Here is a 53,473-nt window from a genome sequence, read left to right as displayed (position 1 = left end):
TTCTATGTCTGATCCACAGATGTTTTATCTGGCCTGAGTTGGCATAGAACGTTTGGTTTGTTTCTCTTTAAAAATTTTTTTTATTTTTGGTTGCACTGGGTCTTCATCGCTGTGCAGGCTTTTTTCTAGTTATGGCAAGCAGGGTCAACTCTGTGCTGTGGTGTGCGGGCTTCTCATTGCGGTGGCTTCCCTTGTTATGGAGAACGGGCTCTAGGGCATGCAGGCCTCAGCAGTATTGGCTCATAGACTCTAGAGGGCAGGCTCAGTAGTAGTTGTGGCACACAGACTCAGCCGCTCCATGGCGTGTGAGCTCTTCCCAGACCAGGGATTGAACCCATGTCGCCTACATTAGCATGCAGTGAGCCACAAGGAAAGCCCTGGCACAGAATGTTTTGACAGAAAGTTCTTCTAAGTAATCCCAAACTCAAAAGCTGGGAGATTTCACCTAAAAATTCAATTTCCAATTTCTGAAAAATCCTAGGATTTGGCCACATGGGGTCTGCATTCCCACAGAACTCCCACAGAGTTTCTTGGAAGCCATTTAGAGCTCTCCACCCCTTAGATGGGATGATCTCTCTGAGAGGCCCCACAGTCATCACCCAGACTCTTCTCTTCATTTCTTTATCTGCCTGACCCTCACAGACATCTGAATTTTAGAACTCTATGGACAGTTTCCAAATCCCATTCTGTCCACATCTCATAAACTTAGCCCTGGGAGGGAAGAAACTGGAGCCCTGAGGTGAAGCTCAAGGTAAACCACTCTGTCATAGTAACTTAAGGCAAATCATCACCAGACTGGAAAGTCTTAGGCCCTGGAGTCAGGGAGTCCTGCCTCTTCCTGGTGTGGGACCACAGCCACAACATTCACCCTTTTTGTGTGTCACTTTCTACATGTACAAAATGAAGCAGAAAAAAACCAGTCCACAATCTCTTATCTACAATTCTAAAAACAAAAGGCTTAGAACCAGGACTTCATTCATAAATTGGTAGTCAAACTGAACCCAAATCGCCACAGGCTATGCATAGTCTTTACTCTCCTTCAGTGTGAATATTAATGACTCTTCCTGCAGAAATATTCAATTTCCAAGAATTGCCCCAGATATCACTGGGGGTGTGGCCTAATTATTGTTATGCCCGATGTCCGAATCCCCGAGCGGGAAGAGAGAAGGCCTCCAAGACAATGCAACTCGCAAAAAGGGAAGTTTATTGCTGACTCAAGTCAGGGCTCCTGCCACATCCAACGCAGTGGTGCAGGGGTCAGAGAGCCCCGAGCCCAAAGTGTTACACAAATTTATAGGGTGAGCACTTTCGGGGCGGGGGAGGGGGGGGGAGTGGTTTCCGCCCGGTTCCTAATTGGCAAACGGCGGTCAGTGTTAAACTGATTGGTTGTATCCAGGTGGCCTGATAATCTTACCACCCAGAAGTAGGAAGGCCTACTCCTAATCTAAGCTGCCTGCCATGGCATTACTTCTGCTCGCCTCACATTATGAAATACTGTTGTTTGTTTTGCGACCCGATGGACTGTAGCCTGCCAAGTTTCTCTGTCCATGGGGTCTCCCAGGAAAGAACACTGGAGCAGGTTGCCATTTCTTCCTCCTTCCCCACCCAGGGATTAAACTCGCATCTCTCTGAATCGGCAGGCGGGTTCTTCACCACTGAGCCACCTGCGTGCCCCCGTACTCAGTCGCGTCTGACTGTGCAATCCTAGGGACTGTAGCCCGCCAGGCTCCTCTGTCCATGAGATTCCCCAAGCAAGAATACTGGAGTGGGTTGCCATGCCCTCCTCCAGGGGATCTTCCCTACCCAGCGATAGAACTCGTGTCTCCTACGTCTCTTGAATTGGCAGGATTCTTTACCGCTGAGCCACTGGGAAGCCTTGAGCCCCAAATATGAAATACCCACACCATTAACTTTCTAAAGTCTAGAAAATTCTGACGACAGGATAGCTGCTGCGGAGACTACAAGAGAAAATGTGAGAACAGCACCTGGCACACAGACAGCGCTCAAATGAATGGTAAATATCTTGAATTTCTAAAGAACTCCTATTCATTCATCCCCCGAGATCCTGCCCAGCTCTGCCAACGAGGCAACTCACTACCTCCTTCAGTCTCAGTTTCATCATCCAAGAATAAAATGAAATAGAATCGTTCCTCTCAGGGCGGCCGGTTAGGGTTGGAAAGCACTTTAGCAAGATGTGGTAGTGGTTTAGTCGCTAAGTCATGTCCGACTCTTGGCGACCCCGATTTTCCAGGCAAGAATACTGGAGTGGGCTGCCATTCTCTTCCCAGGGGATCTTCCCCACCCAGGAATCGAACCTGGGTCTCTTGCATTGTAGGCGGATTCTACCAACTGTTCTACCAGTGAAGCACGTGAGCAGGATCCTGATCCTTTACTCCGAACCAGCCTTCAAGACTCCACCTTAACTACAGCCCAAGGCGACGGGCTCAGAGACGAAATCGCCCCAGGAGCATTCCGTCACCCCTCGGAATGGACCTTGCCCACAAGGCTCCTCGGTGAGCCCATCCCCAGTATATCCTCACCTCGAGACTGCAGTCCACCGGATTAACAGACACGACACCGGCCGGGTGAGAGGCGGAGACACGACTGCTCTCACACGCGCCTCCTCTTATCCACTTCCGGTGCCGGGAGAATTTCTTCACGACTACTTCACCCAGAAGCCTCTGCGCCAGAGTCGGGACTCCGTTTCCCAGAGGGCTGTGCGGAGGCCTTCCTTGTCTTCCCATCTCCACCAGCTTCCTTGTCTTTAATGGGCCCGCTGAGCACTCTGGGAAATAGACTAGGAAAAACAATCGGCCCCAGGTGGCATTTGGGTATTGTAGACCACTTTTTGATGGGCAACCAAATCAGTCTTCTGCCTTTTCGAGAAGACTGAGAGGGTTTTCCATTTCTGAAGGAGGCAGAGTGCCACCATGGAAACACACTGAGGAGAAAACAATTCCTGAGAAGACGCGCGAAGGTAAGGGGCGGAGTTGAGGCGGGAGAAATGAGACTGTGACCTCTGATTGGAGGGAAAAATGCCTCGGAGCTCATCCCGCCTTACGATTGGCCTATATTGTTACATGCGCAGTAGAACCAGGAAGCGTTCCACAAAAGGTGGATGAGGGTTGGACGATGAGGGAATAATCCCTCCCCCAGCCTTGAGTCGGCCTGCCGCAAAGGTGCCTGGGAAATGGAGTTCCCAGGCAGGCACAGCCCACTGGCAGTCGGGAGGTCGGCATAGGCTGCGCGGGCGCAGTCCTCCCTCGGGGGAGAGGATGCGCGCGCAGCGCCTCCCGCCTTAGCGGAAGTTTCCGCAGGGTAACTGAGAAGGTGAGTCCCAGTTCCCCTGGAGGGTCAAAAGAGTCTGGCTGCAAATATCTGTCTGCCCACTCAGCTCACCAAATCCAGAGGTGAGGGGAAGACGAGGCGGAGTAGGGGCCTAGCCACAGTTCGGTCGTGGTGTCTGTGACGTCAGCGCGACCCTTTGTGGAAGACTGAGCCCTCAGGAGCGGGGATCGCGGGTCAGGATGAGAGAATCTTCTAGTCTCCGAGATACCTGTCAGCTGCAGCTGTCCCGTCTTAGTGGTGGGCGTGGATTCAACGGAGACGGGCCAAGCTAATGGAAAGTGTGACGGAAGCCCCGCCTTGGTGCTACGTCATCCGTGGTCCCTGCAGAGGGCGGGGCCGAGGCAAATCTTTTCACTGTTATTCCTCCTGCCCTAAGGTGGGGTCTAGCCATTAGCTCTTTTGCTGTACTGCGTTTCAGGACCTGCCAGGAGGGATACAATACTTAACACATTCCTTATGTTCAGTAAATATTGAGCAAATCAGTAAAGAAAATGTATGAATGAATGATAAAGACTGACTTGGAAAAAAAAAAAAAGACTGGAGTGTTGGAGCCTTGGTTTTGAGCCCTGAGCTAGCCAGATGACCTTGAAATGGTGACTTCAGCCTTCGGAATCCTTTCTTTATTCTTTACATATTTATTGAGAGTTTACTATAGTTCTTTCCTCATGTGACTTTTTTAAAGTTACTTGCTTATTTGTTTATTAAGCTTGTATTCCCCCCTAGAATGAGCTTTGTCAGGTCAGGAGCCTGTTGGTTTCCTTTTGCAGTAGTAGGAGTTCAGTGAATAATCATTGAATAAATGAATGAACTTAGCATGTGTTGGTTGCATAGCCAATTCTCAATAAACATAAATCATTATTTTTTACTCCCATGTACAGCAAGCCTGAGTCAGCCTCTCCACGTTTATTCATTTACAGGACACAGTTAAGATGGAGTTTCCAGCCCAGTGAATCTGAGGGCCAGATCGTGACCCCATAAAGGTACCATCCCCTTGGGCACATGCCCCTGAAAGCCTATTCCCCACCAGCAGCCTGTTCCTGCTCCATCTCTTGTGTGTTGCTTCTTTCAGACTTCATTCCTAGGAGGAAAGTTATCATGGACATGGCAGTGGTTTCAAAGGCAGACACTGGGTTTTCATGAGTCTGCCCCAAGAAGAACTAGAGAGATCTGAGAGGCTCAGAGCTTAAGATATAGAAAGAGAAAAGGGAGGAATAGAAATATTAACAAATGGAAGATGATAACCAGTAACATAAAAGACTTTCCTGTTCTTAGCAGTTGATAGAAATGTATTCCACTTATGCCTCCAACCATTTTCAAATGTGAGTAGGCTCAGTTGTGTCTGACTTTGCAGTCCCATGGACTTCAGCCTGCCAGGCTCCTCTGTCCATGGAATTTTCCAGGTAAGAATGTCGGAGCGGGTTACCATTTCCTCCTCTAGGGATATTCCCGATCCTGGGAACAAACCTGCATCTCCTGCATTGGCAGGCAAATTCTTTACCACTGAGGCACCCAGGAAGCCACTCTGTCAAATAGGAACTGTTAAAAGCCCCATTTCACCATTGGAAAGAGTGAGGCACAGAGAAGCTAAGTAACACGCCCAGCAAAGAGCACATCTGGAATTCAAATCCAAGCAGCCTGGGACTAAAACCTGGGACTCTAAGGACTCCACTCTTTGCAATTGCAACAGAGACCAGCCTTTAAAGTTAATAAAGGAAAAAGTTTTAATTGGATTGAGCCAGGCACAGAAGGATAAATATGCCATGATCCCACATATCTGTGGAATCTAAAAAGAAGTGTCAAACTCATGATAGCAGAGTGAAATAGTGCTTACCAGAGGCTGTGGGGGAAAAGGGATAGTATTGATCAGAGGGTACAGACTTCCTATTGTAAGATAATTAAGTTCTGGAGACCTAGTGTATAACATGGAAACTATAGTAAGTAATAATGTGAGTGTATACTTGAAATTTGCCAAGAGAGTAGGTCGCAAGTTTCCTCACCACACACACACATACACACACAAGTTGAAATTATGGGAGGTGGTGGATATGTGAATTAGTTTTATTATGGTAATTGTTTCATAATGTATACTGTTAACCAAAATTTCAGAAATGGGGACCCGATTAAAATAGGCAATTAATGAAGTTTGTTAGGACTGCAGCCCGAGAGCATCCTAATAAAGAACACATCAGGACCTCCCTGGTCGTCGGGTGGTTAGGAGCCCGCCTCCCAGTGCAGGGGGTGCGGGTTCAGTCCCTGGTGGGGAACTAAGATCCCGCATGCCTGCCTGCCGAAAGACACAAAGCGTAAAACAGAAGCCATGCGGTGAAAAATTCAGTAAGCACTTTTATTTTAAAAAGGGATACATATATTCGTGTTTTGATAAAATAATAAAAAGAAGCAACCTGAATTGTGTTCCGTCGGACTACAAGTGGAGGAGGCTTCTAAAGGCAAAAACTGCAAGGCCACAGTTAGTTACGTGAGTTGTTTATCAAGAATTACAATTGGAGCTGGCAAGAAGTAAGGGTGCTTGTTAAGCAAGAATTAGTTGGGATCCAAAATGGTGGTTTGGCTACAGGGGAAACAACCCTGAGACGCAAGATGCCAGGTAGCAGATGTTTCAAAAAACGGTTTGTGTCCTTGGGTTAGGTAGCATTCACAGAAAGTTCGAGTTCTCACAGATCCTCAGTGACCACCCAGTTTTGTTTTTTTATGCCTGAACTACTCTGTTTTAATCTCAGCTTTTCATATGTATATATATATATATATACATGTGTGTGTGTATGTGTGTGTATATGTGTGTGTGTATATATATATATTATATACATAGCCTATATATATATAGGCTTCTCTGATAGCTCAGTGGGTAAAAATATGTCTGTCAGTGCAGGAGACCCAAGAGACACGGGTTCAATCCCTGGGGTGGGTTCAATCCCTGGGTCGGGAAGATCCCCTGGAGGAGGAGATGGCAACCCACTCCAATATTCTTGCCTGGGAAATCCCATGGGAAGAGGAGCCTGGTGGGCTGCAGTCTATGGACTCACAAAGAGTTGGACACGACTGAGCACACACACAGGCATATACGTATACACATAAGTTTTACACTTTAAATATAGACAGTTGTTATTTGTCAAAGATAAACAAAAGTAAAAAGAAAAAACCTTTGTCTTGCAAGGTTAAATGAAGTCATGAGCAAAAGTTTGTTTTGACTTTGATTTTGATATCCCAGCTAATAACCAGGACTGTACACTAGGAACAAATAAAATTATTTTGCTTTTTTTACTTTTACTGTTTAAAATATATTCATTGAAAATGCCAACAAAAAAAAAGAAAAAGAAAATGCCTGTTGTACTGTTATCCCTGTTGAGTTTCTCTACTTCTCTTATGAACTAGTTTCATCCTGCTCTCATGACCTGAGTTATGTCCCACAAAAATTCATTCATGGAAACCCTCAACCTAAGTATTTCAGAATGTATCCATATTTGGAAATAGGGCCTTTAAAGAGGTAATTAAAATGAGGTCTTTAGGGCAGCCCCTCACAACAGGGCCTCCCTAAGTTTGTGCCCTCACAAAGTTCTTATGTTGAAATGCCCGATGTGATGGTTTTAGGAGGTGGGACCTTTGGGAGGTAGTTGGGTCTCGAAGGTGGAGCTCTCATAAGTGGACTTAATGCCCTTATAAGAGACCCAGAGAGCTTCCCAGCCCCTTCCTCCATATAAGGACACAGGGTGAAGTTGTCAGTCTGTAGCCCAGAAGAGGGCCTTTATCAGGACCCAGCCACAGTGGTGCCTTGGTGTTGGACTTCCCATCTCTAGAACTGTGAGAAGTAAATTTCTATTGTTCGTAAGCCACCCAGGTTATGGGCTTGTTTTGTTTTGTTTTGTTGGCAGTGTTGGGTCTAGTTGTGACACACAGGCTCACTAGTTGCAGCGCTCAAGCTGAGTTGCTCCATGGCATGTGGGATCTTAGTTTCTCAACCAGGGATCAAACCCACGTCCCCTTCATTGCAAGGCAAATTCTTAACCACTGGACCACCAGGGAAGTCCTATGTCTGTAATATTTTATTATAGCCATTTAAACAGACTAAGATAGGCCCTAATCCAATATGATCGGTGTCCTTAAAAGAGGAGGAAATTAGAACACAGACAGAAGGACAACCACATGAGGACACAGTGAGAAGGTGGCCATCAGCAAGTCAAGGAGAGAGGCCTCAGAAGAAACCGAACTTGCTGATGCCTCAATGTCAGACTTCTGGCCTCCAAATTTGTGAGAAAATAAATTCCCTGTCGTTTAAACCATCTACTGTGGGAGTGAGTTGTGGCTGCCCAAGCTAGTGAATGTACCTGCTATGTCCTCATTTGTCACAATCTCTGTGTGTGATTTTGGCTTTGATTTTTGTTTAAAGTATTAGGAAATACTCCAGAAATACACAAGGCTTAGAGGGTATCATAGTCAACACCCAATATCTGACTAAGTTAGTCAGGGTGTGGTGGGCTATGCTGCAGTAACAAATAAGCCCTGAAACCCTGTGGTTTATACAAGGAAAGTTAACTTGCCAATCATGGGATTTCAGTGTGGACCAGGCAGGCAGCTGGCCTTCATCTCATGCCTATGCTGTCTGGAGTAAGTGGCCTCCTCAGGGCCATCCCTGCAGAGGACGGCTGGCAGAGGACTTGGGCCCTTAACTGCCTTGGCCGGAAAATGACTTCTGCTCACAACCCATTGGCCAGAATTAGTTATATGGCCCCAGTCTCACTGTAAGGAACCCTGGGAATTGAAGGGGGCGTATGTGGCTATCTGGTGAGCACTAACCATCTCTCCCATCCCTGTCATGTGGTTCAAGAAATGAGCATCACAATTACAGTTGAACCCTCAAAGCTTCCATGATCGGAGAAGTTCTCCTGACCAACTTGTATTGACCTCAAGGCATTCCTATACCTTTTGTGAGCTCTGTAGTTTCACCCTGCATTTGTTCTGCTTTGTACCTGCCCTGGGCCCTTAGGGAGAGACTGGACACAGGAGGCAGGAACTCATTTTAAAAGTGGCCATTTTGTGGGAATTCTCTGGTGATCCAGTTGTTATAACGCTGTGCTTCCACTGCAGGGGGCACAGGTTCAAACCCCGGTCAGGGAACTAAGATCCAGCATGCCACAAGGTGTGGCCAGAAAAAAAAAAAAATAAGGCTACTTTCTGAGAGAGAATTTCGGGTATGATAACTTTTCTTCCTTCTGCAATGTTGTCACCAAGAGGAACTCAGGTGACTACTTGACAGCAATAGATTAAGTTTTTCAGCTTTCTGTCCCCCTGCCATTCTGTTTTCTAGCATGATCTGTCCAGACTGTGGCAAAGGTATTGAAGCAACATTCAAATTCTGCCCCCACTGCGGAAAACCTTTGCCTACAGAGAGGCATGAGGAGTCCCAGTCCCTTGTTAAACCGTTTACATCATCCTCCCAAGGTAAGAACCGGGTCTTTGCGCTTCTCCCTGGAGGAGGGGTGATGTGTGTGTGTGTGCATGCATCTAGGAAGAGGGGACAGATGCCTCTGCAGCCTGCCAGACCCTGCGTGGATACTAAAGCCCAGAGCCCAGGCTCACTCTCTCTACTCAGTCTCTCTCTCCTCGGGTATCTTTAGCAGACTCACGGCTCTAAACTTGACCGTTGACTCATTTCTGTCTCCGGCTTGGACTCCTCCCCTGAAATCTATATCCATATAAATCAGACTGCCTGCTTGATATCTATTGGATGTCCCATACGTGTCTCCATGTGCCCAGAACCAACCTTTTCATACGCCTGCCGTCCCGTCCACCCCTTCCAGAGACTTCCCCATCGAGGTGACAGCAGCTCAGTTTGTCCAGTTTCTCAGCCCTTAGAGTCATCTGCAAGTTCTCTCTCTCTCCCACCCCACAACTGCAGCCTGCCAGCAGATCTCATCAGCTCTCCCTTTAAAAATCACTGCTGAATCAGACCACTGCCTCCCACCACCCTGGTCCGTCTCACCCGCACCAGTATTGTCGTAGAAGCTTTCTTCCTCCTGCTGTCCCTGCTTCTTCTCCATCATCTATGGTTCTCTTCAAGTGGCAGTCCAAAGGATCCTATTAAAACAAAGTCAGGGGACTTTCCTGGTGCTCCATTTCTTTCTCCAGAGGCTCTCCCCAACCCAGGGACCAAACCTGCGTCTCCTGCGCTTCAGGCAGTCTCCTGCATCACAGGCAGATTCTTTACTGACTGAGCCACCAGGGAAGCCTTAAATATATTATTTTACTCATTTATATTACTGTTCAGCTTTGAGCTCTATAAGAATAGGGATTTATCATGGTTTGTAAGCTCTGTTGATTCTGGTTTGTAACCTGTTGTTTGCACAGCACCCACAACCATGCCTGGCACAGATTTGGGTGCAGAGAAATCTTATTGATAATGAAGGAACAAAAACTAGTTAGAAATGATTAGGCAGAATTTTAAAGAACCAAATAAAATTTATGATAATAAAAATAAATATTGGGACTTCCTCATGATCCAGTGGCTAAGACTCTGTGTTCCCAATGCAGGGGGCCTAGGTTCGATCCCTGGTCAGGGAACTAGATCCCACATCTTGCAACTAAGACCCAGCACAACCAAATAAATAGCATCATGGCCATCAGGTGGAGAAGGCAATGGCAACCCACTCCAGTACTCTTGCCTGGAGAATCCCAGGGACGGGGGAGCCTGGTGGGCTGCTGTCTATGGGGTCGCACAGAGTCGGACACGACTGAAGTGTCTTAGCAGCAGCAGCAGCAAACACAGCTTAAGGGAGAATAGTGAATTGGAAGATAGATCTGAAGAGATTATGTGAAGGAGATCACACAGTGACACAGTGCTCAAGGGTATAAAAGGAGTTCAGACCCGTGAAGGAAAGAATAACTAAAAGGAAGGGTTTGCTTAGATTATTCAGGTGATAGAAGTAAAACTTGGCTGTGAGAGTCAAAGGGAAAAGAGTGGTTGAATATGATCTCAGGGTTTCTGAAATAATGGTTCCTGGACAGGTCCTTTGTAACTGCAGTCTGCATTTGGTCTACCTCTCTAGGCTCAAGGAGAAAAAGGAACACCAGTTCCGAAACATCTTCCAAGAAAGTGAAATGGTCCAGCTATGCTACCTCCTCCTCCTTCTCCCTCCCCTTGGAAGGCAAGAGTTCTGGATCTGAAGACACCTTGAGTACCAGTGGGAAACCCAAAGGTGAGAGCTTTACTCAGCCTGGCCTAACTCTCAGTGGTGGGAGAGGAGGGTCATCTGCCAGTGGGGCATCGTGCCTCTGCTCAGGCCTCCCTCCCCGTTCCTGGACCCTCCTCCCAGCATCCTCCCCTGCCGCCCTGCCTACCGGCTGCCCTTGCAAGCCATGTCTCCATGGCCAGAGCTGACCTCTCCCCTCCCTGCTTACAGCTCCCTACCATCCCCATGGCTGCCTTTTCTTTGTTCTGACCACCCTCCTGCAGGGAACCTGAGCAGATCCCCAACTCCCCGTAGCAGCCCTCAGACCCTGAAGCGAAGCCGGATGACCACCTCGCTGGAGGCTTTGCCAGTGGGGACGGTGCTGACAGACAAGAGTGGGCGGCACTGGAAACTGAGATGCCTCCAGACCAGGGATGACCAGGGCATTCTCTATGAAGGTACACTCTGCACAGGCGCCAGGGGCTGGGCTGGGTGGGCCGTCTTGGAGCCCAGGCAGAGGGGAGAGAACCCCTTTCTGAGAAGGGAAATAACAGTGTATCCCAGCAGCAGACCTGCCTCAAGGCAGCTTTCTCATAGATTTGGGACTGCAGACGTAGTTGCCTACAGCGTAGGTGCCTGCAGCTGCCGGGCAGGTAGAGTAAGTAAGAGCAGGAGGCTGGGAGTCAGGCGACTGGGAGTGGTGGGGACTGTGGCCAACCAGAGAGCTTGTGCCCTGTGTAGAGGCTGCTACTGTCCTCACACGGGAGTGCAAGCCCAGTGTGGCCGGAAGATAAGAGCACTGATGACTGTTCTGTCTGCCCTGCAGAGATAGGATGGATGCATGCATGCTAAGTCGCTTCAGCTGTGTCTGACTCTTTGTGACCCTATGGAATGTAGCCCAATAACCTCCTCTGTCCATGGGTTCTCCAGACGAGAATACTGGAGTGGGTTGCCATGCCCTCCTCCAGGGGGTCTTCCTGACCCAGGGATCGAACCTGCGCCTCTATGTCTCCTGCACTGGCAGCTGGATTCTTCACCACTAGTGCTACCTGAGAAACTCATCGCTACCACCAGAGATGGGGTGGGCCCTGCCCCCCAGAGCTGGTTGGAATCAGTGAATGAGGACATGAAGGGTTTACTGCTTGCATTATGAGATACGAGGTGGGGGCAGGGAACAGCTCTACACGAACAAGGAAAAGCACCCAGCATAGGTTTCTACTGTGGTTAAGAGGGAAGGCGGGGATGAGGAGTCTACATGAGCCAGAGCTTCGTGTGGTCTGAATCTACACCAGTTGCAAAAGAGGGAGCTCCAGGCTTTTTTATCAACAGGAGGGGAAGAAGCAGGGCCAAGTTTAAAAACTGTCAGTAGGTAAACAAAAAAATGCAGTCAGACACCTTGTTTCAATGAAGAAAAAAATAACTGCACTGGAAATATTAGTCTTAAGCAACCTGACATTTACTGCATGCATTCTCTAGACCAGACCCTAAGTAAGCACTTTATGTGGTTTTCTGCGATTTTTTTTTGCCTTTTTTAAAATTGAGATAAAATTCATATAATATAAAATTCACCATTTTAGAGTCTACAATTTAGTGGGTTTTAGCAGATTCAGGATGGTGTGCAACCATCACCACCATCTAGTTCCAGAATATTTCTGTCACCCCAAAAGGAAACCCTGTACCTTTAACAGTCACTCTCATCCCCTGGCAACACCAATCTACTTTACGTCTCTATGGATTTGCCTGTTCTGGACAATTCGGGTCAATGAAGTGATGCACTGTGTGGCCTTTTGTGTCTGACTTCTTCCCCTCAGCACGGGGATGTTTTCAAGGTCCATCCCACGCTGTCGCCTTTGTCAGAACTGCTTTCTGTTCTATGGCTGAATAAGATGTGTCTATGTCACATCTGGTTCTATTTATTGGTTGACTTTAACTGTGTCCACTTTGGGCCATGATGAATAATGCTGCTGTGAACATGTGTGTGTATAGGTTTTCACATGGACATATGTTTGCTTCATGTTAATCAGTTTAATTCTCACAACAGCCTCATGATGTCAGTATGGTCATCATCCCTATTTTCTCGATGAGCAAAGTGAAACCCAGAGGTGTTAATGACTAGCCCTGGCTCCAGGGAGCTTCCAGGTTGTCAGGAAAAGCCAGAAATGTGGATTTTGAGAGGAAACCTTGGACTTGGAAGTGCCAGGCAGACACTCATGCAGGCAGCTTTGAGCCTCAGGTTGGTTGTCCTGCCTTAGAGCCTGGGCATTGGACACAGACCCGGGTAGAGTCGTGACTTGGCTCTGGTGCACTGAGTGAGCCTGGACATGCAGCTCTCCCTCAGCGTGCCCATCGGAAAAGTGAGAGAGAGTGTCCTGCCCACCTCCTGGGGCTGTTGACCCTGAAGCACGAGAAGGGACAGAGGCAGTGAGCTTGGAAAACTGTAGAGGGATCTTGTCAAGCAGAGGCAGCGTTAGTCGTGGAGGGACAGAAGGCAAGGGCGAGGTGGGGGCGGGCAGGAGGGGACACTGTTCTGGGTCCACTTATTGCTCCCAGCCACGCTAGGGGGAGATACTCATGTTATCTCATCCTACCCCCTGGAGCACAGAGAGGGGAAGCCACTCACCCAAGGTCACACAGCCTCAAAGTGGCAGAACTGGGACTTGAACCTAGATGTTCTGCCTTTGTAACCGTTACACCACAAGAGGGGGAGGGAGGGAGGGAAGAGGAAGGCATCTGAGTGAGAAGGAATGAGAAGAGGATAGAGGGAGTGTTGCCAAAATCTTGACCCCTGTCCATCGATGCCAAATAAAAAATATTACAGAGACAGGGTTTGAAGGAAAGAGAAGAATTGGCTTTATCACAACAGGCTAGCACCTCAAGAACTGTGCTACCCTCAGTTTTATAGGGGAGTAGGGAGAGGTTTTATATCCCAGTGAAGATCTTGCTTTTTTGTTTTTCTTTCTTTGCAAAGTTTCAAAATGACCACAGCTGACATCAGGCAGTTCAGCAGCCGGGTGTGGTGTCCCTCAAGTTATCAGCCCGTGACCTTCTTTCTGAAATGCAGACTGCTACAGGAGAGTGTAGGAGGAGAAGAATGCCAGGTGCAGAGCGTAATCTGTGTGGAGTCAGAGAGTAATGAGCCTTGTGAAGGGCAAGTCCAGCCACAGGTGTTTGTTAGTAGTACCAGCTCAATAACCAAGATTGTTAAACTCTCGCGGGCCTGGTTGGCTGGTATGTGCAGAAGCCTGTTCACTCATTTCTGTTTTTGCTGCCACAGGAAGCGGAAGGGACAGCGGGGCAGAACCAACAGCAAGAAAGAGGCTGGAGGAAGAAGGATGGGGAGAGCCCCAGGGGGCAGGGAGGGAAGAGGGAGAAAGACAAGGCAGGAGGCATCTGCAGGCAGAAGCCACCCATGTCCTCACGCCAGCACCCCGCAGTGGAAGGTCAGGCTCTGGGCCGTGTGTCTTCACCTTCTGTGGCTCGGCTTGTTTGATGAAAAGAGCAAACCCCTTCCCAGCCCCAGCCCGCCAGCGTCATTCATTCTTCTGCAGATCCCCACCTCGTGCCAGGCCCAGGTGCTGGCATGGGCACAGTGGGGTGGGCGGCTGCATATGGATGTGCTTCAGGGCAGCATTACCGCAGGACAGGCTACCCTTGGCTTCTGCCAGTCTGCGCCAGTCGGGAGGAGGTAGTTGGAAACTGACAGTGAAACAGCAGCAGCAACCAGGATGGCAGCTGACACTTCCAGCCCACCCTGGGCGTCCCCTGCTAAGTCCTTTAGGTCTGTTAACTCACCTTATTCCCGTAACAGCCCTATGAGGTGGCACTCTCTCTCCCTTTGTCAAACACTGAATTGTAACATCACCCTCCCTGGTCTCCTGGCACAATTTGGGAGGACCAGTATAGAGGCTTCTACGTCCATTTCTGCAGCTGCTCACCACGGTATGCCTGGAGAGTTGCTCCCTAGAAGCGGCTAGGATTCAAGTTCAGGCCCGCCCTCCAGGTCTGTGCCCTTGTGGATGGAGATGCACGCCTTGTAGTCCCTTGCTGTGGCTGCCATCACAAATCACCACAGTCTTAATGGCTGAAGACAGCACACGTTTATTCTCTTCTGGTTGTGGAGGTCCCAAGTCTGAAATCCGTCTCACAGGGCTAAAGTTAACGTGTGGGCAGAGGGACTTCCCTGGTGGTCCAGGGGTTAAGACCTCATGCTTACATTGTAGGGGGCATAGGTTCAGTCTCTGGTTGGGGAACTGAGATCCTGCATGCCTCACGGCATGGCCAAAAAAATAAAAAGATATGGGCAGGACTGGTCCTTCCAGAGGCTCCAGGGGAGAATCCGTTTCCTTGCCTGTTCAGCTCCTGGAGGCTGCCTGCATTCCGCGGCTTGTGGCCCCTCCATCCTCAAAGCGCAACATCACCCAAGTCTCTGCTTCTGTCATCACATTGCCCTCTCCTCTTCTGTGGTCAGATCTCCCCCTGCTTCCCTCTTTCTAAGAACCCTTGTGATTACACTGTGTGTGTGCGCATGCTAAATCACTTCAGTCGTGTCTGACTCTGAGACTCCATGGACTATAACCCGCCAGGCTCCTCTGTCCATGGGATTCTCCAGGCAAGGATACTGGAGTGGGTTGCCATGCCCTCCTCCAGGGGATCTTCCCAACCCAGGGATTGAACCCACATCTCCTACGTCTCCTGTATTGGCCAGCTAGTGCCACCATGAAAGCCCTTGATTACACTAGGGCCCCCTGGACCCTCCGGGACAGCCCCACAGCACAAGGTCCTTAATTTCCTCACACCTGCAAAGTGTTGGTTCTCTAGCCCCTTAACACACCCGTGTGTTTCTCCCAGCGGCATCCCTGAGCCTCTCCCTGGTCGTCAGTTTCAGCTGCTCTGGGGAGAATGGCTGCCTTTCTTTTCCATGGGTTCCCCTTGGGGTCCCTTGGAGCTCGTTTTAAGTATGCCCTTTACCGTCTTATAAATTAGGCCAGGTTTCCAGCCTCGGCACCCTTGGTGTTCACGTGGGGCGCGTCCTGTGCATGACAGTGTGTTTAGCAGCATCCTTGGCCTTCAGCCCCCAGCTGCCAGGAGCACCAGTCCCCTGTCCCCGTCGTGACAACCGGAACTGTCTCCAGACATTGCCGGATGCCCAGTGGGGGGCAGAACCTCCCGCGGTTGAGAACCAGAGTCAGGCTGTCCCAGAGTACCCTCCAAAGATGGAGAGACTGTTAGCTAGTAATCCTCAGGTGGAATCACTGTTCTTTTTTAAAAAAAAAACACATTTGTTTATCTACTTGGGCTTCCCTGGTGGCTCAGACAGTAAAGAATCTGCCTGCAATGCAGGAGACATGGGTTTAATCCCCAGGTTGGGCAGATCCCCTGGAGAAGGGAATGGCTGCCCATTCCAGTATTCTTGCTTGGTGAATTCCATGGACAGAGGAGCCTGGCGGGTCCACAGGGTCGCAGAGAGTCAGACACAACTGAGCGACTTTCACTCGTTTACTTATTTGGCTGCGTCAGGTCTTAGTCGTGGCACACGGGCTTAGTTGCCCCATGGCATGTGGAATCCCAGTTCCCCACCCAGGGATCGAACCCGCAGCCCCTGCACTGGAAGGCAGATTCCCAACCTGGCTCACCTGCAAAATGGAGAGCTTTGATATTGACCTCACGGTGTTGTCGTTGGAAAGCTAAATGAGTAGAACAGTGCACAAACAGCAAACAGCATATAAATGCTTCCTGTTGTCATTCTGGTTTGTTTTTTTGGCTTTGTTGTGGGGGGGGGGGTGGGGATTGGGGGTTTCGGCCATGCTGAGAGGCTTGCGAGATTTTAATTCCACAACCAGGGATTGAATCCAGGCCCTCACAATGGAAGTACTGAGTCCTAGCCACTGGACCACCAGGGAATTCTCAGTTTTTGTGGTTATGATGGATGCCAGCATGGCATTCTTGCTCCAAGTTCAAGGTCACCTGTCTCTTGGCAATCAGAGGCTGCCACCTGCCTGCCTACCACACCCTTGTCTGCCTTTGGCACATGTAGGAACCTTCCACACATCCATCAGGTTTGCATGCAGCAGGGGTCTCCCAGGTCACAGCATCTGGAGCTCCAGGGGTTTACATCCAGGCTCTCCAGGGGCCTCGGCCACGTCCGCCACCCTTCCTAGGTCTCTGCTGGCTCCTGTCTGTAATGGGAGTTTCCCAGCTGGCCCTCCAGCTGTCAGCGGGAGGGACAGTTAGTGGGTGTAGAAAAGCCCTTTATAATCGGGAGAGTAGTGCAGGGAAATTGTATGTAAATTGCCAGCTGCTACTGAGCTGGCAATTTAAATTACTCAGCTGGTACCTGCTTCTGAGTGTTGGGCATGTAGGATAACGCTTTCATTCAGTGGTTGACTGAGTGGTGCTTACCCTCAGACCTCAAGGTGGCTCTGTGAGACAGATCCTGCTATTACGCCTACGAGGTGCCCCGGCCATTTCCTGGTTGCCCCTCAGAGATTCCCCCTGGCCCCCTCCTCACAGGTGGGAAGGACCCCCTTTCCCCCAAGATCCAGCACCTTCCTAAGTTTCCCTCCTCAAGGCCGAGCTCAGGTCACCTTTGGCCTTGGCTCAGTAAGCCCTGGTTCCCGCCCTGCTCCAGCCGGAGCTTCTTGTGGGCAAGCATGGCTACTCAGCCACTTTACCACCTCCCTGCCCTTTATCTCAGTGTCTTAGACGACGCCAGCTTGGGAGGCTAGGAAGGGTGGGGAAGAAGAGAAAAACGGAGGGATGACGCAGAGAGCCGGCAGGGACCCTGGGCGACAGTTCAGTTCACAAACTCCAGAATGAGCTGTGTCGGCTGAGGCCGCGCTGCCACTTACATCTGCGGGCCCTTGGCTGATGATACTTTAAAAGCTGCCACTTACTGAGTGCTCCCGGCCTGCCCAGAGTGGTGCTGGGCTCTGAGGCTGGGAAGAGGGGCCCTGGGTGGCTCATATGAAGGGTGAAGCTGGGACTTCCCTGGTTGTCCAGTGGCTAAGACTCCCAATGCAGGGGGCTGGGGTTCAATCCCTGGTCAGGGAACTAGATCCCACATGCTGCACCTAAGACCTGGCGCAGACAAATAAATAAACATTAAAAAAAAAAAAAAAAGTGACACTGAGGGATTCCCTGGTGGCCCCGTGGTTAGGACTCTGCACTCACTGCTGAGGGGCCAGGTTCAGTCCCTGGTCGGGGAACTAAGATCTCACAAGCCATGCAGCACAGCCAAGAAGAAGAAAAGCTGGCTGTGATTCCTGCTCAGCTGTACCGGTTGCTCCTGCCCTCCGAACCATTGCATCCACTCTCCGGGATGAGCTTCATTACTCCTGCTTTTACTGACGTGGAGCAGAGAGGCCCAGAGGGGGTTAGCCTGTGTGACACCAAGTCATGCAGAGTTGATGGAAGGCCTGGACCTAAACCCAGATCTGCCTGGCACAGAGCCTCCCGTATCATGTGGCTCCTTAAGCTTCAGCCCTCTGGTCTCATCTGTGAAGTGGGAACACGGAACAGTTCTCAGAGCTTTCTGAGATAATCTTCCCAGGTTGTAATCCTCAAATTTGGCTTGGATAAAATTTTCCGTTTCTTTCTTTAAAAAATAAAAAAACAATGAGAACTTCCCCGGTGGTCCACTGGTTAAAACTGCTCTTCCAGTGCATGGGATGTGGGTTCTATCCCTGGAACTAAGATCGCACATGCCGCAGAGTAGCTGAGCCTGCATACTGAAACTAAGACCCAGTGCAGCCTGTATATATATTTAATATAGCTAACGACAGCCACCATAATTACATGGTAGTAGAAAGATTCTGGTTTGATCCCTGGGTCAGAAAGATCCCCTGGAGGAAGAAATGGCAACCCACTCCAGTATCCTTAACCCAAAAAACCCCATGGACAGGGGAGCCTGGCGGGCCACAGTCCATGGGGTCGCAGAAGAGTTGGTCATGACTGAGCACACAGATCTTTCCTGGGCTGTCACAAGCCTTAAAGGAAACAGTGTGTGCAAAGTTCGCGCTTAGCACAGGACAAGAGACTTTGCAGAGTCTGTTATTAAGCAGAAAGAGCCGAGCTGGAAGACTGTTTACGAGGAAGTGCCCCAGGGGGAGATGGGAAAGGAAGGAAGTGGGTGAGGCAGGAGCAGAAGTGGTCCTTCAGTATGGTTCTGTGCTAGGCCACCACCGCTGGGCCTTTCTATCGCCTGCCGTCAGCCTTTGGATATGGGCTACCCTGGGACTTGGAGCTCAGGGGATCCCTGAGGGGCTGAAGGCTGCTGCAGGGACCCTCCCCTGAGGGGAGCTTATGTAGTGGCCAAAGACATGAATATTGAATAGTGTCCCCTGACCTGAGAAGGAACCTTGAGATTTAAAAAAAAAAAAAAATGAAGCGGAGGGACTTTCCTATTGGTATAGTGGTTAAGATAGCCACCTTCCAATGCAGGGGATGCGGGTTCGATCCCTGGTCTGGGAATTAAGATCCCACGTGCCGCAGGGCAGCTAATCCCGCAACTTCTGAGCCCACACACCACAACTAGAGAGTCTGAGTGTGGCAACTGAGACCCAACGCAGCCAAAAAAAGAAGAAACATAAAGTACAGTTATGAAGATTATCGTGGGTAACTTACATATGGATAGGATTCAGTGGTCAGCAATTTGGAAGCATTTGCAACTGCGCTGTTTCGCCAGAAGGGTGCTGAGGGCTTTAAAGGGGACGAAGCTAAAGCTATAGTCTGACTACTGAGGGAGAAGCACGTCTAGGCCCACAGGAAGCGGGGGTTCCTCCCCCAGGGATCTCATGACCGTTATTCCTCATGAACCATTAACCATCTGTGTCAGCAGAAGGCGTTCTTCCAGTTTTCAGAGGAAGGCAAGAGTTAAAGTTAATGAGTAACGCAGCTGGTTTGGGTACACTCCTCATAAGCAAAAGCTCAGTGACTAAGAAAGGGGAGAGGGCAGAAGAGTGGGCCTAAGATGGCTCTGTCAAGACGGAGTCAGTGTGGTTCAGCCACACACCCGTATATGCAGACACATGCATACAGCGGCTGAGTCAGGGGCTTCAGGACCACCCCCAGGCTCAGTGATTCTCTAGAGGAACCCACATGTGTGCACAGCTGTGTCTTAGAGAGAGAAAGAGGTAGAAAGAAGGAAGCTGTTTGAAAATGAGATGGTTCAGGTCTTGACAGTCGAGAATGCACTTGACCCCGTGGGAACTCATTAACCATAACTGCTGCTTGTTACTCAGAGGACAATGACCCTCACCTTCCCTGCAGATGATAACCTCGCTCATTTTCTCTGTCCACAGCTGAGTCTGACTCCACCACAGGCAGCAAGTCAAGCCCCCAGAAACAAAGATTCTCACTTAAACTAGTGAGTGGGCCCGGGTTGGGTGGGCAGCCCCGAGGGGAGGGGAAGGCTGGGCTGGGCTGGGCGGGCCAAAAAGCACAGCCTTGACCAGCAGAGAGCAGTGCGACCTTGGGCGGGGCACATCTTCCTCTGGGCCTTGGGTTCTCTGACACAGGGCCCCTCAGAGGCTGCAGTCGGGTCCGTCCCGGAGACCTGACTCAGAAGCTTTCTGGCCATGTGATCTGCACAAGCACCCAAAATCCGAGACAGCTAGTTCAGGTGCCCTCCCTTGGATCTGGATGGAGGCCCTGTGAGTGATTTGAAGTGAGGGCTCCGGAGCCTAACTCACAGATGAGTATTGGCACCTACCTGCTGAGAGCCTGTTCTGTGCCCAGCCCTGGTTGATAATCAAACCTTTAGGGTAGTCACCATGTTCTCCCATTTAACAGACAAGAAAATAAAATCTTGGTCACTTGCCGGGGGGCACCAGTGTGCAAGTTGCTTTGTTCACTGCTCTATCACCAATAACCAAAAGAATACTAGGCACATAAGAGGTACTTTATAGAAAAAATGAATAAATGTTAGGGTTGGGATTCGAATCCAGCTCTCTTTGATCCTGTGGTCTTAAGAACCCAACTTTACTAGTCGTATTTAGTTAAAGTATGTGGATTGACTGCTTGGGAAAAGCGACCCAATGATAATAATGGCTTACACAAAAATAATATCTTATTGCTCTGTCACTTAAAAGTCTGGGGCAGTGGCCCAGGGCTGATATGGTGGTTCCATAAACAAAGGGCTTACTTTCCTTCTCTCTTGTGGCTCCAAGACCTTCAACCTATAATCATCTCATGGGCTGAAATGGCTGTTCCAGCTCCTACCATCTCATCTGCATTCCAGCCAACTGGAACAGGAGAAGAGAAAGGAGAGAGCCTACCCTAGCCCTTTGAAAACATAACCTGACAGTTGCCCATCTCTCTTTTGCTCACATCCCCATTGGCCAGAACTTGATCATGTGGCCATTCCTTGCTGCAAGGGAGACTGGAAAAATGTAGTTTTTAACTGAAGGGCCTGTGTCTAGGGAAAACTTGTGTATCCTGTCATAAAAGAAAAGGAACCTAGGCAGTAACTCAAAGTCTCTGATACGTGGTCACATGAAGCACCCTAGGGAATCTGGTTCTGATGTGCAAGACTTGGGGGACCTAGGGTGTTGCTGACATTACCCTGGGATGATCCATGGCCAGTGATGATCTGGGAGCCCTTGCCTATGAGATTCCAGTGTGACAGCCTTTTCCCTTCCCCTCCCCCCCCCAGGATGCCAAGGATGGGCGCTTGTTCAATGAACAGAACTTCTTCCAGCGGGCTGCCAAGCCTTTGCAAGGTATTCCTCAGGGCAGTGGGCAAGTGGGGGAGAGGCTGGAGGCACCAGCTTGGTCAGAACAACTGCTTTCTCCCTGCCTGTGTGGGAAGGGTGGGGATGAAATTCAAGGCCCAGGTTTGCTCCCATCACCCCTTGGGCCTCAGAGGACAGACAACAGACAATGGGCTGAGGCTGGCTCGTTGTCCCAGCTCTTGAGAGCCGAGTATTAAATTTTCAGAAATACTGTAAGCCAGTTCTTAAAACACAGCCATCATAAACTAATTGTGCCAGAGACTTCCCTGGTGGTCCAGTGGTTAAGACTGCACTCCCAACGGACGGGGCCCAGGTTCAGTCCCTGGTCAGGAAACTAGATCCTGCAGGCCACATCTAAGAGTTCGAATGCTGCACTTCACCTAGGAGTTCCCATGCTGCAAACTAAGACCTGGAGCAGCCAAATAAATATAAAGTAATTAATTATATCAATTTACCTCTGGGCTTCCCTGGTAACTCGGTGGTAAAGAATCCGCCTGCCAATGCAGGAGACCCAGGTTTGACCCCTGACCCAGGAGGATCCACATGCTGCAGAGCATCTAAGCCCACGCCCCACCCCTACTGAGCCTGTGCCCTAGAGCCCGGGAGCCACAACCACTGAAGCCCGCGCCGCAGAGCCTGTGCCCCACATCAGACAGCAGCCCCAGCTTGAGAAAAGACCTCACAGCAGCCGAGAGCCCACACAGCCAGAAACAAACGGAACGTGACACAGGAAGGAACGAGGGCGATAAACACCCGTGGAAGTTTATCACTTCCTTGTTATCTGTCTACATTTTCCATTATCTGTTATCTACACTCTGTGCTTTTTTTTTGGCCAGACTGTGTGGCATGTGGGATCTTAGTTCCCTGACCAGGAATTGAACTGGACCCTGGCAGTGAATGCATGGAGTCCTAACCACTGGACCACCAGGGAAGTCCCTATTATCTATACTCTTGAAGTTGCTTCCATTCACTGTATCTGTGTGATGGAAATAGCATGTAAGGGCATGCTACTGCCTCTCTGCCCAACTCTCTATCTTCTATGATACCACACTGGTAGCTTGTAACTGGCCGTACTGGGAAGCATTTACACCACGGAAATCCGCAAACACAAATCAGGGCTATTTTTTTCCTGAACAACCCGTTACTAAACTTTCATCAGCACTCTGCTCCATCTTTACCATTCAACTGAGATCCTGAAAGGTTGGCCAGACCTCTAGTGACACAGTGACCAGTTTAGACTTTTCCCGATCTCATTAGCTCTGCGTGAGAATTCATGGGTTACACGGTCACTCTTACCCCTTCCACTCACTCCAGATTTGTCAGTGCTTTCTCAAAACCACGTTCACACCCCCTGTCGTTACCCCCCCTAGCCCTCACCCACCCACAGAAGCGGTGTCTCCAAGCAGGAGACCCAGGGTCTGGTCGGGACTCAGGTGCGTTCTGCTTCTGGTCTGAGTGGGCTGTGGGCCACTGTGGGTGTGGGGCCAGGTGGGCCCTGACCTCTCAGGCCCCTGCCTCCCGCAGTGAACAAGTGGAAGAAGCTGTACTCAATCCCGCAGCTGGCCATTCCCACCTGCATCGGTTTCGGCATTCACCAGGACAAGTACAGGTGAGTCGCTTCACTCGCATGCGCTTCGCTGGCTGCTTCCTCTCTCTCTGTCTCATGCCCAGGCATGGCTGGGACCCTGGAGCTGCTGGAGTCGCTTCCTTCCTCCCCCAGCTTTGAGCCAAACCAACCCCCCGCCCATCCAACCCTTCATCTCACCCTGGACTGGGACCTGGTAGTCCCCAGCCACAGTCCGTCCTTGGTGAACTGTATTCTGTCCCTGCCCCAGTCTTCTCTCCCACCTCCTGGGACACCCGTGTCTTCCAGGTTCTTGGTGTTTCCCATCCTGGGGAGGAGCCTTCAGTCAATCCTGGATGACTTCCCAAAGCGCGTGATGTCGGTGAGGTCTGTGTTCCAGATGGCCTGCCGGCTGGTAGGTACCAAAGGGTCTCCGGCTCCCGTCCAGGTCATGGTGGCCTAGTTTACCAGTCTGTTTGCTCTTTGACACAGCCCGCATCTCCCTCCGCTGGGCACTGGGGCAAGCAGGGTGAATGGCACAGCTGAACACCAGACCTTTAGAACCAGAGCGATAAGTGATGCCGTGAGGGATGTTCAGGAGGCTGTGGGAGTTGGAGGAAGGGTCCCAGCCTAAACTGGGGGTTCAACTGTGCTTCCTGGTAGACTGTATTTCTAAACCAGAGTGGGGAATAGCAAGGTGCGGGGTAGGGTGGGAGTGGGAATACATGGTGAGAGTGTTCCAGCCCAAGGAAGTAGCTTAGGCAAAGGCTCGTGTTGGGGACAGCACACAGAACCTCTGTCATTCATTCCTTCCCCCATCCATCCTCCCATGAAATATTTATCCTGTCCCTGCTGAGTGTCAGACACTGTCCCAGGGCCTGGGAGTGCAGTGCGGGGCAGCACAGACATGGTTTCTATGTCTAGTGGGAGAGGATGAGTTTAAGCCACAGTTGCACCAATAGTGAAAAGTGCTCTGGATACAAGTGTCCCCATGCTGTGACGAAGAAGAGGACCTAACTTAAACTGCTGGAGGAGGGACTTCCCTGGGGGTCCAGTGGCTAAGGCTCCTCACTCCCAACGCAGGGCTCCCCCCCACCCCGGGTTCAATCCCCGCTCCAGGAACTAGATCCCACTTATTGCAACTAAGAGTTCGCATGCTGCAACTAAAGACCCTACATGTGACAATGAAGATCCCATTTTCCGCACATGAGACCCGGCACAGCCAAATACACACATAGTGACTTCCCTGGTAGCACAGTGGCTAAGAATCCGTCTGCCAGTGCAGGGGACATGAGTTCGATCCTGGTCCAGGGAGATCCCAGGTGCCATGCAAGGCAACTAAGCCCGTGCACTGCAACTAGTGAGCCCATGCTCCGCAGCAAGAGAAGCTGTCACAGTGAGAAGCCTGGGCGCTGCAGCCAAGAGTGGCCCTCGCCTCGCCACAACTAGAGAAAGCCTGCATGCAGCAGTGAAGACCCAGGGCAGCCAAAGATAAATAAAAATAAGTGAAAAATATAAATAAGCAGCCGGCGGGATGAGTCCCGAAGGTCTTTACTCGCAGTGTTTGCCGTGTGACATGTCGAGGGTGAAAGGCAGGAGCTGAGGTTGGCGTGGCGGCTCAGCAGTGACCAGAGGACCCAGGGCCCTGAACGCCAAGCTGAGGGCCGGGGACCCACGCGAGGACTGAGGACGGGCAGGGGCAGCATCAGCTCGGGGTGTAGAAGGACCCCATGGGCCATGTGGGCACAGCCAGGGAGGGTGAGGTGGAGGCTGAGTGAGGTGGGCTCGAGAGGACCAGGCCTGAGGAGGAGCTGGGCTGGGGACGGCGTGTCTGTAGAAGCAGCAGAATGGGGTGGGCAGCTAAGTCTTGGCATCAAGGGGGATGCAATCAGGATACAGCGAGCACCTGGGGGTTCAGTATATGCATTCGGAGCTCAGTGGAAAAGTCAGGGCTAGAAATAAAAGTACAAATTGCTCAATTAAATGTATTTCTGCTTTTTTGAACAAATGAGAAAACCTCTCTGGTGAACATGAGTGTTGGTTTTGTTTGTTTTTGCAAGGGTCAATAAGTAACCAACGTTTTCCCCTCCTGAGATTTTGATCAACTAAGAAAGAATGGGTTGGCCAAAAAGTTCATTTGGGTTTTCCCGTACTGGCTTGAGGACAAACAAACTTTTGGCCAACCCAGTAGATACAAGAGATTGATGGAAAATGAGATGTCAGCTTTAATACTGAATTTAAAAGCTTCTAAATACTGAATTTAGAAGACTCATATCTTCTAAGACATTCTTAGGTGTGCTGTCAGGGAGGGCGTCCAAATGCTTCACTCAGAATTAGTCAGGCTCAATCCACCCCTGGGGCTTCCCAGGTGGCTCACTGGGTGTAGAGTCCGCCTGCCAACGCAGGAGACTCAGGAGACACGGTTTCAATCTCTGGTTGGGACGATCCCCTGAAGGAGGGCATGGCAACCCACTCCAGTATTCTTGCCTGGAGAATTCCATGGACAGAGGAGGCTACAGTCCATGGGGCGGAAAAGAGTTGGAAACGACTGAGGCAACTGAACACACACACAGGCAATCTGTCACTGTTACCACCCTCATGACGAGCAGGACCACGTGACCCCAGGCCCAGCAGCGGGCTTTCCTTCCGAGGCTCTGCATCAGAGCCTCCCTGTGTTATCAGCACTTCTCACAGAAACGCTTGCTTTCCTCCCCTAGCTGGATGCCCTGGAGTTCCTCCATGAGAACGAGTACGTTCATGGCAACATGACAGCTAAGAATATCTTTGTGAATCCAGAGAACCTATGCCAGGTAACTGCCGGATCCTCACCCTCCCTAGGGGCTCTCTGGGCTCCGGGTCTCGCCTGTCTTAAAACCTGCATTTATTTCACAATGCTTATTGCAGACAAAGAACTGCTATCCATCATGTATAAAATAAAGTGCTTCTTTGAGTAAATGAGGAGAGATAAGCCACTTAGTAGAAACATGGACAAAGGATAGGAAAAGCAGTTCATAGAAAAAGAAATCCACAGGTCAGTTAAATGTATGAAAAAATGCTCAACCTCCTGCAATTATTATTAGATTCTAGTAACATGGAAATTAAACTGAAAATACACTACTACTTTTACCTTTTGTGTGGACAAAATTTAAAAAAAAAAAGGATATCTCTTGCTGATACGGATGTGAGGAAACAGGAATTCTTTCCTTTTTGGAAGTGTACTCAGGTGAACTTTTAGGAAGATAATTTCTTACAGCAGTCAAAATTTTAAGTGTATATGGATTTTTGTCTTCTTTTTGCAGAAGGATTCACGTTTATTGATTCAAATACAGTACCTAACATTTGCTAAACATGCATTTCACACTATAATTTCACTACCATTTCCACAGGTAGTCAGTGCACAGAAGAGGGCCCCCCACTGCCAGCTGTCAGGGTGGAGGTAGCAGCGGACCTGGGTAGCAGGTTCCACCAACTGTCGTTTGCTTGTGCAAGATTGATGGAACTAACTGCATAAGGTTTTTGATCTACCGGTTCCTCTGTGAGGAATTTATCCATTCCATATATTCAAAGATATATTACAGGGACTTCCCTGGTAGTCCAGTGGTTAAGAATCCGCCTTCCAATGCAGCGGACACAGGCTCAGTCCCTGGTCACACATGCCTCGGGACAGCTGAGCCCACGCAGCACAACTAGAGAGAAGCCGAAATGAAAGATCCCTCATACTGCGGTGAGGATACCGAGTGCCGCAACTAAGACCCGATGCAGCCAAAAATAAAAGAGGAAAAAAAAGAGATACACGTACAAAATGTTCCTGACAACACTGATTCTGACAGTAAAATGGGAAAACCTTAATATATATACTTCTGATAGCATATTGATTAGTATTTAAAGTAAATTGTAATTACTCTTTCTAATGATAGAAACCAAATTTAACATGCCTTAAGCAAAAAAAGGGGGGTGGGGTTAGTTTAAAAAAAGAGAGGTACAATTTATTGCTCCTTGGAGTGGAAAGATCCAGGACTTCGCTGGCTTCAGGCATGGCTGATTCTAAAAATTCAGACCCTGTCATTAGGAAACTGGATCTTCCATCCCTGGGCTCTTCTCGTGTTTGCATTGCTCATTATCAGGCAGTCCCTCTTTGCTATGATGACAAAATAACCACCAGCAAATGAGGCTTAAATCCCCTCCATTTAGCAACCCTAGTGGAGATGGATTGGGTGAGCCCCACCTCAATCACTTGGACTGAGAGTTGGAGAGGGCTGGTCTCAGAGAAAAATCCTAGAACCATATGAGGCAAAACTAGGACTTCTCTGATAGTACAGTGGTTTAGACCCTGAGCTTCCAATACAGGGGTTATGGGTTTGATCCCTGGTCAGGGAACCAATATCCCACATAGCAGGAGGCCAAAAAGAAAAAAAAGAAACAAAGTGTATGTGTGTATATGTGTGTGTGTGTGTGTATATACAGAGAGAGAGATTATAAGAATTTGACTCAAATTAAAAAAGCTCAGGGGCCCTAAATCTGCAGTTGGCAAGCTGGAGAACAGGAGAGCTAATGGTATGTTTCTAGTCAGAGTCCAAAGGCCTGAAAACACCTGTGTGAGTTCCAGTCCAAAAACTGGCAGACTCAAGACCTGAGAAGAGCCAGTATTTCTGTTCAAACCCAAGGAAAATGCTGATGTTCAGCTCAAGCAGAGAGGCAAGGGGCATTCCCTTTCACTTAAGCCTTTCTGTTCTGTTCTTCAACCGATGAGGCGAGGCCCACACACTAGAGAGGGCAGTCTGCCACCCATTCCAGTCACACCCTCACAGACGTACCCAGAATAACCTTTGGCGACACGTCTAGGCACCCTGTGGCGGATAAAAGTGACCACCACAAACTGTGACCAGAGAATGTAGGTCTCGCGTGGACAAAGCCAACGGGCGTCCCCTCTCCATTCGCAGGATAAGAGGTAGCCGTTAGACGGCTGATGTGGCTAACTGTGTGTTAGCTAAGCACTTTGCGTTTTAAACCCAGTTAAGCCTCCTCACAACCCTGCGAGGTGAGGACTATCATTACCTTCATTTGGCCAATAGAGAAATCAAACCCCAGAGAGTTTCATAATTTCCCCAGCGTTGCATGGGCACTGATGGGCCAAGCTGGCATTGGAATCTGGTCTGTCTGGCTCTGCAGTTAATACACTATTTAAGTACAGAAAGCTGTGTGCCCAACAGGAGGTACAGTGCGATCCCTCTGAGGAAAATTAGAGCATCCTTCTTACCCACATGCGTTTGCTGATTATTTAAAGAAAATGAACATGTGAGAAGCTGTTAGTGGTTACTTCTGGGAACTGGGACTGAGCAGTGATGGGAATGACTGATTTGGGTTCTTTCTACATCCTCCTGTACTGTTTGGTATTGGGTTGTTTCAAATTGCACCCACAATTGAAATCTCCGACTTCAGAATACAGATTCCTAATCTTCAAACTGTATGGCTTCTCCCCACGTGCACACAGGTGACCCTGGCAGGCTACGGCTTCACCTTCCGCTATTCGCCAGGTGGCAGACATGTGGCTTACACCGAAGGCAGCAGGAGCCCACATGAGGGGGACCTTGAGTTCATTAGCATGGACCTGCACAAGGGATGTGGTAAGGGGCCAGAGAAGGGGTTCAGGAGCTTGGAGACATGCTCCTCAGACAAGGGCAGCCCTCGGTTGGCACAGCCATGGACAGCAGGTGGCCAAATGCAGGAGTCCCGCTAAGGCAGGGAGCCATGGTAGGGGTCAGAACCATGGACAGCATCCCCACGTGTCGGAGCGTTGTGGGGCAACACTGAGGACTGCTAGGGAGCCCTGGGGGTCCCCAGGTCCACATTCGGGATCTGTGTGGACTTAGAATGCGAGAGGGTGACTTCGAAGTCATCCAGGAGGGGCTGCTGAATACGCACTTGTAAACCACTGATTATCCATCTCTGCAGCACACCAGTGAGGTCTAGACAGAGACCCAGATGTCAGCAGCATTTCAGAAGTTGGCAGTTGAAGCCCAGGGACAGGTGTGAGATTATCCCGGGAAACCACATAGGGAGGGAAGAGCGCCCTTTGAGGAGACGCCTTGAGGAGGCTGGGCCTCTCTCGCCCAAACCCCTTGAAACTAGGGCCATCCATGTCCCTGCCCGCATCCTCCCGTTACGCTGAGCCCCCCAGGGAAGGGACGGTGTGTGTGCCGCCAGCACCAGGTGGCAGAGGGTCCAACACAGCTCGCAGTGTTTGTCGAATGCTTATGAAGTGTTCTCTAAATCATGTGCTTCAGGAAGTGTAAGAAAACCAAACCCCGCTGTCTGCTCTGTTTGTCCTTCCCTCCCAAGTGAGGCTGAATTCAGTGGCCATCCTTCTAGGCACCTTCATGCCTGTTACATCTCTCCACTGGACTGTCAAGGGCTGGGAGCCAACCAAACTCTTGTCTGGAATTTAAGAATATGGGAAGGAGGCCTTCCCTGGTTGTCCAGTGGCAAAGACTCTGCACTCCCAATTCAGGGGAACTAGATCCCACATGCTGCAACTAAGAGTTCACATGCTGCAGTGAAGATCGAAGATCCCACGTGCCACAGTTAAGACCCAGTGTGGCTAAATAAATAAATAGTAAAAAAGAAAAGATTGTGGGAAGGGGCTTGTCACCCAAGGTTCTGAGGATTCATGGAACAAATAGGTTCATGAATGAAAGACAAGTAGGTGAGGGAGTGAGCTAGTGAAAGCAGGGACGAAGAGATGACCAAGGTTGTGAATGAGTAACTGAGAGACTCCTGGAGGCCTGAGAGTAGACAAGTGATAAGTGGGTAAGCAGTTGAGAGCCAGTATTTTCAGGTGGGTTGCGTGTGTGAGCACATGCCTGAGTTGATGAGAGAGAGAAAGGATTAGGATGGGCATGTCAGAACGTCTGCCTGAGTGGCCACCTCCTTCCCTCCCTCCCCAGGGCCCTCCCGCCGCAGTGACCTCCAGACCCTGGGCTACTGTTTGCTGAAGTGGCTCTATGGGACCCTGCCATGGACAAACTGCCTTCCCAACACCGAGGAGATCATGAAGCTGAAACAGAAGTGAGTCCAGGGGTCAGCAGAGCGCAGTGCTGGTCCGCCATCCCTGCAGGTGGGGCAGAAGCTCAGAACCCAGCAGGGAACAGAAAAGAGGGCGAGGCAGCCTCTGGCATCTGCAGTTCTCAGGCGCGTGCTCTCGTCCATTCCAGCAGACTAGAGCATGGGCTCTGGAGCCACACTGCCTGGGGTCAGACTCCGGCCCCACCACTGCAGGGTGTTGGGTGGGCAGCTTAACCTCCACAAGCATCAGTGTCCTCCATGAGCTGGTCTCCTATTAGCGCCCACCTCTGGGTGGAAGGATTTGAGGGAGTTGGGTGCACAGCACTCAGCACAGAGCCTGGCCTGTAGAAAATGCTCACCGTGTGCAGGACACCATGATTCATTCACTCCAACAGGGACACATGGACAACCTGAGCAGTTAGGCCTGGGCTTTGTCTCAGTATCTGGCAACCCTGGCCTCTAGTGTCCACACTTCCCTCACTTCCACGTGTGAAACCACCAGATCTTGCTAGTTCTGTTTTAGACATTCAGCACCAAGGACAGTGGGATAAACCCGGAAGTGTTGGGTGGTGTGGTTCAGCACCAAGGACAGAGGGCAGTGGGGTACGGGGGGAGGGGGCTGGTGGGTGCGCGGTTCAGCACCAAGGACAGAGGGGCTGTTGGCTGTAAGGGGAGGTGCTGCTGAGTGTGTGGACCGTAGACAGCTCTGCAGCTCAGGGCAGCTCTGCAGGTCCAGAGCTCGAGATTCGAGCTCTGGTGTAGTCTTGGGGCTGGAGAGTTACCCCAAGAGGAGCCATTCAGGAGATGGTTGGGTATGGCATCTAAAGTGCAAACCTGAAGTTCAAATGGAGACTCAAACTTCAGCAGTGTCTCAGGAGCTGTCCGCAGAAGCCCTGGGAGAGTGGAAAGAGAAAACTCTCCAGTGAACGGCATCGAGTCTGTCTGTCTTCTCAGTTCCGAGCATGCTGTGTCGGTGGTTCATGTTGAGCCTCTCATTTTGCCCCCTTTATTATCTCCCATCTTCCTTTACTCAACCAGGGATACCCACTCATACATACTGAATATATATGTGTCCTACTGATATGCTTCCTTAAATGTACTTGTATCCTTAAACTTGCATGACAGTCGTGGCGCTGTATCTGACTTGCATAAATGTTACTCTGCTAAGAATCTCACCGTTTCTGGCTTTTTTCACTCAACACTTCCAGTTTAACCCCATAGTTACATGTGTGTCGAGTTTACTGCTTCTGACTGTTGCTTTTAAATAAGGTATAGTCACATCTGTGTCCTTAAACAAGTTTTTTTTTTCTTAAACGTGTGATGAGTGCGTTTGACTTGCATAAATGGTCTTGTGCTCTAAATCTCATTCTCCTTCTTTCACTTAATGCTTTATTTCTTTAACTTTTTACATTTCTAAAGAAGCTCAGTGCTTCTCCTCAAGTAATTTTAGATGTAGCTGTATCCTTGAAAAATATGTTGTGCTTGATCTATGCCAATCGAACACGCGCCTGTATGTGTGTGTTCCATTGGCGTAAGTGGTGCCCCGCCCCAGATCTCATCCTCCGTCATGTTTCAGCTTAGTGGTCACTCCCCAGGGAGCCCTTCCCTCACCCCTACTGCATCGGGCCTCCTGCTTGTTCACTTCCGAGGAAGGGACACCTGTCACATTGGCCTGTCCGTAACTACCTGTTCATGGCTAACTATGCTTTTCTGCCCTGGGCAGTGCGCCCACCACTTCCCTGTGTCAGCCCTGAGGCAAGTGCTCTCCCGATCTGAAGCACGGAGATCTTAGGTGGTCAGCCTGGGTCACACAGCTGATGAGAGGCACTCCCAGCCCCTTTGACTCCAGAGGAGGCCCTTTCACCTGGAAGCTGGTACCTCCCAAGTGTGAGAGGCTCATCGCAGGGGATTGGTGGCATTTGGATGCAGCCATCCTCCACTCACCAGATACTCACTGAGCACTTCCCTGCACTAGGCTCTTCTAGGGCCTGGGGATACAGAATAACTTAAGACAGACACCCCTGCCCTCAAGGAACTCACATTCTAATGGGAGAGACAGCAAATAGATAGTGGAACACAAGGCGTGTCAGAGGTCGGAGGGTGGGGCAGGCAGTTCAGAGCCCTGGGTATCCGCCAGTGGCACTGGCAGGGTGTGGGCATGCTTGCTGTCTTAGATTTAAAGGCCAGGGCAGGTCTCGCGGCAGTGGTGACAGGTGAATCGACTCTAGAAGGTGAGTGAGGCGGTCCCACCTGGGTGCTAATAATGCCCTAACATCTCTGCAGAAGGGGGAAGAGATGGACAGAGAGAGCAGCCCTCAGCAACCAGGCTTCCGCAGGCAACCTCTGCATTGGAAGGCAGCCTCAGTACCTGCCATAACACAAGCCCGTTGCCCTGTTTTCTTCTTTTCTTTTTGCACTTATTTTCTAGTTTTCCAGTAATTTTGTATTTTTTGCAACGAAGCCAGGTGTAAACGAGTCTCAGAATTAGCGACACAGGTAGTCGGAGGACACAGCCCAATCGCTAACATGTTTAGTGTGGTTAGTCTGTGAACTGCTCCTTGACACAGTCTGCTGTGTTAGCGATGAGACTGAGCTGCTCTCACCAAGAGGCCCTGAGAAAATAGGTAACAGTCCTTTCCAGAACCCCAGATCCCAACCACAACCACAGGAGGAGGGCCGGGAACATGAAGATGCTCCTCTGGGAAATGTCAGTGGTGATGCGGGGCTCATTCTAGACCCCACAGCCCAGCCTCTGTCAGCTGACCTGAGGGACCACAAGGGGGCAGTGTTGAGATATGCACATTTTCTTCCTTGGTGACTCAGATGGTAAAGAATCCACCTGGAACTCAGGAGACTTGAGTTCAATCCCTGGGTCAGGAAGATCCTCTGGAGGAGGGAATGGCAACCCACTCCAATATTCTTGCCTGGTGAGTTCCGTGGACAGAGAAGGCTGGTGGGCTACAGTCCGTGAGGTCTCAGACAGACACGACTGAGCAACTAACACTTGCACTTTTCAACTGTCCTCTCTGACGTTGCTGGTGTATGTGGCTTTTTTCCCATTCACTCAGCAAATATGTATTCTTTTTTTTTTTTTTTTGTAAATTCTAGTTCATGACAGAATGAATGAATAACAGACAGATGAGAGGCAGTCTGATTCCCCAAGGCTTTCTGGCATGCAAGACCCCCAGCTGGGAAAGCACAGACTCCGGTTGGAGTTGGTCTCTGCTCTTAAGCCTGCAGCTGGGCAGAGAGGTCCCCAGATCCCGACGGTGAGAGCCTGTGTGGGGGAAGTACTCACACAATTTACGCTGTCCTGAGGCTGGCACAGCCCTTTTATGCCATCACTCTGTTGCTCAGTCTTCTACCTCATATATCCCGAGAGACATGCATCAGACCCCATCCTTGTACACATGTGACAGTTGCTGTAAGGCATCCGTGGACCTGTGTGCAGGCACTCAGGAGGGACCCATTTCCTCTGCCTGGGAGGGTTCAGAGGAAGCTCCCAGGGGACGGGCCCTCAAGCCATGTCCAGAAGGGAGAGCGGCCACTTACTGGGGATCAAGGTGGGGAAAGGCACCCAAGGGCAGAGGAGCGGTATGTGCAGAGGCATAGACAGACTTTCTGGGGCTCTGTGGGGAGGTGAATGGAAAGTTGGGGAGGAGGCCGGGGTCCATGGAGAAAGTGAGGCCTGAGCTGGGCCCAGAGCCATGGGAGGGGGTGGAACAGAAAGGGTTGGAGAACAAGAGGCTTTTAGGGACTTCTGGGCTGTAGAGGAGGGGAAGGGGATCACAGCACCACTCTGCGGACAGTGGGGAGCCAGCCTGGTGTCTAGGCCAGTGATTCAGTTAATATGTATATATATGCATGTATATACTTTTAAAGATTCTTTTTGCACACAGTATATTACAAAATACTGAGTTCCTTATGTTATACAGTAGATCCTTACTGGTTATCTATTTTATATATACCAGTATATATATGTTAATCCCAACCTCCTAATTTATCCCTCCCCACTAACTTTTCATTTTTCTTTCATGGTCCAAGAGGGGGGTGTGTGTGTGTATTTATATATGTATATATTTACAAATGGCACCCCAGGTGGTGCTAGTGGTAAAGAACCCGCGTGACAATGTAGGAGACTTAAGAGATGTGGCTTTGATCCCTATGTGGGGAAGATCCCATGGCGGAGGGCATAGCAACCCACTCCACCCATTCTTGCCTGGAGAATATCATGGACAGAGGAGCCTGGTGGGCTTTGGTCCGTGGGGTCACAGTCGGACACAGCTGAAGCAACTGAGCATGCACACAGACACACACACAGGTGAAACCAGGTAATGTGTTGATAAGTTGGTAAAAATATCGCAGTTGGAAGCCTGCAAGTACTTAACGCTGTGCTTAACGCTGAACACCTCGTTCAGAATTCACTCATCCAGTGTCCAAGGTGACTCTCTCGAGCAGCGGTCCCCAACCTTTTAGCCACTGGGACTGGTTTTGTGGAAGACAGTTTTTCACAGACTGGTGGAGAGTGGGAGAATGGTTTCGGGATGATTCAAGCGCCTTACATTTATTGTGCATTTTATTTCTTTTATTACTACATCACCTCCACCTCAAGATCATCAGGCATTAGATCCTGAAGTTTGGGGACTCCTGTTCCAGGTCACAACTGATGAGAATAAGGAAAACTAGGGCACGTCTATGAGACGTCCTGTTTCAAAAGGTGACTCTCCTTCCCTGAAAGGCCTTTCACGCATGCTTCTGTCCCTTCAGGTTTCTTGACAACCCGGAGGGCCTCGTGGGACAGTGCAGTCGCTGGATCACCCCCTCAGGTATGTCCCAAGGGAGGGAGCAGGCAGGGGCCGCAGAGAGACCAGGACTCGGGCCATCCCGGGGTACCGGTCCTCACATCCCTCTATTTCCCTTGAGTTTCCCAAATCACAAGTGTATCTGTGCCCCTCATAGAAACAAGTCTCCCCCCACCCAGATTCAAGAGTGTGTCTGAACAGTAACAACAGCAGCGCGCACACACACATGTAACCACATACACATAATGTGTGGTTTTTTTTTTAACGGAATCATATCACCTGTATTTGTCTCTGACTTACTTTTCCATCTAAGAAGATTCTGTGGAGATTTTCTGTGTCAATGCTTATAGAATTTTATGGATATTTTTTAAATTGTGGTAAAATACACTTAATGTCAGCTGGAATTTCACTTGTAACTCATTAGTCAGTCATGAAATCCATTTAATGGGGATTTTAAAAGTGAAAAAGACAGGGACCTCCGTGGTGGTCCAGTGGTTAAGACTCTGAGCTCCCAGTGCAGAGGATCCGGGTCCGATCCCTGGTCAGGGAACTGGATCCCACATGCTGCAACTAAAGATTCTGCGTGCTGCAGCGAAGATCAAAGATCCCACATGCCACAACTGTAGGACCCCTTGCAGCCAAATACATATGTACATACATATATATACATGGTCAGATCCCATTTTCATTATTAAAAGATCTCATCAGAGAAGAAAGCATTGGAGAGGATGTGCAGCCAATGTTAACAGCAGTGCTCTCAGGGATGGAGGATCAGGTGGGGTTTTTTTAAGTTAAAGGACTTCCCTGGTGGTCCAGCAGTTGGGAATCCACCTGCCAGTGCAGGAGACACGGGCTCGATCCCTGAGCTGAGAAGACTCCGCAGGCCAAGGGGCACCTAAGCCCGTGTGCCACCCTGCTGAGCCCGCGCTCCAGAGCCTGGGAGCCCCAGCTGCTGAGCTCGCTTACCCTAGCGCTTATGCTCTGCAACGAGAGGAGCCGCTGCAGTGAGACGGCTAGGCGCCGCAATGAGAGAGCAGGCTCCCACTCGCCGCAACTGGAGAAAGCCCGAGAACAGCAAAGAGACCCAACACAGCCAAAAATAAACAGATAAGCAAAACCTAAAAGACAGCAAAAGTATGAATGCCCTGCACAAGGTCAGGAAATGCTTAATGAGATACTAGCTTCAGTGATACATAGTTGTAGTTATATATATATGTATGTGAGTAACGGATTATAATTAGAAATACACATTTCATATGACAAAATGCCTTTCTAGTTATACATCTGTTTCTGTTTTGTTTAAAATTCCATTTGTATCTTTTGAAAAAACATCAAAAGAACATCATTTTGTGACACATGAAACCTGTGAGATTCAAGCTGCAGTATCCATCAGTAAAGCAGTCTTGGTGCGTAGTCACGTGCATTGGCTTCCCCGCCTCCCTTCTTGGGCCTTTTGTGGGAGAACAGCTGAGTTTGGTCTTCCCCTCACAGGTTCCCTGCGTTCTGAGCCAAAGATATTTACTGTCTGGCACTTCACAGGAAAAGCTTGTTGGCCCGCATTTTAGAGATACACACCAAATAGAGATAAAATCATATAATCAGCGGGGATTTGATTTAAAACAATACAGGAGGGGGAAGCAGTAGGGGTTTTGATGAAATAAGGTTGGCATGAGTTGATAGCTGATTATAAATCCATGCATGTCAGATTAGGACTTGACCCCACGGTCTTTTAATTGGAATCACTCACCTGATGCCTGGACTTACCGAGGCTCGGATTCTTTTTGTCTCAGCTCAGAAGGAATTCATCAAGAGGCAAAATGATAGGCACAATGTAGATTTATTAATATAGGATGCTCGTGAGAGGTGCAAGCCAGCAGGCAAGTGGGCTCTGCCCCAGAATTAAGCGGGCTCTGTGTGTGTGTGCCTGCTCAGTCGTGTCCTACTCTTTGCAACCCCACAGACTGTAGCCTGACAGGCTCCTCTGTCCATGGGATTTCTCAGGCAAGAGTCCTGGAGTGGGTTGCATTTCCTCCTCCAGGGGATCTTCCCAACCCAGGGATCGAACTCACATCACCTGTGCCTCCTGGGTTGGCAAGCGGATTCTTTTACCACTACACCACTGGGAAGCCCCAATAGCTTTCTTGAGGCAGCATTAGTCTCCAAAAGTTGCCTAGGTTTCCTCTCTATCTATAGTCCCCTACTGGGACTTCTACAATGTCCCGAGTAACTATCTGTCTTGCTATAGTTGAGCCCAGGGTAGGCCAGCTGCAAGCCAGGCAGCAGATAGGAAGAAGCTGGAAGAAGACGCAAGGAGCTGCAGACACGCTTTGTTCGGCAGCAGCGAGGCAGACAGGCTTTATTCTTCTCTAATGGTTGTCATCACCCACCGCGCGGCAAGGGCTTTTCAGGTGGTGCTTCTATAGGCATGATTCTCCTGCGCAGTGCTATAAACAATCTCAGCCATTCCATAACCACGCAGAGTCATTGTTTACAGAGTGTGGACCAGAGCAAGAGGACCATGGGACGGCAGTGAGAGTCTGACCACCGCCATCTCAACTGGCTGTTGTTTCCCTACAGTGTCCTGTTCTATCCCTGTCAGTGACGCTAGGCGACAGGCACACTGCTGCTCTCAGTACCACTTTCCTGGTGCTTATGTTTAACGTTTAAAAAAAAAAAATCTATTACGTGACTGTGGCGGTGCCAGGCACAGAGGAAGCATTGAGCAAAGGAGCACCATGACTGAGACCCTCTGGGCACAGCCCCTTGGGCTTTGGGTTTTGGGTGCCACCCCTCTCAGGCCTCCCCCGTATCTTGACCGCAGAGACCCTGCAGGAGTACCTGAAGGTGGTGATGGCCCTCCAGTACGAGGAGAAGCCGCCCTACTCCACACTGAGGAACAATCTGGAAGCCCTGCTGCAGGACCTGCGGGTATCTGCCTACGACCCCTTGGACCTCCAGGTGATACTCTAGGTGGGTTCCAGCAGGAAGAACCGGGCGGTCTCAACCCTGTCCCTGGCTCCCCTCGCTGTCTCCACTGATGCCGTCTGATGTTTACGCCCGTTCCTGGGCGCAGAGTGCTCCAGAAATGCCAGGTTGTTTGTTTGTTCGGGAGCCTAGCACACTCCACCTTAACCACAGACACTCTCCAGTAATGAAGGCATGACCCCCTCCACCCGGCTTGCCCCCGTCCCAGTCTCTGTCCCCACCTCCACAGCTGTCTGAGAGACCTGGCTCCTCCCACAGCCCTCTCTCCCTGCCCCTCAACCCTGTCCCTCCGGGCAGTTGCTAAGTTCCTCCTTGTCCACCTCCTCCGGGGCTCTGCCTCCGTCCCCTGTCCGGGATCCCCTGGCGCATGGTCACTTGTCATAGTCACCTGCTGGCGATGAGCTCCGTGAGAACCAGGTCGAGTCTGTCTCTGCATCTCTGTTCCCCACTCACGTCGCTGGCCTGGCTCACAGATGCCCCAGTCATATTTACCGAGAAGGCCATCCGACCTCCCCGTCCAGCCCATACCGTTGAAATTTAAAAGCAAACTTAACGGCCCCTTTCAGGACCATAGTTTCCAGTTTGCTCAGTCTCTGAGGACCACTCACTCAGCAGCAGATTTTTCCCTTGGTTAGGAAATTAGGAGATGCTCCTTAAGGAGCCCGGGGACCTTGGAGCAACTTGGGGATCCTCTTGCCTCTGCCTTGGCCCGATTGCCTGTCCTCCCCTCAGATTCCAGCCCAGGCAGAGATCAGTCCCACCTCAGGACCTCGGCATGCGCCATCCCCACGGCCTGTGACCATTGGCCCCTTTGTTTTTGCCACGATTGGCTCCTCACCACTGCCCATCATATCCCGAGGACTCCCCTGATCGCCCCAGTGAAGTGCCTCCCCACCCCCTCCCTTATCACGCCTCCTGTTTTCTGCACACCCCCTGTCCCCTCCTGGGGGGAAGCGTGTGTTTAATCTGTCGTGTCTCTACAACTCTCCTCCAGATTATAAGCCCAGCAGAGCCTCCCTGGTCCTCTTGTTTGTGGTGGTGTGGCCCATCCCTAGAAAGTATTGATGGGAAGCTGCTATCACACAGTAGGGGCTTAAAAGGGTACCCTTTGAATAAGTGACACTGACAGCCATTTTTATTGTCTTCTAGAACTTTCAGCCTGGGGTTTGAAATAGGAAAAAAAAAAGGAGCTATGTGACTCAAGACTTGCTGTAGAATCACAGATAAGCTTCTCGAAAGATCCCTCGAATGTGCATTCCTGCCGCTTCTTCAGGTGAAACTGCTCATCATCGGTCTAGATCAGCCTCAGGGAACCCAGAAGTTAGGCCCCAGATACTGTGAACTCCCTCCTTTCGACTGTCCCTCCCTTCAGCTGTTGTCTCCCGCCAGCCCCTGAGGCTTCGGGGGGAGAAGACCCCCGTTCACAGATGGGGGTTGGGCTGGTCCCCTCAGTGGGGACGCTGCCATTGGCACCACTATGCTTTGACAATAAATGGTTTCATTGGAACTTGGAGAGTCGACTGTCTGCAAAAGAAGTCCCTTTTGGAAAAATTTAGCTCATTTTTTCCCCCATCCATCCATCTGTCTCTTCAGTGTTTCATCCAACCATCCACTCTTTCTTTTTTTTAAATATTTATTTATCTGACTGTGTCGGATCTTAGTTGCTGTGAGAGGGCTTAGTTGCCCCAGAGCATGTGGGATCTTAGTTCCCTGATCAGGGATTGAACCCACATCCCCTGCATTGGAAGGCAGATTCTTAACCACTGGACCACCACGGAGTTCCCTCCACTCTTCCACAGAGCTGTTCACATTTTTGAGCAGACACTCATTCATCCATTCTTTCACTTACCATCCATCATCTGTCCATGCACCCATCCATATACTTGTCCATCCATCCCTCCATCCATTCACCCTTTTATCCGTCTACTCATTTACCACTCATTCTCTCATCCACTTACCCTTCTCTTCTGCACATTCACCCTTCCTCTTATTCAACAAACACTCAGCAGACATGTCTTGAGTTCATACTATACGACACCCATCATGCTGCCCAGGGGATCCTGACGAACCAGACCTAGGCACCAAGGTCCTTGAGCTGATGGAGCCTACAGTCAAGCGAAAGGACATGACTTCGGGCTGTGGTCGGCACTCTGAAGACAAAGCACAGGTTGTGATGGAGAATGAGGGTCCTTCAGACTGGAGGGCAACTCTGGGGGGAGCCTGGACACGGAGCGACCAGGGAGGAGGCCACAGGACAGAGAAAGAGAGAGCCTGGGGAGAGATGTCAAAGGTGGGCTGGCCAGCAGCATGTGGCAAATAATTAGACTGAGAAGGATCAAGAAGGAGGAGGAGCTTCAATTAAAAAGAAAAATGGAGGAGGAGATAAACATACCTCTTTGAATTTCACTTTGGATATCTTAAATTGTGCGCCCTGCTTTGGGATGGGAAGAATCAGAGGCTGAAAGGGGGCATAAACTGCTCAGAGAAGCCTTGATTCTCTCCTTTCTCTGGAGAGTAAAGAATGAGCAGACTGATGACCATTTCCTGGTTGAAAGGAAGGGTGTATAACCCTTTGCAGAAGGAGGTATTCCTCAGTGAGAGAGAAAGCCCATCAGAAAATCTCCCACTGGCAGCCCCTCTGTGTTCATGAGTCCACAAGAGAAGAGGGACATCAGCCACCCTTGGGGAATCCCAGCTCAGGCAGGAGGGATGGTCAAAGTCGATGCCTGCACCCCCTCAACGCCACCCTCCCGCCCTTGATGCACTTGGCCAAGGTCCAGCTCCCCTCCCCACCCCGGTCCTCCCCTCCCCTCTCTGAGTAAGCCAAGCCAGCAGGATCAGCGCTGCTCAGACAACAGGAGAAGCCCACATCCAGGCAGAGCAGCAAGAGTGTGGACAGTGGGCAGTCTCCCTCCCTGTCCCTGAAGCGGCCTTTATCTGTCTCCAGAGCCCGGGTTTTGACAGATCATCCCAGCCTCTGAAAGAGGAGGAGGATGTCCTCAGCATTAATGATCTTAGTTCTCAGAGCAGCGATCAAACCTGTATCCTCTGCGTTGGTAGGCACATTCTTAATCACGGGACCACCAGGGAAGTCCAGACACCATTTCTAAAGGTCATTGATCAAGAGATGCAACCTAATCCTGAAAAATGGCAAGGTAAAATGTGCCACGTAAGATGTAATTACATCCTTCAGCACCTCTAGTTTGTAGAGCAGTTACAGCCTGAAATTATTAACTTTATGCTAAAACATATTCCTATCTTGGCTCATAATGCTACTATTGGGCGTGCTCCCTCATGAATGGAAACAATGGAAAAAGTTAAATGGACTCTCAGTGGGGAAAAGAACAAAAGCAGCTGGCTGTGACTCTTGTAAAAACTATATTACAATGTAAATGGACACAGAATGGAACTGCAAGGAATTTTATAAGCAGATTCTGAAAAAAAAAAAGAAACTCTTTAAGAACCAAAATATTAAGGACACAGAATTAAAAAGAACCCTTGTCATTTATTTCAGATAATCAGTGAATGATTTTTGTGTCCGAGAAATTAGACAAGTTGGGTTTCCAGGAAGCAGGCTCAGAAAGACCAGTTTGCAGTGTGTTCACAGGAAGTGCGCCAGGGGTGAGTGTGAGTGGAAGGGAAGGGAGGGGCGGGCTACGTGGGGCCTAGGGATGTGATCCTGCCTAATGACAACCTCTGCTCAGCCTTGGGAGTGGGAGCAGGCACCTCTGGAGCTTGAGAGCCCTGCAGAGTGGTCCCCATTTGGCCCAGCATGCCAGACCCTTATCCCAGCAGGTTGCCCAGGGAAGAGGTTTGACCTTGGGTGCGATGCCCTTTGCACATTCACCCCCGTGGGACACTATATGTTAATTACTGCCTTGATGCCCACAACAACCCTGTGAGTTAGGTTTGTGATGTCCATTTTACAGAGTAGGAGGCTGAGAAGGAAGTTGATGTGTTTAAACTCAGACACGTGTTTGGTGATGGGTCTGAGACGTGAGCCCAGTTCTGCCCATCACCCCACCAGCGGGACTTGCATACACTAGTTGGTAGCCCGTGTACATGGAAAACTGTTCTCTCAGGCATCATCCCTGATGTCTCTCTTCCCTGAGAAGCCCTGAGTCCCCCAGCCGGAGGTTGCAGAAGGTTGCGGGAGGCAGGGTCGTCATTTAAGGATCTTGATCTCTGCATATTCGGTGGTGCTGGTGGCGGCCTGGTCCCGAGGCTCCCAGGGTCTCAGCTTGAGGAAACTGAGGGAGGCGTAATGAAGCTCCTGTTCCTCCCCTGAGAGGGGGGCGGCCACCGCTGGGGGCGGGTAGGCCTGGGGGCTGCCTGGAGGACACTCATCCTGGTAACCCTGCGTGGAGGGGAAAGAAGGACGTCATATTAGGATAACAGGGTCTGGGGACTTCCCTGGTGGGCCAGTGGCTAAGACTCCACCCACTCAGTGCAGGGGGCCCTGGTCAGGGAACTAAGATCCCACGAGCCACAACTAAACATCCCACACACCGCACGGAAGATCAAAGATGTGTACGCCGAAACTGAGGCCTGACACAGCCACGTGAAAATAAACAATTGAAAAATTTTAAAAAGGGATAAAGAGCTGGGAGAGAGCAAGAAGGGCCCACAAGTGAACCTGGAAACTGAACGTTCAGTCTTTTCACCTCTTCATTCCAAACATTGGCTGGGCCCCCATTCATTCATTCAATGCTTGAGAGTATTAATGCCTGGCACTTGATAACCAGTTGCCAGTCTCCTAGATTCCTCACAACAGTCTACTTGGGAGGACTGATAAGTTTGTCTCAGAACTTACCTGCTGGTATCTTGGGGGCCCCTGAACTTGGTTTTGTAGGTAGTACATAGTAGTTATTCTGGGGAGATTCTTGCGGCATCCTGTCTTGGGGGAGGCGAGGTAGGAATTGGGGGAAAGTGGGTCTGGGGTCCAGAGAGAAAGGAGGACGGCCCAGTTGGAAGTAAATACAATCAGTAAGAGGGATTAGTGGTCCAGAGGACTCTGTTATCCTCATTTGTCAGGTGGAAATAAATAAGGGCTGTGTTGATAAACTTCCCTGCTGGCTCGGATGGTAAAGAATCCACCTGCAATGAGGGAGACCTGGGTTCGATCCCTGGGTTGGGAAGATCCCCTGGAGGAGGGCATGGCAACCCACTCCAGTACTGTAGCCTGGAGAATCCCCATGGACAGAGGAGCCTGGTGGGCTGCAGTCCATGGGGTCGAAAAGAGTTGGACACGACTGAGCGATTAAGTGCACACACATCAGGTGGAGAAATTGAAACTAAGTAAATGTCCCCAAGTCCAACGTTTAATCATTGGTAAGGCCAAGATTTATTCTAGGTCCTTCTGACTCCAGTGCTGCCTTGTGGACCTGCTCCCCTGGTGCCAGGCACTGGATGTTCAGTGAGGAACAAAGAAGATGCCACCCCCGACCTCACGGTTGCAGTGGGGAGAGCAGACATTCAAGCTGTAGTCAGTTATACTACTATCTAATAGGACTGGAATGGGATGGATGGCATAAGAAGGTCAGGGATTTGCTTAGGCCTGAGCTGACCTCAGGGACCACGCATCATTACAGAGTCAGGCAGACACAACCCCCAAACTGCAGCATAAGCCTTTTCGTTTGCTTGTTTTTTGGTAATGTTTATCTATTTATTTGGCTTCACTGGGTCTTAGTTACAGCATGCCAACTCTTAGCCGCAGCATGTGGGATCTAGTTCCCTGCATTGGGAGTGTGGAACCTTAACCACTGGACCACCAGGGAAGCCCCCATTATGAGTATTATAATCGAAAGATCTTATGCCAGAAAGAGTTAACCTTGCCTGAAGAAAATTTGACCTTTCGCTCCAGCACCTGGGAGGGAAACTCTAAGCCCTTGAAATGTCTTGCCTGATAAGTTTGTCTCAGAACTTACCTGCTGGTATCTTGGGGGCCCCTGAACTTGGTTTTGTAGGTAGTACATAGTAGTTATTCTGGGGAGATTCTTGCGGCATCTTGTCTTGGGGGAGGCGAGGTAGGAAGTGAGGGGAAAGTGGGTCTGGGGTCCAGAGAGAAAGGAGGACGGCCCAGTTGGAAGTAAATACAATCAGTAAGAGGGATTAGTGGTCTGGAGGAGACAGAGGGCAAAAGGGAGGGGCTCCCAGGTCGTTGGACTGAGTGGCTGTGTTGATGGGTTGTTTTAGTTGCCAAGTTGTGTCTGACTCTTTGCAACCCCGTGGACTGTGTCCCACCAGGCTCCTCTGTCCGTGGTACTTTCCCCAGGCAAGAATACTAGAGTGGGTTGCCATTTCCTCCTCCAGGGAATCTTCCCAGCCCAGGGATAGAACCCATGTGTCCTGCATTGACAGGTGGATTGTTTACCAGCTAAGCCACCTGGGAAGCCCCATGCTGATGGGACCCAAGAGGAAAAGCCTGTGTGGGTCGTGATGAGCATCTGAGTCATCACGAGGACTGCGGCCACGGCAGTCAGCCAGGTGGGGAGTCAGCCAGCTGGGAACCTTAGGGACCTCACCACTCACCTGGGAGGTGGGACCCAGTGTGTAGGGTTCATCCTTCTCACGGGCTGCCTTCCTGCAGGTCTTCAGTCTGAGAGGGGAAACCAGGACCTCTCAGCAGCCCAGCTGGCTCAGAGCTTGCAGGGTGGCCATTGCCCCCATTCCAACCCCCTCCCCATCCCCACTTGAGGTTAGAAGGGGCCGGGACTTCCCCTGGCAGGCCAGTGGCCAGTGGTTGAGACTCGGCACTTCCACTGCTGGCCCAATTCCTGGTCGGGGAACTAAGATCCCATGTGCTGCGTGGAGCAGCCAAAAGATAGGAAAACTTAAGAGAGGGACAGGCTGGAAGGGCAGACCAAGGCCAAGAGGCAGGGCACGCACCTCGTCTCAGGACCTTCATAGTGACAACAGGCGTCCTTCGCCGATGGCTGGGGTGCACGGTGGGGACAGACCCTGCTCTGATTCCCTGCCCCATGACCTGCTTCTCCAAAGCTCCATACCATGAAGATTCCTCCAGAGGGGTTCCTCCAGGGATTCCAAGGCTCCGTCCCCTTTCCCACCCTGCACTCGCCATCCCCCAAGAGACGACACTCACGTGAAGCAGATGAGGCAGGAACAGAGACTGAGCAGGCCAGCGGCGCCAGCTCCCGCGATGGCCCCCAGAACAAATTCTCCTCCAAGCCTGGGCTTCCCTGCAGACGAGCAAGATTGAGGGTGACTCCCCTCCAAGCCCCAGGACTCACGTGCCCCCTCCTCCCATAGAATTTGAGCTCTCCTGCCCTTCAGGCCCCAGCCAGCCGAAGGACAGTTCTCTGCCCCCACCCCTGCCTCTCAACCCTCCCGCCCAGGCCCCTCTCCCCGCCAAACGTCATCTTCTCTAGGATGACTCCCGTCCCCTCTAAGCCTCTCCCCCCACAACAGACCCCTGACCTGGCAGCAGTAGGACAGACCCGCTCCGGGCCCCGTGGACATTCAGGGCCTCGCAGCTGAGGCTGAGGCCGGAGCTGAGCCCCTCGCGGAGGCTCAGGGAACTGTTGGCCCAGGGCCCAGCGGAGCTGGAGCTGACCTCAAAGGAGGCGTTGCTGAACTCCCCCGCCAGCAGCCCCTCCCCGAGCCACCAGCGCAGGGAGGGGGCCGGCCGGGCTCGGGAGGAGCAGCTGCAGTGCAGACCCTCGTCCTCCTGGGAGCAGGAGGGACCCAGCAGCTGTGGGGGAGCTGCGGAGAGGGAGGAGAGTCAGTGGTGTCTGTCCCCTCCCTGCACCCGCGTGTCCTGTCCCGCGTGTCCTGTCCCGCCCCACCCCACCCCCAGCTCACTCTGCACAGAGAGATGTAGGGAGACCCACAGGGAGCCCTGAGGGTGCTGAGCTCGACAAGTGAGCTCGCCGTCGTGGCCCGACTCCACTCGGCGCAGGTACAGGACCCCAGGGCTCAAGGGATGTGAGGGGCTCAGGGTCCGGCTTCCCCGGGACCAGCTCAGTGAGGCCGGGGGGTTGCTGTCAGTGTCACAGACCAGGCGCAGAGAATCTCCCTCCACAACAGGAAGAGATGAGCCGTTCCCCAGGTGTTCCAGCTCTGGAGAGAGAGAGAAACAGAGGCACACTCAGAGAGAGGGAGACAGACAGACCGATAGAGACAGACACAGAGAGAGAGAGCTGAGCCCAGACTCTGAAGCCCTGTTTTCTATTTCTCTATCCTATTTATTTTTTTCAAGTTGTGAAGAGATCCCACAAGTAGCTTTTTAAGCAGCTTTCAGTTCAGTTGAGTCGCTCAGTCGTGTCCAACTCTTTGCGACCCCCCATGCCAAGCCTCCCTGTCCATCACCAACTCCCGGAGTCCACCCAAACTCATGTCCATCGAGTCGGTGATGCCATCCAGCCATCTCATCCTCTGTCGTCCCCTCCTCCTCCTGCCCCCAGTCCCTCCCAGCATCCGGGTCTTTTCCAATGAGTCAACTCTTCGCATGAGGTGGCCAAAATACTGGAGTTTCAGCTTCAGCATGAGTCCTTCCAGTGAACACCCAGGACTGATCTCCTTTAGGATGGACTGGTTGGATCTCCTTGCAGTCCAAGGGACTCTCAAGAGTCTTCTCCAACACCACAGTTCAAAAGCATCAATTCTTCAGCGCTCAGCTTTCTTCACAGTCCAACTCTCACATCCATACATGACCACTGGAAAAACCACAGCCCTGACCAGACAGACCTTTGTTGGCAAAGTAACGTCTCTGCTTTTTAAAATGCTATCTAGGTTGGTCATAACTTTTCTTCCAAGGAGTAAGTGTCTTTTAATTTCATGGCTGCAATCACCATCTGCAGTGATTTTGGAGCCCAAAAAAATAAAGTCTGACACTGTTTCCACTGTTTCTCCATCTATTTCCCATGAAGTGATGGGACCAGATGCCATGACCTTCATTTTTTGAATGTTGAGCTTTAAGCCAACTTTTTCACTCTCCTCTTAAAGAGGCTTTTTAGTTCCTCTTCACTTTCTGCCATAAGGGTGGTGTCATCTGCATATCTGAGATTATTGATATTTCTCCCGGCAATCTTGATTCCAGCTTGTGCTTCTTCCAGCCCAGTGTTTCCTATGATGTAGTCTGTGTTTAAGTTAAATAAGCAGGGTGACAATATACACCCTTGACGTACTCCTTTCCCAGTTTGGAACCAGTCTGTTGTTCCATGTCCAGGTCTAACTGTTGCTTCCTGACCTGCCTACAGATTTCTCAAGAGGCAGGTCAGGTGGTCTGGTATTCCCATCTCTTTCAGAATTTTCCACAGTTTATTGTGATTCACACAGTCAAAGGCTTTGGCATAGTCAATAAAGCAGAAATAGATGTTTTTCTGGAACTCTCTTGGTTTTTCGATGATCCAACAGATGTTGGCAATTTGATCTCTGGTTCCTCTGCCTTTTCTAAAACCAGCTTGAACATCTGGAAGTTCATGGTTCACATACTGCAGCGCATATTTAAGTAGCTTTATTGAGATATAATTCACAAACCATACAACTCCATTTACATACCACTTGAAAGTCACTCGATAACCATCACCACAGTCAATTTTAAAACATTTTCACGACCCCCTCCGAAACACTCCGCACCCCTCAGCCATCTCCCCCAGTCCTTCCATTATCCCAGCCCTAAGCGACCACGACTGTCTCTATAGATTTATGTCTTCCTGATGTGGCATGTAAACATCCGGCTTCTTCCCCTTAAGGTGATGTTTCTGAGGTTCATCTACGTGTATCCGGAATGAACGGGGGCTCTCCCTTCTCTGCGATCCCTGCCATGCTCCACGGCCCTCCCTTCCTACCTGTGCCAATTCCTCCGGAGACGCTGATGGTCAGCTTCTGGGGGGGATCTGGGGGGCAGAGACGCCGCGGTGAGGAAGGGAGTCAGAGCTGCCCCTGCCCCGGCCCCCTTCCCAGGGCCCCCCACACTTCCCGGAGGCACAGAACCAGAAGCAAAGTGGAACAGGGCCCCCTCAGCCCCTGGCCTGGGGTCACCAGCACCCATTCCCAGCCCCGCAGGCACCCCGCGGGCCTGGCCCAGTGCTCACAGGACACGTTGAGCGTGACGGTCCTCTCTGCGCTCACAGAAGCCCTGCGGAAGGTCACCCGACAGGTGAGGCTCGAGCCGTGGTCCTGCGGGCGGGGGGTGAGCAGGATCTCCGGGGAGTTATAGGCCTCCTTGGAGTCCAGTCCCGGGGGTCTGAGGGCAGCCCCGGTCCAGGAGATGGTGGGGGGCGTGGCCCAGCCACAGGTCTCAGGCAGGGAGCACTTGAGGCGGCTGCTGGAGCCAGACTCCAGGGGCTCCTTGATGCGGACATCGGGAGTCCATGTTAGCGCTGGAGAGGAGAGACGGAGAGGCCAGACCCCAAGGGGGACCCCTGGTGTGCCCACCCTGATCTGATTGTGGGCCACTGTCCCCCACCGCCCTCAGAGATGGAGGGGCACGGGGTCCATCCTTCCCACCCTCCCTGACCTCTGCTCCTGGGGACCCTTCCGTACCAACCACATTCACAGTGAGCTGGTTATTCTTGTAAATGTGTTCTGCAGCTTCTCTTCCCAGCTGAAAATAATAGTTTCCACTGTCCTTCTTGCGGGCATCTGCAATGCCCAGGGAGCAGTTGTTGGCCCTGGGGTCCCCGAGGAGGTGGAATGGGCTATTTCTCTTCTTCTTTCCACCCCGGGTTGAGTTGTCTGTGGTCATAAGAACGTCCTCTTGGAGTTTATCCTCTTTCCGGAACCACGCCCCGTAAACACGTGTGGAGTCGGTCCAGTCAAGCCGGGGGTAGGAGATGTAACAGGGCACGGAGACGCACAGACCCTCCTGCACCGTCACCGACCCCTGCACTTGCAGCTGGTATAGTGACTCCTTCTGCAGGGGCCCTGGGGGGACACAGAGGCTCAGCTCCAGCCCCAGCCCCAGCCCCAGCCTGGGACCCGCTCTCCCCACGGCCCACTCACCCGCCCATAGCAGGGGCAGAAGCTGCAGCAGCAACAGCCTCTCCATGTCCGAGGGGCCAGGAGTTTCCGGGGCCGTCCAGTTTCTGGACCTGCCTGTCTGTCCGTGAAGGAAGCTCCAACAGGAAGGGGAATGTGACCATTCACAAATGAGCGAAAGAGGAAGCTCAGAGCTGCCAATGTCTGGAAAACATCTCTTCTGACTTCTCCTTTCATGCTTGGACGTTGCAGGGCAGGTCTAATGCAGGACGCAGCCACCCCGGATCAGCCTCGGGCCAGTGGGGCTCTCAAGGGAAATGGGTGGGGAGGGCTCCAGAGGCAGGGATTCAGTCATTCATTCATTTGCCAGGCAAATGTCGACTCCAAGAAGAAGTTGAGGGCAGAGGAAGGCAAGACCTCACAAATCCTGCCTCACTGTTTGCGTGACCCCAAAGCCAGGATCCCCAAAGGACACAACCTCCCCACCTGTCCTGGGGACATGTCTGTGTCCACACAAGGCCTCCAGTTCCACAGTAAGAAGTGAAATATTTACCCAGGGCCCCATGCTCCGAAGGGCTTCCTGACTGAGGTTTGATGCTCTAAGGTGGTCATCTTGAAATTCCTAATAATTTTGATCTTGGACTTTGTGTTCTGTAAGTGAAATCTCATGGGATAAGGAGCACACACCTGGGGAACTGGAAGCTTGGATCACACCAGGCTGACCCAGGGACAGCCTAGATCAAGGGACAGGTTCTCAGCCCCCATCCCACATCCATCCCCCTCCTTGGGCATAGAGTCTGGAATATGCTGCGTTGAGAGCCTGTGAGAGTCTACACTGCTCACCGCCCCCCCAACCCCCAGTCAAACCTGGGGAATTGGACATTAGCTAGTAAATTAAAAACACTGTGAAGAGGGACTTCCGAGGTGGTTCAATGGCTAAGACTCTGGGCTCCCATTGCAAGGGGTTCAATCCATAGTCTGGTTGGGGAACTAGATCCCACATGCTGCAATTAAGAGTTGGCATGCTGCAATGAAGATCAAAGAACTAAGAACTGGCTCAGCCAGATAAATACATTAATATATATACATTGTAATTTATTATTATTATTTATTATAACATATATATTTGTACAGGGCCACATGCTCGGAAGGGGCCTATATTTTAAAGTAGACTACTGGTTGCCTGGGGCTGTGGCTGTGGCTGTTGATGGGTAGGGGTGTCCTTTGGGAGAGATGTAAAAGTTCTGGCACCGGATGGTGGGGAGGGTCCACACCATCGTGAGAGTACTTTATGTCACGGAATTGTATACTTTAAAATGGTTAAATGGTAAATTTTACGTGATGGACATTTTACAGCGATTTTTTTTTTTTAATTTGGCCACACTGCATGGGTTATGGGATCTTAGTTCCCTGACCAGGGATTGAACCTGTGCCCCCTGCAGTGGAAGCTCTGTGTCTTAACCACTGGACTGCCAGGGAAATCCCACGTCAATTTTTTTTTTAATGTTAAGGAAAAAGGTTTTTCCTACTTTTTGTTTTTTTTGTCAAAGGGGCCACACATTTTCATTTTGCTCAGGGGCCTGCAAAAGATTTAGGCATCTCCGGTGAGAAGCTTCCAGACTGAGACCCGCCCTAACAGAAGAGCGTGGTCAGCACTGCCCAGAGGCTGAGTTGATAAGTGTCCATCCCTCTCCTGAAGGTCAGAACAAAATAGCAACGAAGGACACGTATCTAAGGCCACTCTGCTGGCATCCAACCCAGCTCCCCAAGTGACTGGTAATGCATGTAGTCAAGAATTAATCTCGGGATTTCCCTGGCAGTCCAGAGGTTAAGACTCCATGCTTCCACTGCAGGGGGTTTGGGTTTAATCCCTGGTCTGGGAACTAAGATGGCCAGAAAAAAAAAAAAAAAGAATTAATCTCATCGAAAAAGAGGTGTGGGCTTTGCCCAGCAACTGGGAGGGAATGCTAAGCCCTTGGCATGAGTGTCTTGGGTGTCCACATTTCCTTTTTTTTTTTTAAGTCTGGCAAGGATTTATTAGGAAGCTGATTAGTCACAGTGAATAGAAAGCCATGAACAGAAGAATTGAGATCTCCAAATTCTGCCATTGGGCTTACAACACTAGTTAAAAGCTGATAAACATTAAGGATGTCCCAAAGAGGAGCATATCAAAGTCCCAATCTTACCCCGACCAGGATACCCACAAACACAGCAACAATGATCTCCTCAGACTGCTCACCTGGGCAATAGGAAAAAAAGACCCTCTCAAGCTATTAAGCAACATCAGATTTCTGCTCTTCAAGCTATAACATGGGACACTGGTGCATGACAGACAACTCCAAGCTGGGCAACTTGACAAGAATGTTGAAAGATGACAGGGAGAAGGAGCAAGCAGGGACAAGTATTTCTAGCTGGAGACCCTCCAGATGGTTAATGCAAACACAATGCTGAGGCTTCAGAAAGTTTACTGCAGCCCAGGAATAGTTTCCATTTTAAAAACAAGTCACACAATAATCCTGCCACAAAGCAACAAGACACTTGGGATCCCATGGCCACATAAACTGGGAAGGCAGGCATTATCCACGGCTGCCAGGTACTGACCAGCCCAAGACCCAATTTCTGTAGGGCCCTAGAGAACCACGATTGTCCCTTGGCACCCACACAACCATTCCTGGGGTGTGGGGCCTTCCATAGGCCAGGTTTCTGCAGCAAGCCCCAAAGACAGCTTGGCAGAGGCTGTGGCAGCCAACTCTCTTTGGAGCCCCATCTCTCTTTGTCCTTCCCAACATGATGTCATACTTCTTCACCAACACAACACCTCTGTGGGAGTCTTGGCCAGCCCTTAAGAAATAAAGGGTGTCTGTGGGGTAACCTGATGGACCTTGTGGTCAGCTGGGTTGGCTGATGCTTCATAATTGCAGATGGTCACCTCTTGTGGCGAAGCTCAGTCCATTCTCCTCTCAGACCAATATAAAAGACCTTTGTGGTATCGGCTCCAAAGTTTTTTGAAATATGAATTGAGAGATGATAGAGATTTGAAAAACGAGAAATTTTTGTAGCATACTCTAATTCCCCTGTAAGATCCCGGTTCAGACTAAAGGTCTGATCTGGCTCCCTGTCTGTATCATCAAAGGACATCTGTGGAATGTTCTTGTACAGTCTCATCTCAGAGGGGTGTGAGTCATCATCTTCTCCCATTATAATGATGCCTTTTAGCTTGACATTGCCTGTAAATGGAATATTAAACAGACGCTCTTCATCAGCATCACTTTCAACAAACTTGGAGCGGTCCGTCTGCTCCTCCCACGGCTTGAAGACGCCAGGCCGCTGCCCTCTCGGCTCTCGTTGAGGCACTGCAGCCGCTCCAGGTGGAGGCGCAGGTACAGGCTGTAGGCCAGGCCGCGCTGCTCCGGCGGCTCCTCCCGTTCGGCGGCGCAGCGGCAGCCGCCCCCGCCGTGGCTGTGGCCGTGCGACATGGCGACGCCACCGCCCGCGCGTCCCCTCAGCCCTGCCTCCTTTTTTTTTTTTTAAATAAGAATACCTCCTGGAGAAGGAAATGGCAACCCACTCCAGTATTCTTGCTTGGAAAATTCCATGGACAGAGGAGCCTGGCAGGCTACAATCCATGGTGTCACAAAGAGTTGGACATGACTTAACAACTAAATAACAATATTGAAAAAGCACAACAGTTTTTAGACAAATCAAACATATATGTCCATTTCAGTTCTTTACATAACAGTAAGTCAAAGCATTTTTCAAATAAAAAATGTAACTATAATTAGAAGCAATATTTCTCAATTTGGATGATCATTCTCCCACTTTATTTTACAAAGTACTTTAGAATGACCATCACATTTTCTCCACATTGTTCTTCTGCCTGAAAAGTAGCCTGACTTGTGTTGTTCTATTCATTATTACTCTTCATAATGCAAGTGTCTTAAAAAAAAAAAAAAAAGAATACCTACCAATCATGTTGCATTCGTGCTAAGTCGCTTCAGTCGTGTCTGATTCTTTGCGACCCTGTGGACTGTAGCCCACCAGGCTCCTCTACCTATGGGGATTCTCCAGGGAAGAATATTGGAGTGGGTTGCCATGCCCTCCTCCAGGGGATCTCCCCGATCCAGGGATCAAACCGGAATCTCTTACGTCTCCTGCATTGGCAGGTGAGTTCTTTACCACCAGCACCACCTGGGAAGCCCTCGTATTAGATTAGGGTCCAGCCGCCCCACCCCCCCCACCATGACTTCACCTAACTTGATCACATGCAAAGACCTTGTTTCCAAATAAGGTCCCATTCACAGGGACTGGGGGTTGGGACTTGAACATCTTTCGTTGGGGGGGGGGACACAAACCTATAACAGGCCCCCAGTAAAAACACTGGACTCCAAGGTCTATGCTGCATCTGTGTTATCACACGTCGTCGCTGGGTGTATTGGTCTGCTTTGAGTTGCCGTAACATACCACTCAGCTGAAAGAATCTGCCTGCAATGCAGAAGAACCTGGTTCAATTCCTGGGTTGGGAAGATCCCCCGAACAAGGGATAGGCTACCCACTCCAGTATTCTTGGGCTTCCCTGGGGGCTCAGACAGTGAAGAATCTGCCTGCAATACAGGAGACCTGGGTTCAATCCCTGGGTTGGAAGGAGCCCCTGGAGGACGGCATGGCAACCCACTCCAGGATTCTTGCCTGGAGAATCCCATGGACAGAGGAGCCTGGTGGGCTGCAGTCCATGGGGTCACAAAGCGTCAGACACGACTGAGTGACTAATCACACCAGGCACAATATCGCACACTCTGGGCAGCTTGTACAACATAAATGGGGGAAATGAGAGAAACCAGAAATGTACTCTCTCACAGTCCT

At 50.5% G+C, this 53,473-nt stretch overlaps 2 protein-coding genes and 1 pseudogene across 6 annotated transcripts; 1 reads left to right on the top strand and 2 right to left on the bottom strand.

Moving 5' to 3' along the window:
* Nucleotides 1-2,569: 2,569 nt before the first annotated feature.
* Nucleotides 2,570-39,190, top strand: VRK3 (VRK serine/threonine kinase 3). Of its 3 annotated transcripts, none has more exons than XM_065926579.1 (15): nt 2,570-2,977; nt 4,266-4,328; nt 8,669-8,802; nt 10,407-10,556; nt 10,814-10,987; nt 19,829-19,893; nt 21,181-21,247; nt 22,784-22,868; nt 23,133-23,238; nt 25,541-25,633; nt 28,315-28,447; nt 29,768-29,888; nt 34,653-34,711; nt 37,509-37,657; nt 38,822-39,190. In XM_065926579.1, the coding sequence occupies exons 3-14, from the start codon at nt 8,670-8,672 to the stop codon at nt 37,655-37,657; spliced, it is 1,335 nt and encodes a 444-aa protein (XP_065782651.1). In that variant the 5' UTR covers nt 2,570-2,977; nt 4,266-4,328; nt 8,669; the 3' UTR covers nt 38,822-39,190. The 3 variants fall into 3 exon arrangements, with proteins under 3 accessions (XP_065782651.1, XP_065782649.1, XP_065782650.1); XM_065926577.1 differs by lacking the exon at nt 2,570-2,977 and adding an exon at nt 3,066-3,330; XM_065926578.1 differs by lacking the exon at nt 2,570-2,977 and adding an exon at nt 3,343-3,410.
* A 1,980-nt stretch (nt 39,191-41,170) lies between these two features.
* On the bottom strand, nt 41,171-48,899 carry SIGLEC11 (sialic acid binding Ig like lectin 11). Of its 3 annotated transcripts, XR_010661377.1 has the most exons (10): nt 48,638-48,899; nt 48,179-48,559; nt 47,728-48,015; nt 47,482-47,529; nt 45,494-45,751; nt 45,110-45,394; nt 44,775-44,871; nt 44,204-44,270; nt 42,486-42,565; nt 41,901-42,029 (listed from the first exon to the last, which is right to left on the bottom strand). XR_010661377.1 is itself a non-coding variant. In XM_065920732.1 (9 exons), exons 1-9 carry the CDS (start codon nt 48,681-48,683, stop codon nt 41,838-41,840), a joined length of 1,662 nt encoding a protein of 553 aa, XP_065776804.1. In that variant the 5' UTR covers nt 48,684-48,898; the 3' UTR covers nt 41,171-41,837. The 3 variants fall into 3 exon arrangements, 2 of the variants coding, with proteins under 2 accessions (XP_065776804.1, XP_065776805.1); XM_065920732.1 differs by lacking the exon at nt 42,486-42,565 and having other exon boundaries at nt 41,171-42,029; nt 48,638-48,898; XM_065920733.1 differs by lacking the exons at nt 41,901-42,029; nt 42,486-42,565 and adding an exon at nt 43,605-43,679.
* A 1,758-nt stretch (nt 48,900-50,657) lies between these two features.
* LOC136158888 (PITH domain-containing protein 1 pseudogene) lies at nt 50,658-52,677 on the bottom strand (annotated as a pseudogene).
* Between the last annotated feature and the right edge of the window lie 796 nt (nt 52,678-53,473).

The sequence above is a fragment of the Muntiacus reevesi genome, chromosome 2, assembly GCF_963930625.1.
Source record: "Muntiacus reevesi chromosome 2, mMunRee1.1, whole genome shotgun sequence".
Taxonomy (NCBI): Eukaryota; Metazoa; Chordata; class Mammalia; order Artiodactyla; family Cervidae; genus Muntiacus; species Muntiacus reevesi.
This window is presented reverse-complemented; position numbering and strand designations above follow the sequence as displayed.

What these genes read in the sequence shown, in the direction of transcription:
- VRK3 (XM_065926579.1), top strand. Translation starts at nt 8,670, where the DNA reads ATGATCTGTCCAGACTGTGGCAAAGGTATTGAAGCAACATTCAAATTC. An exon ending in TACCAGTGGGAAACCCAAAG is followed by an intron (nt 10,557 to 10,813) that starts GTGAGAGCTTTA and finishes ACCCTCCTGCAG; the next exon opens with GGAACCTGAGCAGATCCCCA. An exon ending in ATTCACCAGGACAAGTACAG is followed by an intron (nt 22,869 to 23,132) that starts GTGAGTCGCTTC and finishes CGTGTCTTCCAG; the next exon opens with GTTCTTGGTGTTTCCCATCC.
- SIGLEC11 (XM_065920732.1), bottom strand. Translation starts at nt 48,683, where the DNA reads ATGGAGAGGCTGTTGCTGCTGCAGCTTCTGCCCCTGCTATGGGCGG. An exon ending in GCTCACTGTGAATGTGGTTG is followed by an intron (nt 48,016 to 48,178) that starts GTACGGAAGGGT and finishes TCTCCTCTCCAG; the next exon opens with CGCTAACATGGACTCCCGAT. An exon ending in CGTCACGCTCAACGTGTCCT is followed by an intron (nt 47,530 to 47,727) that starts GTGAGCACTGGG and finishes TCTGCCCCCCAG; the next exon opens with ATCCCCCCCAGAAGCTGACC.